Below are 72,089 nucleotides of genomic sequence, written 5' to 3' on the forward strand. Positions count from 1 at the left end.
TTGGTTCATCAGCAACTACAGCAACTACAAAACAAACTACAAACTACTGTAAATGAAACTTGGAGTTTTTAGAGCTAAAATTAGCCTTTTAATGGCTTCATGTGAAAGAGAACTTTAATCAGAGTGGTTACCTAAGTTACCATGGAAACGGCTGTAGAGCAGCGTTCTATCATTCTACACCTCCGTTCCTCCATGTTGAAGCTTTTGATTCAGACACGTCCAGAAATAAAGTGAAAGGAGCAGAAAGTCACTATGGAATGTTGGAATGGTGAAAAATAAGATCCAAACTCAATCACGCTTATTATTATTATTATTTTTATCTATGGCCACTCCGGGGCTCCGGACTAAAACAAGACGGACGTGAAAAACCAGCAATAGAGCGACGAGGAGACTCAATGTTTTCTGGCTCTTTGTTGAATCCGAGGTTCAGGTCAGACTAGATGGAGCGACCCGGACCAAACCACTGTTACAGTCCGTCTCCTGGTTCCTCTACGAGCGCTGTCAGTGCTAAATTGGTGCTAAAGTGTACAAGTTAAAAATTCTACAAGTTATAAAGTGTACAATTTACAAAGTATAGAAGTTACAAAGTATAAAACTTACAAAGTGTACAAGTTATAAAGTATAGAAGTTAGAAAACATAAAAGTTACCAAGTATAGACATTACAAAGTGTACAAGTTACAAAGTATAGAACTTATAAAGTATAAAAGTTACAAAGTATAGACAATACAGAGCGTATAAGTTACAAAATATAGAATTTAATAAGTGTACAAGTTGCAAAGTATAGAAGTTACAATGTGTACATGTTATAAAAGGTACAAGTTACAAAGTGTAGAACTTATAACGTGTACAAGTTACAAAGTATAAAATTTACAAAGTGTAAAAGTTACAAAATGTAGAACTTACAAAGTGTACATGTTATGCAGTATAGAAGTTCTAAAGTGTACAAGTTAAAAAAATTTAAAGTTACACAGTATACAAGTTGTGTAGTGTACAAGTTATAAAGTGTACAAGTTAAAAAATTTTAAAGTTACACAGTATACAAGTTGTGTAGTGTACAAGTTATAAAGTGTACAAGTTCAAAATTGTACAAGTTATAAAGTGTACAAGTTACAGCGTATAAAAGTTTCCAAGTATAGACATTACAAAGTGCACAAGTTACAAAATATAGAATTTACAAAGTGTACAATTTATAAAGTATAGAGGTTACAATGTATAAAAGTTACAAGGTGTACAAGTTCTGAAGTGTACAAGTTATAAAGTATAAAAGTTACCAAGTATAGACATTACAGAGTGTACAAGTTACAAAATATAGAATTTACAAAGTGTACAATATATAAAGTATAGAAGTTGCAATGTATAAAAGTTACAAGGTGTACAAGTTCTGAAGTGTACAAGTTAAAAAGTGTACGAGTTACACAGTGTAGAACCTATCTAACGTGTACAAGTAATAAAGTGTACAAGTTACAAAGTACAGAACTTACAAAGTATAAAAGTTACCTAGTATAGACAATACAAAGTGTACAAGTTACAAAATATAGAATTTACTAAATGTACAAGTTACAAAGTGTACAAGGTACAAAGTGTAGAACTTATAACGTGTACAAATGTACAAGTTACAAAGTATAAAACTTACAAGGTATAAAAGTTACCAAGTATAGACATTACAAAGTGTACAAGTTAAGAAATATAGAATTTACAAAGTGTACAAGTTAGAAAGTACAACTTGTGTACAAGTTAGAAAGTATAGAAGATACAACTTGTACAAGTTCTGAAGTGTACAAGTAATAGAGTGTATTAGTTACAAAGTATAGAACCTACAAGGTATAAAAGTTACCAAGTATAGACATTACAAAGTGTACAAGTTTGAAAGTATAGAAGTTACAAGGTGTACAAGTTCTGAAGTATACAAGTTACAAAGTGTACAAGTTACAAAGTATAGAACTTACAAAGTATAAAGGTTACCAAGTATAGACATTACAAACTGTACAAGTTAAAAAATATAGAATTTACAAAGTGTACAAGTTAGAAAGTACAGAAGCTACAAGGTGTACAAGTTCTGAAGTATACAAGTTACAAAGTGTAGAACTTAGTCCATACGGATGTCAGGTTCTCTCCATTTTCTTCACCTTTATAGTGTTTTGTTCTCTGCACACACGTCTGCGTAGTTTCATTACAAAATCAAGCAACAGCGCCCTCCAGTGGCCCGGCAGACTAACTACATCGTTGTCTCTGTGTCCGCTGCTGTAGTGTGAACGCACTCTTAGCGGATTAGATGTTGTCACGTGAAACGTTGTCGTGTAAACAGGGCCTAAGTGAGGAGGCGTGGTCGACCACGTCACTATGTATGATGCAGTCTGCTGAAAGCTGATTGGTTGTTAGAGAAAGGAAGACAGAAAAAAGCCTCTGTGCTCCTCCTAATGAATGGAGAGTAAAATGAACCCATCAAATATCTTGTGCTGTATTAAAAATGTGTAATCATAAACATTATTTAATGTCTATTTTATGAAGAAATGGTGCACCAGATAGAAACAAAAACAAACACCCCTTTTGAATATTTACTTTTTTCATACCTTCAAAATAATTGTACTCACAGTGCGCAGCACCAGTGATTAAACAAACGGAGAATTTCTTTCCTTTCTCTTTGTCTTTCCATCGTCTTGTTTGTTTAAGAAACTCTTAAACTTCTTAAAAGTCCTCCTCACCACCTTTAGTGGTTTTCTACCTGAGGAGCTCTCTGAGGGCTAAAGATGCTTTTATCTTAGTGAGGAAAAAGTCTAAGAAAAATCTTTCATTTTGAGGAATTGTAAGACCTTTTTTAAGTGTGACATCACTAAGAGCTAATTTTAGCCCTAGGATGCTTTGTGAATGCTCACCACCTGCAGGAAAGGTTCTCAATTGGTGCAATGTGATCTGGGTGACAGTGGTCAGACTGCCAACCCCGTGAACCGGAAACAGATAAGAGGGAGAAAATGGATGGATGGACGGATGGATGGATGGATGGGTGGATGGACGGATGGACGGATGGATGGATGGATGGATGGATGAATGGGTGGATGGATGGATGGATGGATGGATGGATGGATGGATGGATGGATGCTTTGTAAATAGGCACAGGAGTTTCCACCCATTTTAGAGAAAAAGCAAGATGTTAGCTCCATCCTGTGGCCATATGGAGAAACTACAAGAGGTTCGACCTTTCAGAGACTTTCTATTGAATCTGAGTGTATTAATGCAGATTAATGCAGATTAATGCAGATTAAGGCAGTTTAAGGCAGATTTAAGCAGGCTGACAAGCCGCATGGCCACTGTTGTGCCTCCAGCTTCTAAATCCATGCTGAGGAAGGATTACATGTAATAAAAAGTTCTTATACACTTCCACACCATCATCAGGGTTTCAACAGGAGAACAATCATCTTAATCCAGCATCTGGATCTTCAGCAGTTTATAGAAAACATTTTCTCCTTTGTGATGAAGCCTTTGGACCGTTTGGATCCGGAGGACTGTATAAATCCTCCATCCTCTTGTTCAGTGTCTGAAACACAGTCGCCTGTCGTTTCCCATTAAAAAGTGGATTTTTCAACATTTGCTGGCTCCCCACACTAACAGGAGTGTTTTCTAAAGCGAGGCTGTAAAAGATCTGCTCATAAATGACACAAGACGACGGCTGATGGCCTCTCAGGGGGGAAACCAGAGGCTGAAAGAGAATCACTCACATAGAGGAAAACCAGTCTCCCTCTTCTTCCTCATGTCTGCAGGCGTCTGATTGGCCGAGACCTGCTGTGTTTCCAGGGGATGAAGAGCAGGTCATTCATTCATTCATTCATTCGTCAGTCAATCTGTTGCACATAAAAACTACTTAAAAAGCCTATTGTTAGTCCTGCACACCAATCTGACACAAATCACAATAATATGGACCCATGATTATTTCATATATACTTAATGATATGAACTAAAAGAGATTCATGGACAAGAAGCAAGAAATACTATAATGTCTTTAAATCTAAAAAATTTAAAGACATTATGGTTAGGGCAAAACACATGTTGTGTTTTTTGTTAATTAATTTTTTATTGCTTTCTTGAACATTAACAACCATACAAAACATATAACAGAGAACATGAATTAAATGTATTAAGATAAGGTGCCAGCCATTAACCAAACAAGAGACAAAAAAAAGTTGAGCAGTACAAACATTCACAGGGTAAGCATTGGCAATGTCATCCACATTTACTTTCTTCATAAGCTCCTATCACATTTGGCTTTAGAATCTTTATCACAGGGTCATCTTGATTTACATACATTACATACCTATTCACATACATATATACAACTGCATGCTACTGTACACTGCCCCCTGGTGGTAATCACAGCAGAGATCAATTTAAAAAGCTGCAAGTTGAACTGCGTTTACTATTGAAGGCCCCACGGTGTGTGTGTGTGTGTGTGTGTGTGTGTGTGTGTGTGTGTGTGTGTGTGTGTGTGTGTGTGTGTGTGTGTGTGTGTGTGTGTGTGGGTGGGTGGGGCGGGGGGCCTTCCTAACTATGCCCAGTGAGTCCTGGTGGGATTCTGTATGTCCGTGGGTCTTGTCAAGAGGCGGAGCAATTTTCACCCCTGCAGGTGGGGCGACCAAAAGAGTCCTGAGGTCCGGTCCAGGCGTGGCGGAGCTCCCCAGACCGTCACCACCCCAGGCCACGGGCCACAGGACACGACGCCCAGACACCTGAAGGACCGCAGAGACCCAGAGGCACAGCGGCCGCCCAGAAGTAGCGAGACAAGGGGGCAGCTCCCCATCCCGACCTCCACCCACCCTCGGCCCCCCACACGATTCGTCTGTTTCTGGAAAAAAAATGTGAAAAAATGTCCCACACAAAGCAGACGGGAGAGGCACATCATGGAGATCTGGGACTTTCTGTTTTTTATTAAGTTTTGGGCCGTGACAAAGGTTTGTTGACTAATATTTTTGGTCAAGGGAGGTAGCACTGCTGGTCAGGTTGGTTGTGACGGCCTGGGCGTCTCTCCGCCCCCTCAGACCTGTCAGGTAGACCTGAGGTGTGGGCATGCTGCTCTGCCCCGCCCTCTTGGTGACACAGGCAGCATCTTTCAGGTTCCAGGTCTGACTGTTGTTGTCCCGCCTCATGTGGCTCCGGTCGGTCTGCGTGGAGACGGTCGCTTTGGTCCGCAGGTCAGCCTGAGGACGAAAATCACATTGAAAACCGCCAAATGCAATCCTGAAGCTTCAGTTGTAGTCAAGGATTAAATCAAACATGTTCTCCTAGATTATATGACACACTGTCAGGCCAGCCACCTGATAAAGACCGACACGTCCTCACATGCCAGATGACGCTCTGAGGAAGGCGGTATATCAGGTTTATTTTCAAACAATCCTGCTTTTTCAATTTTCCATATCCCATTTTAACAAATTTTATGTAGATTTTAATCTACTACTTGGCACTTCCTTAACCTTTTTAACTTATTAGATTCGCGTCTATGAAATAATGGCGTACGAATGCAGGTGTGGTTGATGTTTTCCTTGATGGGCTGCAGGACAGTGGAACTTCCCTTCAGGGATTGATCAAGTGCTACCTATATATCCATCTATCATCCATCCATCTATTATCCATCCATCCATCCATCCATCCATCCATCCATCCATCCATCCATCCATCCATCCATCCATCCATCCATCCATCCATCCATCCTCTCTTGTGATTTCTTTTGATTTATCGACCCCCAAACCAAATCCTTCGATCATTCCAGAGATGTACAACCTTCTCAAACCCTCTGCTCAAACTCAGCCACCATTCCAATACTGGGAGATCTGAACATTCACATTCACACTCCTTCCTGATCCATTGAGTTCCTGCAATTACTGGAGTGTTTTGGTCTAAAACAGCACGTTGACGTTCCCACTCACTCCAGGCGTCACACTCTGGACCTGGTCTTCACGGCCCCCTTTTGCAATGTCTGTATATACGATCTGGATGTGTCCGACCAGATGATCTTTTCCTTCGATTGATCATCACCATCTTCCCATAAAGAGCCCAACTGCAAAAATCTGTTTCAGAAACTGGAAAAGCAAACCAGCAGTCCAGGCTCTTCAGCATCTCCTCACCTCATGCCCATCAGTGAGTTATTAAACATCCTGGACCTCCACACACCCACAACAGTCCCAACAGTCAGTCCCCGAGTTCACCAGCGAGCTGGGCCTGGTTTGGAATGACGGTACACAGCCTCTGGGCTCACTGTTCACAATGAGGCCTATAGGGGGCAGCAGAGGGTCTATTCTCTATGTTTTGTTTCTTGACACCTTTAAAAGACCCTTGAATTATATTTGAACACTAGATTCATACATTTATCTAAAAGATCTAACAAGATAAATTGTGAGACAAAACAACTGATATGAATCAGGTGATTACATCATTATTATTGTTATTGTTTTGTTGTTGTTGTTGTTGTTGTTGTTGTTGTTGTTGTTATCAATAAAGAAAATATAGTTGATAATGTCTTTGTGCTTTGACATTTCATTGTGTTGTTATCTGTGTGCACATCTTCAGGTTCCAGTCTGAAGTTGTGCAACTCTCACTGCTTCTTGACTCACCAGTTTGAGAGCTTTTCGCCGAAGCTCCCACTCGTTCCACTCGTAGGACTTGTCAATGTTGGTCTCTATGGGGTGGACGTCCGTCTGTGCACAGCCGTCTCTCTTGGTGATGGACGTCATCTGTAATCTCTCACCTGGCTGCATTTAGTAAAGCACAGGTCATGGAATAAATGGTAAATAACACTGAAGCCTTTAGTGAAACCAGGGTGAGATTCAGCCTGAGTTTCTTGTTGATTGCAGATGGAATAGAAGATGTGCTTTCACTATTTCTTCACAGAAATAAATAGTTATTATCTGTGATTGCAGTCACCAGTTACTCCTTTCAAGAGTAGTGGAACTAGTCAATAGAAAATAAGTAGTTACTTGATAAAGTAACTTGTTGGCCTTAAGAGGCTTTCCAATGTGCAGATAGCTGAATTATTGTGGTGTTAGCATTAGCTGAGCTGAGGGTCAGTCTGATTGAGTGCAGCTGGAGTCACGTGGAACCTTTGTGCTTCTTAAAAGAAACATCGTCACTGGACATAGGATGTATGTGTGTGTGGATACTTGAATTTCTATATTTTCAAAAAATTTTAATTTAATCAACTATATCATCACTAAAAGGTTTATATGTAGTTTTGTATTTATATTTGTAGGTATGTGGGTCGGTTGAGTATATAGGATTAGCCACATGTTAAAAAGATTACATGTCTGGAATCAATCAATCAATCAATCAATCAATCAATCAATCAATCAATCAATCAATCAATCAATCAATCAATCAATCAATCAATCAATCAATCAATCAATCAATCAATCAATCAAACAATCAATCAAACAATCAAACAAACAATCAATGACAGTCATGACCTAAAGGAGGTTTTTGAAGGAAGGCGGTCCCTGTGGCTCCAGGTCACTGTTCCTGTCACAGTCAGTCATGGATGTTGTTGTTCTGGACTGAGTGAGTTCAGGATTAGTGATTAATTCCAGTAACTAGTTCCCTTTAAAGTTATTATTTGATAATAAGAATGGACTGCTGGTGCATTAAGACATCCTTTCTAACAAAGTTCTGTGTCAGGCTACAGACCTCAGGCGACACACCGGCGGCAGGAAACTGCTGCTGGAGCTGGAGAAGCTGGATGAGTTCCGGGGCGCGTTTGGCTTTTTCTGCCACCTCTGAAACAAAGTCGTCCACTTTGGCAGCAAACTTGGAAGCAGCTTCTCTGGAGCTGAAAACGTAGAGCTTCTCTTTGTGGTTCAGGACTCCAATGTTTGGGTTTCCTGCACAAGACAAAGACACAAACTGGAGTCAGGATTCTTGCTGTTTCCTGTGGTGAACCAGAACAGTTTCATCTCAATGACCCTAACCCGAGGCTTAACCCTAACCCTAACCCTACATCTAACCCTAAGCTTTACCCTACCCCTACCTCTAGCCCTAAGCATAAGCCTAACTAACCCCAACCTAAATAACCCTAACAATAACCTCTCAATGGCCCTAACCCTAACTAAGCCTAAGCCTAACCCTAACTAAGCCTAAACCTAAGCCTAAGCCTAAACCTAAGCCAGGAGGTTTCCAGAGTCATCAGGGACTGAGGTGTGTGCAGGGTAAGTAGAGGAGTGGAGCCACTGTGGGTGGATGGACAGCTCATTCAGAGGTCTGTATGAAGAGAAGGTACCTGGAAGGAGAAGGCCATCCACAGCCAGTGTGTATCCACAGAATCCATTATACTCCAGCGGCAGCTCGTTGAAATCCGCTGGACCAGATGGCCAAAGCCATTCATGCATCTCCACCTCAGCTGGGTCAACTCGTTGATCTGGAAGAATGTGGGACGACGACAGACACAATCAACATCAACTTCCTGTCAGGAGGTCAGTGTTCTAAGAGTGACCAGACCAGGGGTCTCCAACCCCGGTCCTCTAGTGTCTCTGTCCTGCAGGGTTTAGCTCCTCCCAGTTGCAGCACACCTGATTGCAATGAGGGGCTCGCTATTGGGCTTTTTCACAACCTTGGTGATGACATCATCATTAGATTCAGATATGCTGAAGCAGGGAGGAACTAAAACATGCAGGACAGGCACCCTTGAGGACCGCGGTTGGAGACCCCTGGACTAGACACTGTCCCAACCCGAAGATGATCTTGATATGTCATAGTGATTTAGTGTCATGAGGTTAATTCCCTCCTTCAGTCCTACCTGACGTCTGACTCATCCTCTGCTCGTCCGTCTTCACTTCTGCTGCCCCCAGCAGGCGGTCCAAGTAATCTGCAGAGAAGATCTTGGCCTGAGAGGCCAGGAAGGGCTGAAGATTGATGCTGAGGTTGTTGAGGATGCTCAGCAGCTCCACCTCGTCCCGAAGGCGTCCCCACAACTTGGACATGTTCTTGAAGAGTGGCTGAATGAGAATAAAACCAGAGATGTGACTAAAAACCAGAAAATTCCAGAGCAAATTCTGTGAGCCTGCCTCCCACTGCCGACCTCTTGATTATATTACAGCGTATGTTAGCATGTTAGCTTGCTCACATAGCATGTTTGTGTCTTCACATAGCACACGTTAGCTCTCATAGCAAACATAAGCTAAGTGAATGAGCTAACATGCTAATGTGTGTTATGTAAAAGAGCTAACATGCTACGTTTTAAAAGATAAATAAAGTCTCTAGCTGAAAGTATGTCGACTTCACCTGGCGACAAAGAGGGATGGCGTCATTTTGTGTTTTCTACCAAACTCAAACTCTTCAGAAGGGCAACAATAATACAACACTGCCTGCCTCTCGCAGCAGACGACTTGTTGACTTGAATCGTTAACAAGTCATGGCACATTATTCCCAGTGATGCCAGTAACACATTATTAAGTAACTTAGTTAATTAGTAACACATTACTCTCATATGATTACGGGGGATTAAACCATAGCTTGTGAATAAGAGCAAATAAATAAATAGATAAATAATGCAACAAGAGACTACAATTACATGACAGGGTAAATAAATACCAGTAATAGTAAAAATCTGATAATAAAGCCATGTGTTGTCGGCAGCTGCTGAGAGTAACTAAAAAAGTAACTTGTAATCTAACTTAGTTACTGTTTAAAACAAGTAATCAGTAAAGTAACTTAGTTACTTTTCAAAAGGAGTAACTAATAATCAGTAATCAGATTACTTTTTCAAGGTAACTGTTCACTGACTATCCCACAACTTTCTGCATGTTTTGTATGTGCTCCCAACGGTGCGAGACGAGTTAAACGCCAAAACAAACACTGGAAGAAGAAAAATGGAATTAAACAGCCGCCTCGGAGGGTAATCCTCACGCCCTGCTTCTTTGTCTCGTTTTACACGACAATGTTTCACGTGACAACACCTTATCTGTAAAAACAGGGTTGCATTTACACCGCAGCAGCGGACACAGTGACAACAATGTACATAGTCTACCAGGCCACGGGAGGGCGCTGTTACTTGTTTTGGGTGCATGCCCAGTAACAGGCTCCGCCCCCTCTGACAGTCTCTGCAGCAGGGAGTCGCAACTGTGAAAGAAACTTTCCACCTCGGGAGCCGGGATGAAAACGTCATGATGCAGTGGGTCAGAACACCGGTGCCGTTTAAACGGACTCCCAGAAGTGAAGAAAGTTCTGCAGATACACTCGTATTTGTTGTCGTGTCAATGGGGCCTTAAGCACAAGAACTAGATGCTTTGCAATTCCTGAAGAAAATGCAAGTGTGAATGCTGACAAAGCTGGAGAGGAACCTCAAAGGCAGCCAGGCAGCAAGCAGGCTCCGAGGAACTCGCCTTGTAAAGAGGCAGGCACAGGAACAAGCACAGCTTCCATTCAGCTGTCGCCAACATTACTTTGACCAAGTTTTCAATTGCAGACCTGAACTTCTCCCAAATCGAATCAGATAGTCACCAAACCATCACAGAAGACAAGCACACAAAAAAAACACAGTTCTATTTCCATTGTGGGGAAAATCCTGAAAGAACTCCAGAAATGCAAATGTAACGTAGAACGGTCCAGCCGGAGAGGTTTCACCGATATGAACTGACCCGATGAGCCACTGATGGAAAAGACAAGTGTCTGAATCTACTGCTTTGGTGAGACGTCACCGAGATACTTCCTATCAGAACTGAACTCTTCATGTTGACCAAACATGAGTGCAGACACTCAATGATTGTTTAGCTGTTCATCTTTCACCAGTTATTCATCACTGTTCACCACTTCTGAGTTTTGTTTGGACCAAAGATGTTCCATTAATTTCTTTCCAGTTTGCAGACAGAGGAACCACAAGGGTTCCACATCGTTCTGAGTTCATCTCCAAGCTGTTTGTCTGATGGGAACGTGTCCAACACACTTACAAAAACCAGAGTGGTTGGCACAGCCGTCTTGGACTGCACGGCTTGTTTCAGCTGCTCCATGTGTGACGACAGCTCAGCCTTCAGGACGTCGACGTGCCGCACACACACGTGTGCATCAGCCTGATGGAAGTGCAAAAACATCATGTGGTCATAAAGCTGTGTGAAAGATGTGAAGTGAAGATAGAGTATGGCATTCCACAGGGTAAACAAGAAGTATGGCGTTCCACAGGGTAAAAAAGAAGTATGGCGTTCCACAGGGCAAAGCGCTTTCATCACACAACGGCTTTCAAGTATCAGTGGGTCACACAACTCAGTCAAGGTTTTTACTTTTTAATTCATTATTCTTTTTATGGATCTTTATGGAAACAGACATTTTTGTGAGAGATTTTCTCTCAATCTGTTCTTTATTTACAAAATTGATCATGATGTTAATTTATGTTGGTTACTTTCTGAAGATTCAGAGCAGATTCAACAAAATAGTTTTTTCCCAATTAAAGTCATTCCATCCATCGTGTACACCGGGGTCACGGGGTCACGGGGAGTGATACAAGTTGCCCATCACTGCGCACACACACTCCAATTGACCTTACATGTATGTTTTTGGATTGTGGGAAAAGCACCACTGATATTTGAACCAACAACCTTTTGGCTGAGAGCGCTAACCACTGCACAACAATGAAGATGTAAAGGTGAAATAAAATGTAGTGTCTTACTGAAAGGTTGAAACGTTTTGGATTATGTGATGTTGACTAAATTAATTTTATAAATACAAATGATTGGGTAGAACTATAGGAAATGAAAAAAAATGTAAATGTAAATGTAAATTCAACCAGAATGAATCCAGGAGTGACTGCTGGCTGATCTTCACCTGCAGCAGGGTGAGGAAGTGTTGGTGCTGCCTCACGTTGTACAGGGCCTGTTTCAGCAGGCCCACCGGCACCTCACCCGGGCCAGGCACCGAGTCCAGTCCAGGGACCTCACCCGGTCCAGGCACCGTGTCCAGTCCAGGGACCTCACCCGGTCCAGGCACCGAGTCCAGTAAAGGCACCGAGTCCAGTCCAGGGACCTCCCCTGGTCCAGGCACTGAGTCCAGTCCAGCCACCTCACCTGGTCCAGGACCCGAGTCCAGTCCAGGCACCTCACCTGGTCCAGCCACCGAGTCCAGTCCAGGTACTGAATACAGTCCAGGCTCCGAGTCCGGGTTGCTCAGCTTCTCCAGCACTGCCGTGTATCTCCACGACAAACTCTGAGTCCCACGTAGGACGCGTTCTACACTCTCAGGTGTGAATGTCAGAGGGTCTTCCACCACTGCTGGCACCGGGAGGAGACATCAGGACACATTAAGACACATCAGGACACATAAGGACACATCGGGACACAACCGACCACATCAGGACACATCGGGACACAGGAAGACACATCAGGACACAAGAAGACATATCAAGACACAGGAAGACACATCAGGAAACATCAGATCACATCAGGACACATCGGGACACATCGGGACACAGGAAGACTGTTAGAACTGTGGTCATATCTCCAGTTGGAGTATCTCTTCCTGTGCTCTGTGTGCTTCTCCCATATGTGCCTAGTTAGTATTCTCATAGTGCTGATATAGCATCACGAAAATCGTATTGGCTGAACTACTGAAGACCACATGAGGCTACTTAAGCCCTGTTTCCACTGCACAAAATGTGTTGGTACGGTACGGTACGGTACGGTACGGTATGTGGTTTTTGCGTGTGTTTTGCGCATTCCCACTGCAAAAGTTGTGGATGGTACCAAAATAACCACCAAAGGTACTCCATTAGGGTACCCAGCACAACAGAACGGGTCTGATAAGGAAGAGTAAAACGCAGCCGTCTGTTGATTGGTCAGTGATTTCCCTCCCTCTCGACACGCCTGCAATATTTAAATATCTTATCGGCTATATGAATCCTCTGTTGTTTACATACTCAGCTTTGCAGTGGTTGTTTTGTTAACCTGTCAGAGCTGCTCCATGGCTGCAAAAAAAAGGTTAACAAAACAACTAGTGCAAAGCGGAGTATGTAAACAACAACAGAGGATTCATACGGTCTGGGTCAGCCCCGCCCCGGCTGAGACTAATGTTGTAACATCACTTATCTGCGGTGCTCACAATCCCACCTACTTTGTCACTGTACTCTGTGCGGTGGAAATACCTCAGATTTTGGTCTGAGTATGCTTCGCCGTACCGTACCATTCGGTCTCGTCACATTCCGTGCAGTGGAAATGGAAGTCAGAAGGGGGCGCTCTTTCCCTGCATCCCAACCAGCACACCGATCAAGAACAGTCCTGTGCACTGCAGTGAGCAGCTAGTTCTCATTAACCCTTTCCTCACAGGTGTGTGTGAGCAAGGGAAGCGAGACCGTTTTATTTTGCTCCTTTTATTTGATTCGGTGAGTCAAACTAGTAAAAGAATAGTGTGGTTCTGTTTGTTATTTTGGTGTAGAGCCCTCTCTTACTTTAATTTATTGATTACCCCTGATCTGTTTCTGGGAACCACAACCTCTCTTATAGAGTCTCGTTTTATTGATAATTAAAATGTATAAAGTATTACTCTCTGAAAAACCTGAAGTGTGGGACCTGTGAAGGATGACAGTTCATGTTGGGTTCAAGTAACTCCTGGGGTGGGTGGAGAAAAGACTCATCAGGAGAAAGAAGGGAAAGAGGAGACTGGAGGAGACTGGAGGAGGAGGAGAGGAAGGAGGATGGATGGATGATGGATGATGGATGATAGATGATGGATGATGGATGATGGATGATGGATGATGGATGATGGATGATGGATGATGGATGATGGATGATGCAGAACAGTAAAAGCAGGTAATCTGTGAAGGCTGACTCGTCCAGATCCACCAGATAAACCAGATCCACCAGTTCTAACTGGACCAGGAGTTTTCAGATTGTGGGTAGAATTTCATGTAAACAGTATTCGCTGACAGCAGCACCTTCACCAGGTCACAATCCAAATCGGGCTGGACAAACAAGTCCAGTCACCTTCCAGGACCTCGGGGGTCTGGTCTGGATCTGGATCTGACCTGTTGGTGGTCTGGTGGTTTTGACTGTGATGTGGGCTCTATGAGGCAGGTGGTCCTGATATCACAGCTCTTCACTAAAGCAGAAGGTTTTCCAGTAAAGCCGGTTTACTCAGGTGGTGGAGGCGGAACCCTTCCCGTCCCTCCCTGCAGGCTCTGTTGAAGAGTCGGATTCCAGTGACGGTCAAGCTGAGCTCCTCCAGCTGCTCCTCCTTCTCCTTCTTCGAAAGCACCATGAAGACTCCCAGTTTACCGAGAGGGAAGACGCTTTGCAGGGCGGCTGAGGAAGAGGAAGAGGAATCAGACATCGAGCCTCAGAAACAGGTGGATAGGTGAGGGCAGGTACATCTGGTGGGGTCTCCAGTCCACCACAGGACAAACACACACTCACACTAACATCGAGGGGCAATTCAGGGTCACCAATTAACCTCACAGCATGTCTTTGGACTGTGGGAGGAAACACACATCTGGAGTACAGTCAGAAAACCTCATCCCAATTTGATGTGAAAGCATCAAAAACCATAAACCACATCATAAATACTGTGGCAGTGATTCACGCCTCCGTCGGGTTCTGCCACAGAGACGGCACAGAGACAGAACCTTGACATGTCTTTCTTTTATTAAGTCATCAGTGAACAGGGGACAACCCGTCAGAGACTAAGATGGGGGAGACTGGGAACCACTAGAACGACGGTGGACTTGCAAAGAGCCTCATGGTTCATACTGGGGTGAAATACACACATAATATCTGATACGTCTCCATGGTGAATCATGCAAGTTAAACAGTCACAAGGTCTGGATTTACAGCATTAACCGGAATTATTTCACCCTCAGGGACCGTCTGCAAACTAAAACCTCTACAACAGTGAAGACAGACACTGTCAGACCAAGTGTTGTAGTGTGAACAAGTGAAGCTGCAGAGATTCTGGTGACACAGTGAATAGTGTGTTAACGCAGTGTAGGGTGTTAACGCTGTGGAGGGTGTTAACACTGTGATGTGAGTGAGATGGGAGCTGTGGTCCATAGTGTTCCTCTGAGTGGTGCATTTAAGTACGACTTAAGAAAACATGACCTCTGAGTTTGAGAAGAAGAGCCGATGGTTTCAGTTTCAGATCATAGAGGGTTCATGTGATGAAGTGATGTTTGCACTGTGGTGTTGGACTGAACCTGTGGCCTCCTGGACCGTCCCGGGGTCGGAGGCAGAGCCCAGCCCGGAGTGCAGCAGGATGTAGGACACCAGGTCCTGGTAGACGGTCTGGAGCTGGTCCCGGGTTTTCACTCTGGTCTCGGTGATCCTCGATCTCACTGCGCTCAGTCTGGACTGCAGGTCTTGCTGGACCGCCTCAAGGACCTCTCCTGCTCACAAAGAATCTGGTCCTGAACCTGGTCCTGAACTTGGTCCAGAACTTGGTGCTGAACCTGTTCCTGAACCTGGTCCTGAACCTCATCCAGAACCTGGTCCTGAACCTAGTCCTGAACCTGGTCCGAGAACCTAGTAGTAGTAGTAGTAGTAGTAGTCTTTATTTCGAATTTGTACAATGCAAAAAAAAAAAAAATTTAATAAAATAAAAAATAAAAAGAAAGTAATATACTGTACATACAATTCGAAAAGGAGTAGGTTGAAGTAAAACTTATAACCTAGTCCTGAACTTGGTCCATGCTACCGGTCTTTTACTGCACTTGCTGATTGAAGTTCTTATCTTCTGGTCTTTTCTCTGAATAACAATAAGTTGCTCAGAGTTTTTCTATAGTTAGATTGTTTTTGTAGCATTTTGATGCTAATAAAAGTATTTTCATGATGGAAAAGTATCGACGACTGAGGTCTTCCCACCAGCATCCACTCGCCTCGGTTCTGAGGCTTTTCCACTACGTGTTAGTACTGGTAGGAACCAGAACAGTACCTGGTAGCAACCAGGAGCGTACCTGGTACCAGGAAAGTATCTAGTAGGAACCAGGAGAGTACATAGTAAGAACCAGAAGAGTACCTGGTAGGAACAAGAAGAGTACCTGGTACCAGGAAATACATGGTCGGAACTAGGAAAGTACCTGGTAGAAACCAGGAGAGTACCTGGTAGAAACCAGGAGAGTACCTGGTACCAGGAAAGTATCTAGTAGGAACTAGGAGAGTACCTAGTAAGAACCAGAAGAGTACCTGGTAGGAACAAGAAGAGTGCCTGGTACCAGGAAATACATGGTCGGAACTAGGAAAGTACCTGGTAGAAACCAGGAGAGTATCTGGTACCAGGAAAGTACCTGTCGGAACCAGGAGAGTACCTGACACAAGGAGAGTAGGTAGGTTGGAACCAGTAGACTACCTGGCACCAGGAAAGTGCATGGGAGGAACCAGGAATGTACTTGGTACCAGTAAAGCACCTGGCACCAAGTACATGGTACCTACCAGGTTCTTTCCCGGTTCGTCCTCAGCTGAGGTTCCCAGGGAGCTGAGGCCAGTAGACAATGTGACATTGGGAGACGGCAGCCACTGATTGGCCGGCATGTCACGATACAGGTGAGTCAGGAGGCGTCTCATTCTCCCGCCATTTTAAAAGCCGACCACAACCAGAGAGATGCTCAGGAATCATCCCTCTACCAGAATCAGGAGCTCTTGGAGCTACCAACACCACCGGTGTTTTGGATTACCTGGTTTCCTTGTTAACTGGTGACTGGCTTCCTCCAGCGTCCCCTTTTCACAGCAGATGTTAAAAACCAGACCAAAACCCCTAGTTGTCCAGGTGAACGCCGTTTAACCACGTTTCCTTTACAGTTTAAAGTATCACAGCGTTAGTTTGTCTTATTTTAACATCAGCTGCTGCCAGAGCCGGCCCATATGGAAGCCAATGTGGCGGGTTAGCCACTAACCCAAAAATCTATTTGAAATGTTTGAACAGAAATGCTTTTTCATTTTCAGATTAAACTGCATTTTTTGACTCATAAATAAAAATTAATCACCCAAACTGCTTTTTAATTTTCTTTGACAATACTGTTTATTCTGTGACTTAATGAAAATGAAAAAGAAAATGATGATTAAGATTTAATTTTCAAAAGACACTCCATCAAATAGAGACCAAAATTATTTTAGAAATGTCAAATTTGAAAATCAAAATGCATTTGCAATTTATTATTTTTTTTATATATATGTATAGATCTCAATAGGTTTAAAAAAAAAATAAATAAAGGGGTGTGCAGACCCAGACGCTGCCTCTGATCTCCGGTCCTGGCCCGGCCAGTCCAGTACAACCACGGTGCCTGTACCGATAGAGAATGTGCTATGGACCTATGTGCTTTTCAACTTTAACCAACTTGACCCAGGCAAGGAAGGACCAGGGCAAGCCTCTCAGAGAGCTTTAGAGATCAGTCTGATCTTGATGGGAGTAAACTGGCTGCAGAGATGGAGAACCTTCCAGAACTCCCTGAAGCCCTTTGAATTGCTCACTTAACTCTCTCCAGATCTCTGGGTGGCTCTACGGAGAGCCGGACTCTCCCTGTGACTGGAGCACCTGCAGAGCTCAGATTAATAAAAAACCACCTGAGACCTGAGACGGCACAAGAGAGACTGAGTGGACGAGCAGTGATTGTATCAACAACAAAGGTGCCGTCAGATTTCTCATAGTGATGTCATAAATGAAAATTCAGGAAACAGGTTTTGAGGAGTCGTGGAGTTTTGAGGAAGAACAGAGGAACAGAAATGTGATTGTCAAATGTTTGGATTAAGTTGGTTTATTTAGATTTATTTATTTTTTGTAAAGTTTTTGCACATAGTTACTTACATTTATATAGTTTTAATACCTAGTTTTCCCACTTTATATTTGTTTTTAAACCATTTTTGTTACCTTGTTTCTAGTAACTCTGTCCATCAACATTATTGAAGTATTTGCTTGAAATTTGATTTATTTCTGTTTGTTTTTGTAGAATTGAATTTGTTACTATTTTTATATATCTAAGTGAATTTATTTATTGTTGCACTTAATTGTTGTTCTTGCACTACAAAGTATTTTTGCACATTGCAGTTTTTGTAACAAAAATAATAAACCAGATGACAGTTTTACCGTAAATACAAAGCTTTATCACTTCAGCCCCAGGCTGCTCTTAGAACGGAACGTTTAGAACCGTATGTGCCACCCTGGATATCATTCATCATTCATCCATTGGTATTATTGTATTATTATATCATTGGTATTATTTATGTTCTTAACTTGGCCACCCCCATGCCTTTATAAATGAAAGTCATATGTAAAGACGTGTCAGGCTGACAATTGGATAATGTAAACAACACTGCCAGAGCCGCAATCAGTTTATAGTATATAGGTGTGTGAATGATCAACAATCAATATTATTGGCAGAAATAGAGGGGCCGCAAAAACTACATTTTGCTTGAGGCCCCACGGAGGCTTGGCCCGGCTCTGACTGCTGCCAACGGCTGGTGGCAGAAGTCACCAGTTAACAGGGGCACCAGTGAAAACGAAACACGGGAGAGTGAAGCATGTTGTGGCAGTAATAATCTGAGCTGATATCCGGGGCGGGATTGTCGCTCCGCTACTCCGCTACTCCGCTACTCCGCTACTCCGCTACTCCGCTACTCCGCTACTCCGCTACTCCGCTACTCCGCTACTCCGCTACTCCGCTACTCCGCTACTCCGCTATGGTGTCCAAGATTTAAAAAGAGGAAATAATGATAAAACTAAATCTAAAACAGTTCTTTCCCATCCTGACTTGACTGAGATCTGCTCCTTCTCGTGATTACAGTAGATCTTTGACCGATACTCACGTCTGGAGGTGTAGTTCCTTTCAAAGTAAAGCTGCATCTTGATGGTGTCCAGAGTCGGGCTGCATTTCTTCAGAAGTTTATCCAAACACAACTGTGAGCAGCAGGAACACAGCAGGGTGCTCGTCACATCGCTGATAACACACACACTGTGCAACGTAATGGGCGATACACACACTGTGTACAACGGTGGTACAACACTGTGTACTGACGGTAAATAAAAAACTACAACTGGTCTCATATCAGTGAAAAACATCTGATCCAAATCCTGAGTGTCATTTTCTGATGAGGAATTGAAGCTCATTACTGTTTCACTTCACTGAGAAACAATAAGAAACTGACTGCATGTTACACTCCTCTCAGCTCAGGGCTGTACTGGTACTGGTACTGGTACTGGTACTGGTACTGGTACTGGTACCGACACTGATTAAAACATCTTTTAGTTTGAACTTTCTGGTGCAACATGCTCACTTTCAGCTTTCTGTTGTTTCTTTAAATCCAGATTTTGAAGATAAAACATGAGTCTTTGATCCATGTCTGTTTTTCCCTGGACACGTGCACCGTGTGCAGACGATCCTCAGATGCTTCTCTTCTCCCAGAAGAAGAACGTCGCCTTGCTGACCCTGGCCAGCAGCACAAAACATTCTTCTTTAAGACGTTTCATACCCAGAGAAGAAGCAGGGTGAACTCACAGGCCACGCCCCTCGCTACAGACCACGCCCTTCTGTACAGACCACGCCCCTCACTACAGACCACGCCCTTCTGTACAGACCACGCCCCTCACTACAGACCACGCCCTTCTGTACAGACCACGCCCTTCTGTACAGACCACGCCCCTCAATACAGACCACGACCTTCTGTACAGACCACGCCCCTCACTACAGACCACGCCCTCCTGTACAGACCACGCCCTCTCACAGCAGGCACACTTCTGTGAAGCGGCGTTTTAATTTTTCAACTACAGCTTATTCTAGCTTCAAATGTTTTCAGAAACATTTTGCTGAACTGTTTCAGAAATATAAGAAAAAAGTCTGTAGCGAGGCTACATGCTGCATGCTAACCACCTTCATGCTCACACAGTAGCCTGGCTACATGCTACATGCTATCCACCTTCAGGGCTCACCCAGTAGCCTGGCTACATGCTACATGCTATCCACCTTCAGGGCTCACACAGTAGCGAGGCTACATGCTACATGCTAATGAGCTTCAGGGCTCACACATTAGGCTACATGCTACATGCTAACCAGCTTCATGCTCACACAGGAGCCTGGCTACATGCTACATGCTATCCACCTTCAAGGCTCACACTGTAGTGAAGCTACATGCTACATGCTAATGAGCTTCAGGGCTCACACATTAGGCTACATGCTACATGCTAACCGGCTTCATGCTCACACAGGAGCCTGGCTACAGGCTACATGCTATCCACATTCAAGGCTCACACAGTAGCGAGGCTACATGCTAATGAGCTTCAGAGCTCACATATTAGGCTACATGCTACATGCTAACCAGCTTCAGGGCTCACACAGGAGCCTGGCTACATGCTACATGCTATCCACCTTCAGGGCTCACACAGTAGCGAGGCTACATGCTATCCACTTTCAAGGCTCACACAGTATCGAGGCTACATGCTACATGCTAATGAGCTTCAGGGCTCACACAGTAGCCAGGCTACGTGCTACATGCTATCAAGCTTCAGGGCTCACAGAGCAGCAAGGCTACATGTTAATGACCATCGGGGCTCACAAAGCAGTGAGGCTACATGCTACATGCTAACGAGTGTCGGATTGACACAGTAGCGAGACTAAATTGCTACATGCTAATGAGCTTCGGGGCTCACAAAGCAGCGAGGCTACATGCTACATTTTTCAACTACAACTTGTGAAATATAATATCACTTTGGTCAGTTTTATATTTTCTATTACATATTATTGAATAACATTTAATGTTTTCCAAGACTGAAAAAGTCACAAACATCTTGAAACATGAAAGATTTTAATGTATATATTTTTTCTAAAAGGGGAAAGACTGTAAATACTCTCTAAACCTCCAGAATGAGTATAATTACAGTGTGGCTGAGGGACTTTTAACATCATGACATCAAACAGGAGAGTGGAAGTCTTTACCTCCTCCAGTTTGTCCACGTCCTGCCTGGTCAGCCTTCGGTCCACATTGAAACCATTTCTGGGGTCGAGGACGACGACTTTCACCTGCAAACGTTTCAGGAAGGTAAAGCATCACGACCAGCCCGTGACAGACGACCACCACCTCGCTGAGTTCCACTGACCATGAACGCCGCCAGGGCGGCGGACACGCCGTGTCCTCGGACCGCACACTCCTGCACCACGTCTCCGATGATGAGCTGGATCAGGCTTTCTGCCTCGGCCGACATTTCTTCACTTTGCTGTGTTCCTCGGCAGTGTGTTGGTGTCTGGTGGCCATGGCAACAGCGGGGGCCTGTTGATATCTGGTTGCAATGGGAACGGCCTGTAATGAGGCTGTCGATCCACCAGAGGGCGCTGCAGGAAAGCGTGTGCTGATCTGATGGTCCAGTGGCCTTGATCTCTGGTAATTAATATTTAACATGTTTGCTTTATCAACTTCATTTCAAGAAATTTTCATTGTGACAGAAAAACAACATGATGATACAAAACCACTTCATTTCAGTTTTATAAAAACTATTCATCTTTTTTATTCTTTTTAGTTTTCAGCCTCATGTTGATTTTGTATTTAATATTTTTAATTTAGTATAATGCAAGCAGTGAATTCAAATCCCAGCATCGATCCTGTAACTCTGACCTCTATTCTGATTTTGATCTCAAGAATTACCACAATTTCTCATATTTCATGATATTATGAAAATAAAACAATAAGATATTTATAGAATGTACTAAAATGAAAATAATTTCTTTAGAATGATGAGATTTCAAAGATGCAATATAATTTTGAAAACTGGAAAATAACCAAATACTACTACTAACTTTATTTATAGAGCACTTTAAAAACAACACAGTGGGCCACAGTGCTGTTCACAGACAGAACCTGATGTAAAACTGCTGATATTCACTTTAAGCTGTACTTGTTTTATTTCTCTTTTTTAACTCCCTTTGCAGTTTAGTCCCATTCAACCGAATGATTCGGAGTATTTTGCTCCCAGTTTGCCCGCAGCTTCACGCCCATCCATTCAGAGATCTTATCAGGCCGCCGGTCGACGTCCTTCAGGGGGATTTTGCTGGAACATTTCAACCAACGTTTCCTCTTGAAGTTTATCTGCAGCATATTTTTGTCTTTGACTCTTTTCCATCGTGAAGGTCAGACCTTCACGTCGATGGACAATTTAAAAAACCAGTGAACTGAAATGTGATTCCTGGACCAGCAGAAATTCCCTCACTGACATGATCAGCCATCTTCCGTCTCTCTCAGATGAAAAGTCTGTTAATGAATATAGGGTTTGATTCCTGATTGGCTGGTTGGAGCACCACACTTTTTAATACCTGAAACAAGCCAGGGACAGAGAGGACACACTGTCTTCACTTCTGGGGCGTCATTCCAGGTGTAGGGACGATTAGTACTGTTGGAGAACCTTTAGAAAGTGGATTCTGCAGAATATGACATCTCTGAATGAGCTCTGCACCAGAGATTCTTCTCTCTGCACCATCGGAATATCAAAACAAATCAATGAGTAAGACGTGAAAAAAGAAGAACTTCAGAGAATGAATTAGAGAGGCGTCACACCATAAGCACAGATTTATATTTTGCCTGTTGGCGCCCTCCAGGGGTAGGGTGATGGTATCTGTTCAGTCCAGGTCAGAGGGAGAGACAAGCTCCTGGGCTGGAAAGGTCCTCCAGTCACTGCTTCTCATTTTCCTTCCATAGAGAGCAAATTTAATTTGGGAGAAAGTTTGATCAACAAAATGAAACTGAGTGACTCAATGACAAATACTTGGTAAGTTTCTTCGTCAGACACGATGCAGTGGTAGTGCAGCAGTAGAGTTCTTGCCTATGACGCAAGCGGTCGGGTTTCAATTCCCAGCTGACGCACAGTTTTGTTATTTATGACGTCAGCCAAGGAAGTAAAGAAGTCACTGCCAGATATTTATCTGTATGTCTGTGAGCAAGAGTACATAAAAATTACTGCACAAATTTTGTCGAACGTTTCACCACAGATATCTGAGGGCTCTTGTTTATTTATCTTTTGACTGACCATCCCCCAGAGCGTGCTCACTCTTTTCAGTGGGAGCGAATAAGATCACACTCTCTTGTGGAAGATTGCGCCGCAAAGGTGAGGCTGGTGAAGACTTTGTGCACGAGCTTATTAATGTTAGTATCTGTCACACAGAAACAATCAGGGGCTTGTTGGAAAGAGCTGAAGTTGTAGTTTAACCAGCACTAAACAGAGAGTCACTAACTTTAACCACTAACTTTTCTCAGCTGCAGTTTGGCTTTTCTCCCAGACAGCTCTCTGCTCTTCATGGTGGTTTATGGCAACAAATGCAGTCTTTATAGATTAAACCCAAAACTAAAACCTAGAAGATTCATGCAGAGGTGTTTAATGTTTGAACAGTCGCCCGAAAAGACAAGAAACAAGAAACACCCGTCACTCATATGGTCCAATAGTTTTTCACACTTGAAAATCAGGGAGGTTTCAGGAAAGGAGGGTCTGTCCTGAGTTGGTCAACACATCGAGAGTAAATGCCAGAAAATTAAAGCTGAAATTCTGACCTCCTCTGTGTGTGTGTGTGTGTGTGTGTGTGTGTGTGTGTGTGTGTGTGTGTGTGTGTGTGTGTGTGTGTGCATGTTTGGGCCAAGAGTAGAAATCAAAAGCTCTAAAGGAGAACTCCAAACTAAAACATAATCTAAAACTGAGTGTAAAAGTTTGAACAGTTGTAGACCATAAATATCACATCGTGCTTCAATTTCTCGGAAGCAGTGAAATCATCTTTTATTTTAAAACACAGGAAGTTGACCAATCAATTAAGGCCTCATTTACACTTGATCCGTAAATAAAAAGAACGCTTCCACTGCGGCAGCAGACACACTGACACCATGTAGTTGGTCTGCCAGGCCACTGGAGGGCGCTGTCGCTTGTTTTGGTAATGAACGCACACAGACGTGCGTGCAGAGAACAAAAACGCTATAAAAGTGAACAAAATGGAGAGAAGCGACATTCTCGTGGCCTGATGAGGAATCGGCTGCTATCAGGGGAAAGTCTCAACTATTAAACTACCGTCATGGACGATGAAACTAGAATACGACCGCAAGTCAAACCACCACGGGTCGGCCATGTTGATTTACTGGAGCATGAGCAGAAGAACTGTTTGGGGGTGGGGGGTGCAGTAAGAAGCTCCGTCGCCTCCAGCAGTCTCTGCAGGGGGGAACCGTGACCATGACAGAAACGTTCCACCGTGGGAACCGAGATGAAAACTTCCTGGATGCAGTGGATCAGGTGTCGTGTGAACGGAGCCCCCAGAGGTGAAGAACGTTTTGCGGATACACTCGTATTGGTTGTGGTGTAAACGGAGCCCTCTCGTGAGAAGAGGGATGTGAGGTGTGAGACTTTGAGTTTGACGTGACGTGTCCCAGAGACTCACCGTGGAGCGCCACCCGCCGCAGTCTGGGGGCGAATCGGACTCTGTGTATGGCGTCAGTACGGGTCAGGAAGCAGTTGGTCATTCCATTGACCGTCTCACATTGTGGGTAACCTGGAAGTGAACGGACGCTCGCTCCAAAATGTGTGGGCATGCAGCCACCGTCTGTTTCATCTTCATCCTCGTAGTTAATGGTGAAGCGCCTCCCCATGACGGCTCCGCCCACCTGGAACACACAGAGACCTGGTCACCCCGGTGTTCACATCCAGCAAAGTCCACTTTGTACCTGGACCAGGGTCAGGCCAGGAGGGGATCAGATCGACAGCAACATTGACCCTGGGGGGGCAGTAGAATGCCACTGGGACACAGGAAGAGGTGTGACCAGCCTCGGCCGTCCTCTGGAGGAGCCCAAACCCTCTGTGATTCATATAAAACAGTTTGAGCACCAGAAGATTGTTTTGTCACATTAATTCATAAAGAGAGAAAAAGAACAAAATACAAAGGCTCACATTACTGCAGTAAAGTACTATTGTGTGGTATTTGTACTTTGTTGACTGTATTAATTAGAATAATATTGAGTATACTAGTATAACAATGTAACTTCACTTATACTTCATACTGTACCTTGTAGTTACTTTATTATCAGAAAACCTTTGAATACAGATTTTATACACATTCATTGAATAACAATGAAAAAAAACCTCTTCTTTCACTTTCAAAGGTGGTGATGTAATCCATGTGGCAGTTGTACTCAAATACACATTTTCAGCACATTTTGTGTAAAATCTTTAAACTGTGAGGAAGCGGGTGTGAACCTTCTCTGGAGGCATGATGTGGTGTTCCACGTTCTCTCCAGTGAGGGCTTCAGGTTCCACGCTGTTGTCTGCGATGACTATCGGTATTTTAGGATAATATTGTCGTATACTAAGCAGTAAACAGTCTTACTTTTGGGTATCGCATGAAGGTTTTTGTGGTGATTGTGACTTGAGGGTTGATGTCTGGCAGAAGCAAACAAAGAGTTGTTTTGTTTTCATCAGTTCTTCTTTTATGAAAATTCAATAGAATTACACTTTGGTTCCTCAGGAGTAGAACCTTTAACATTCAAAGTATCACTCCAAGTATTTCAGTTACTTAACTCTGAATAGGAAAAAACTTCAGATTGATATTATTCATTTTGTTCCTTTCTGGGTGGAGAAACGGAGGGCAGGTTGAGAGGAAATTCATCCATTGTGGATTAAAACCCACTGAAGTATCAGATTATCTCATAATCCCACTGATGAAGTGTGAAGATTAGCATACTGTATTAATCCCTCAGGAAAAGGACTGTTTCGCTCTGCTTCCAGTGAGCAGCCACATTACAGGACCCGTGGTTCAGAGTCTTGCTCAAAGACACTTCAACATGTGGACAAGGAGAGATGGGGGTGTCGAACCAGCAACCTCCAGACAATCTCTCTACCAACCAGCCAGAGCGGCCGAACTTGTTCCAGCTCGTCCCGCTGTGGAACCAGTGGTGGTTTCATGCAGGTTCTCAGCGGTGGTGACTTCAGTGGTAAAAACACTTCAGTAGAATTATTAGTAGAGTTTTATTGGGAGGATTTACTTCACATTTCCTTCCCTGTGTGAAGAAAGACGCTGCGCCAGGTTAGTGTTTGTCAAACAGAGAAAAACAGCAGCAGAGACGAAGGTTTTACTCTGAAGGATGGGGGGGGGGGGGGGGGGGGTCCTCCTACCTTTTCCCGTGTCCCACAGGATTGGCACTTTAGGTTGCTTGATAGAAATTGAGAATAAAGCTTCATGTTCCTCAAAATGAACGTTAACTAGGTACAAAACAAGAATAAATACAGGCCAGGTTGTGTTTTAAAGAATTCACAAGCAGACACCAGGAAATAAACTGACTGCAGGTTATATTGATTTATATGGAGAACAATTAAGAACCATGAGAACAAATCAGTGAGGTTCTCGCCTTTAGGGAACATTTATACAGTTGAAACACAATGAAAAGCAGAGGCAGCTCCTCCATGGTTCCTTGGCATTGGAATGAGGAATCAGGTCCCATACTAGGACAATCACATGTCCTAGTATGAAATGTCAATGTTAAAGGTTCTGCTGAGCGAAATCAGTGTGTTCAGTCCAATCACAGAAAGAAAGTGTGAAGTTCCCTCAAGCTTAAGTCTTTTATTTTGGTTGATTTGATGGACACAGCTGAGAAACAACTACATTATTTTGTATGTAGTGAAGGTTTTAACAGCGTCGCTGTCAGTAGTAGAAACATTCCCTCCAGAGGCGTCTGTATCTTCACTCCTCATTATCTCATCTCCTCTGACTTTACATGTTTCTAGTGAAAACTCATCATTATTGTGTTTTTGTTACACAAAGGTTTCACATTCAAACAGTAACATTTTGAAAACAATGTCTGTTTCCATGGAAACGGCATAAAAGTTGAAAAAACATGTAGTTTTCACGTTGAGCCACTAGTGGGAGCTGTTGTTAGTTTTAGTACTGAATGCACACACACACACACACACACACACACACACACACACACACACACACACACACACACACACACACACACACACACACACACACACACACGCAGCAGAGAACAATGAGCTCTCAACAATAACACCGGGAGAACATTCTAGTGGACAGACCACCAAGTTGGATTATTATCACGGTGACTGTCAAAATAAAACTCCCAGGAGAATATGGAGTGGGAGTCATGAACACGGTGTGTGATGTGGTTGAGCTGTAGTTGTAGCTGCAGGAAGAGTTTTCCTCCTCGATGAATCGCCTCTGATCAGGTGCGTTTGTGCAGAACTGAGCACCAGGTGAGACTAAGAACGAATGTCAGCCAGGAATATCGTGAAAATCATAAAGTTGTTGGTGTACGATGTGTCCTGGGTTCATGTTATGTGAGGCCTGTGAAGGACACGTGTCCATAAACTCAGGCAGGGAAGGGATGAATGAATGAATGGGTTGATGACCAGTTGGTTCTTAATCCATACTGAAGGTCTGATAGTAAATTGTATTTTTCTATGAATTTGTCTCGTCTGTCATTTAAGAGTTTATCAAGGATTTTGCAGAATAGTGGGAGAGGAGAAACTGGTCTGTAGTTTGTGAAGTGGTGTCTGTCGCCGTTCTTATACGATGGAATAACTTTAGCTTTTTTCATTTCACTAGGAAATTGTCCTGCTTGAAATGAGAAGTGAAAGATGTAAGTGAACGGTTTGGAAATACCTGAATGACCTTTTCACTGCTGACATGTGGTCAGTGGATGTTCTGGTTTTACATTTATTAACAGTTTCTATAACTTCCTGCTCAGCAGTGGCTTCCAGAAACATTGAATTATTATTTTTATTTCTATTTATAACTTTGATCTGTTGATGGAAGAGGAATTTTATCTGCCAGGTTTGGTCCAAAACTAAGAAAGAATTTGTTAATCTTGTTCCCCACCAGGTCCAAGTTGATCATTTTATATTAAATAATTTGGGTAATTGTCTTTACTGGGAGCATTTCTTATAATACTGTTTAATACATTCCATATACCTTTGATATTATTTTTATTATTTTCTAGTAATTTATTATAATAATCCTTACATCCTCTCATAATATTATTTAACATGTTTTTATATTTTGTTATATTTATTTTCTGCTTTTTTGGATCTATATTTGATAAATTCTCTTTATAATGTGTTTTTCTTTTGTCGGGTATTTTGTACCTGATATGTGAACATTTGAACCCACTCTCTTTATTAACAGTCGTAATATAAATAAAACACAAAACACAAAACACATTCACACGTGAAGATCAGGAGCTCTAACTTCACATCCCGTCAGCACTCACCCAGGTCATTGGAGTTTATGTGGTAGTCAGAGCTTCTGTACACCAGGTTCTCCAGCTGGTCCTTGAGGGTCTCCAGGCTTCTCGACTCAATGGCCATCTCTTTGGTACGACCACCTGGAATGTATTCACAAGGACACTTAATCGCCTCATGCCTGATTACTCCACCATCTTCTATCAAGGTCAGTCCACATGGGATCATCATAACAGGACAGAGAACATAGTAGAACATAGTAGAGCCCAAACTCCTCCCTGCCCCACACGTCCTACCAGGTATCCGGGGGACCCCAACACTCTTTCAAACCATCCCAGAGGTCAGTCTCTGCCTGCCCTGGATCTTCCTGATTGCCCTCTGACAGGAGGCCACTTGGGAGATAATTAATCAGAGCCTCTCATCCATCTGGACCGGCTCCGTCCATTCTTCTAACTGGAGGACACAAGCTGTATTCTCCAGGATCCTCTTTGGGATCGGCCTCTGAAGGATGTATTGGCCTGTTCATGAGGAGCTCTGCCACTATCACGACCTGCTTCATGTCCTTCCTGTTTTCCAGTCTGCAGTCGGAGAACAGCTGGAGAACAGCTGGAGAACAGCTGGAGAACAAAGTGCTCAGTGACTGATGCACACAGCTCTAACTTGGTGTGCAGCGATGCTGCCTGACGCCAGACGTTTGATGAGCTGATAAACCCTGATGGATAGTCAATGAAGGTAATGATAGAGTAGCGAGGTCAGTGCTGTAAGTGGGCCGGTATGCACCGGTATGCAGTACCGGCACTTTTAAATTTTACCCCTCAGCGTACCAGGACTTTTTTCTAGCGTACGGCACGTACCGGAACTTTTCGTAATGTCCAGACTGTCTAATGCTTCTTTTTTCACACACTTTGAACCCAGCGGCTTAAACAATGAGGCAAATTTATGGTTTTTTACGGGTAAAGGAGCTTAATGCTGACAACACATGGTGATGCGTTCAGGTGCATCACGTAACTCTGCCCTCCGTGACTGCGCTCCGTCTCTGACCAACCGTCCTCAGAGGAAAATCTCCTCTCCTCACAATCACAATCAGCAAATACTTTATGACCAGAGATTAAACACTCAGTAATTTACTTTCCCTCTCTTCCTCTCTCTCTCTCTCTCTCTCTCTCTCTCTCTCTCTCTCTCTCTCTCTCTCTCTCTCTCTCTCTCTCTCTCTCTCTCTCTCTTTCTCCTTCCAGTCCAGTCCGTTGGTCCACCACCGATGCAATGTTTAAAACTCGTTTTTTTTCTTTAGAAAAAAAGAAAGAAAGGAAAAAATCCTCCAATCCCACAGTGAAATTCATGTCCTGTTACAACGTGGACACACGTGCTTATAGACAAGTGCAGCCTATACTGTATATGTACAAATATACTTTTTCTTTTTAAATATAGTGGGTTATATCATCTTATGTTCATTTTTTTTAAATAGTTTACACTGCACTGTCTGTGGCCCATTTTGACGTGATCGACATCATCAACATTTTTCACAGTTACACACTTAAATCGTTATATTCCTGTACAGGCAGAACATTTACTACAAATTCAATTCAAATAGTTTTCAGCAAACTGCAGCAGGTTCCTGTCCTGTCCATTCCTACATGAGCCCAGTTTCCTCTGGGTCCCTTTTCAAATGGATTCACTGCTGCTTTTTTTCACAATTACACCTTAAATTACACCCAATACATATAATGCTGTACAGACTGATTAAATAAAAATACAAGTATATATGAACTTTGTGTGTAGTGACATCCACTCATCTCTCTCGCTTTCTCTCTCTCATTCTTTCCTTTAATTTCTTGGGGGAGAATTATTAAACTATTACTATTACTGACTATTACAATTGCGTCAGTATTTCTGTGTGTTTTCAGTGTCCTCTATGAAATACTGCTGTGCTGTCCCAAACATCAGAGTGACTGAATCCACCAAGTACACCGGTCCTTAAGGAGGAAGGACGACATCACCAGGTGGTTCCGAACGACGTGGCGTGGCCATCAAGTGTGCGTCACCTGGCGTGGAGCGTGGAGTGGAGTGGAGTGGATAAGGAGGGTTTTACTATAGGTCATGCTACATGCTACATGCTAAAGAGCTGCAGGGCTCACATGGCAGTGATGCTACATGTTAAACGTGATTCAAATATGACTGGAGTGTGCTGCGAGCTCAGTCTACACTACACATAGCGCCGAACGTAGATAGAGGCGACGCACGGCGCTATGCGTACAGAAGCAAGAATCAGATGAGAAGCTGGACTTGGAGGCAAATGAGTTTTATTCCCAAAAACAGGGAGAACTCAGAGTCTCCGACCGGTCAGAGACTGGTTTGTACAGCACTTGAGTTCTCATTTTATTCCTTACTCTGGTCCTTCCTTTATTTTTTTGAAATGCCCATCCTCCACTTGGATCTAATCGTGTCCTCAAAAGTCCCTCTGGACCACCCCCCCCCCCCCCCCCCCCCCTCAGTTTTTACCTTGTTTAGCAGTTGTAATGGCGTCGTAGTGTTAAAAATCTGCCTCTAAGTCATTTTGACCCACCCTCAGCTTTTTGGCGGAGCTTATGACACGATTAGAACCATTGATAGATCGGTCCATATTTTTGAAAAGCACAGTTATGGATGTTAAATAAAACACAGCGATGCCAATAAAACCTAACATGAGTGCAGCACAGACATGCAGCTGCGTCTCTCTAACACAGGTGTTTAATACACATTACACACATTACACATTACACATTACTACACAAGCTGGAATGTCTCCAGACACCTTTTGCCTGAGCGAGTATAACTGTTCTCCTCTACACTACTGCATGCATAGACTAGTATGATTTTTTTCCTCGACTTGTCCTCCCTTTGAGACTTGCAAAGTCTCACAAACAATAATAAAAATCACAATTGCAGATGTATATAAGCATGCATCATCAGTGTCAAACTGAGGTTGAACTTGCACCCAGTGGCAGCTGGTGATAAATATGTTTGGTGGAGCTCTTCATTATTACATCATAATTATTATTATGACAGTTTGTCTGAGTTTACTGAAAACAAAAGGTATATCAGGTATATTTTCAGAAAACACATCAATCCATCTTTCAAAGCTTTTTAGAATGCTTTGAAAGAAACCTCAAAAAAATAACTATACGGGGGAACGTTGAACTTGATCTGCAACTTTTCAGCCAAATTTATATTTTCAAACGGTAAATTAGAAGAAAAGTGAAAGGAGCTGCATTGAATTGGACACAATTACCAGCTGAGGGTGTTCGATAGAAACCAACAACGATGAGATGCAGAGATTTACAGACTTCGAGATCCAAGGCTAAAAGCTCAAGCTGTTTTGACGAGGTTATGGAGAGCAGCACAGTCTTACTGCCCCCTGCAGCGCACCGACTATCCAATCGGCGCAGAGGAAACACTCCTCACCTGCAGGCACTCTTCCTGATGCTGATCACCTGGCAGGAAATACAACAATAACAGTGAACACTTCACTGTGGTGAACCAGTGGTTTGTACAGAGAGTGTGCTGTCAAAGTTCACCTCATATTGGCTGAAATAGCTCAGCTGGGAGACTGAAGATCTAAAGGTTCCCGGGTTTCGGTACAGACTGCTCAATCAGGGGTTGGACTGGAAGACGCATAGACATTTAGAAAGCAGGACTCTGCTGACTGTTCTGAATGAGAGTTCTAACTGCGTCATATGATTCACAAAGAGAACATTGAAGATGGACTGTTTGGAAGTCGACTTCTGCTGTGGATCCCAAAAGTCTTCTCCTTCATCCTGGAAGGGTTTTGTGTGCCGGCCATGATAAGGACTGTCTCAATAAGCAAAGTTGCTTCCTTTAGAACCTCCTTTAGCCTAGGAACCACTGATGGTTCCATTAGAACCTCCTTTAGCCTAGGAACCACTGATGCTTCCTTTAGAACCTCCTTTAGCCTAGGAACCACTGATGCTTCCTTTAGAACCTCCTTTAGCCTAGGAACCACTGATGGTTCCTTTACCAAAGGAGACCAGCTCATGTTCCCCCACAATTCCTTGCGGCGACAACATTTAAAGGAACCCGCTCATCGGAGCGTTCAGGGAAACTCAGGATGACTGAAAAAGGAGCAGATCATGTAAGTTACCAAAGTAATAATCTGCCTAGAACCACTTGAAATCATCTAGAACCCAGATGAACTTTTTGTAGTTCATTTTCAGAAACTTGTAGTTCTTTCCCCACAATGGCAGACGTCACTAACTAGAGCCGCCGTCGCTTTATTATGACGTCACTAAGTGAAAGTCTGACTGCCTCACCACCGTGATCTCCTTTACTAACTCCTTTAGGAAGCATCCTAACACCTTTCACTAACTCCTTTAGGAAGCCTCCTAACACCTTTACTAACTCCTTTAGGAAGCCTCCTAACACCTTTCCTTAACTCCTTTAGGAAGCCTCCTAACACCTTTCACTAACTCCTTTAGGAAGCCTCCTAACACCTTTCACTAACTCCTTTAGGAAGCCTCCTAACACCTTTACTAACTCCTTTAGGAAGCCTCCTAACACCTTTCCTTAACTCCTTTAGGAAGCCTCCTAACACCTTTCCTAACTCCTTATGAAGCCTCCTCACACCTTTCCTAACTCCTTTAGGAAGCATCCTAACACCTTTCCTGAACCCTGTGACATCATCCACGGGGTTGAGGTAAAGTCGACAGATAAGGAGTTAGGAGGGACAATTCAGACGAACCCTTTGACTCTCCAGTTGTCATGGAGCTGTTTTTGTTTTTCAATGCAACTTTATTTCTATATTGGCAAATACAACAAAGTCATTTCAGGGCAATCTTGCAGAGAAGCGCAACAAATCCACATGAACAAAAAAAAGCGACTGTGGAAAGGAAAAACGTATTATTATTATTATTATTATTATTATTATTATTATTATTATTATTATTATTATTATTATTAATACAGTAGAAAGACCAGCAGGTCCAGCAGGTTGTCTGCTCAGGATGATAGGAGAGCAGAGTGGACAGTGAAAGAAAGATTGTCTTGTCTGTACTGACTGCACTGCAATAAAAAGACAGCAATGAAGGTGCTGAACGTTTTCCTTTGAACTCAAAGGATCAGAAATTGCATTTGGACTTGATTAGAAACAAAGGACACAAAGGACAGTCCCTCCAGGATTTCGTCGCCTGTTTCATGATTATTACGGCCACAATTCCTGACTTTGCGGGAGCTTTTCCAGAAAGTTTTGATAAAAGTTACAGTGGGTGTTGTTGCAGTGAAATTCAAAATGTATTGATATAATGCCATATACAACACAGTCATCTCAAGGCAGTTTTACTGAAAAACCCAACAATTCTACATGAGCACGTTTAAGCAACTGTGGGAAGGAAACACTTCTTTTTAATGATAAGAAACCTGCAGAACCAGGCTAAGAGGAGGAGAAACCTGCAGAACAAGGCTCAGAGGAAGAGAAACCTGCAGAACCAGAGTAAGAGGAGGAGAAACCTGCAGAAGCAGACTCAGGGGAGGAGAAACCTGCAGAAGCAGACTCAGAGGAAGAGAAACCTGCAGAACCAGAGTAAGAGGAGGAGAAACCTGCAGAAGCAGACTCAGGGGAGGAGAAACCTGCAGAACCAGAGTAAGAGGAGGAGAAACCTGCAGAAGCAGACTCAGGGGAGGAGAAACCTGCAGAACCAGAGTAAGAGGAGGAGAAACCTGCAGAAGCAGACTAGAGGAAGAGAAACCTGCAGAAGCAGCCACATTGCGAAAACAAGTGAAAGTTTTGATGAATAGTTTCAATTTCTCACTTTCTTCATAAAAACTTAATATTGTTTTGGAAAATGAGTCAATAACATTGTGAATGACGCATATCGAGCCGGACCTGGACTCTTTGTTATCGTGCTTGGTGACTTTAACAAAGCTGACCTCACACACCAACTCCCTAAATTCAGACAGTTCAGTAAATGTCCGGCCAGAGAGGAGAACATTCTGACCAGCTGATGGTCCACCTGGTCCCTGCTGACTGGTCCTCTCAGACCGGCTGATGGTCCACCTGGTCCCTGCTGACTGGTCCTCTCAGACCGGCTGATGGTCCACCTGGTCCCTGCTGACTGGTCCTCTCAGACCGGCTGATGGTCCACCTGGTCCCTGCTGACTGGCCCTCTCAGACCAGCTGATGGTCCACCTGCTTCCTGCTGACTGGTCCTCTCAGACCAGCTGATGGTCCACCTGCTTCCTGCTGACTGGTCCTCTCAGACCAGCTGATGGTCCACCTGCTTCCTGGGTACAGGCAGAGACTGAAGCTCTGCAGACCTGTTGAGAAGTGGAGAACCTCCAGTTTGGAGTTTGGACTGCACTGACTGGGAGGCCATCAGGACTGCTGCTGGAGCTCTGGATGAGGACACAGATACTGTGACGTCCTACATCAGCTTCTATGAGGACAACTACTTACCAACACGCAGGGTGGGGTATAACAACAGAACCTGGTTCACAGTTAAACTCTGAACCAGGGTCAGTTCTAATAACAGACCCTGGTTCACAGTTAAACTCTGAACCTGTTTTTGTCTTTATTCCTGAAGGAGCCTCCTCGTCCTCAGCTGTTTGAGAGGAAAAGTACGTATTGAGCAAGGGCACTGGGATGTCGCTACGGGCCTCCACACAACAGTTCCAACCACACACACACACACACACACACACACACACACACACACACACACACACACACACACACACACACACACACACACCCACACACCACACACACACACACACACACACACACACACACACACACACACACACACACACACACACACACACACACACACACCCACACACCCACACACACACACACACACACACACCTATCAACATCCAGGAGAAAGATGCCAACAGACTGTTCAAGAGGCCGAACCCCGCAAAGCAAGTGGTGTGGACTCTGTGTCTCCTCCACCTTGAAGCTCTGTACTGACCAGTCTTATACCATCCTTCCAGTTCCTACTTCAAGACTTCCCCCGTCCTCCCTTTTCCTTCAACATTTCTACCATCCTCCGAGTTTTTTTTTTTTGTTTTTTTTTAATTGCTTCATCGGTCGGTGGTCAACAAAATAAAACAAAATAAAACAAAATAAAACAAGCAAGAGCAAAGATTGACAATTTTACAGACTAAAAGGGTTAGGCTGAAGTTAAACACTTATTACGCCTCACCCTATTAACAAATCAAAACACAAAATGACATCAGTCTGAACTAAGCTTCATATATAGAGTGAAAAACATATAATACATTTAATTTATACAAGTATACACAATTTATAAACACACATATATACACATCATATCATATTATAGTTGTACAGTTTATGTGATACACCAACAATTACACTTATATTTCCTATTTGTATTTATATACTATTACTATTATTGTAATACTATTATTACTATTTAGTTTTTGTTATTATTGCTAGGGACGTCCCGATCACACATTTTGGCCCCCGATACGATCCGATTTTTCAGAATTGAGTATCGGCCGATACCGATACTCACATTACTATTGCAAAGATACTCAATAGTGTATTTTTGGAGCAACTAAGATGTCTGACGCTAAAAGCACTATTGGCAGAAGCTTTGTTTTGCTAGAAATTATTGTAAAACTCAGGATGCGTGGTGGTGGTGGTGGAGGTGGAGGTGGAGAGGGTGCAGGAGGAACCAGACTTCACAGGTTTGAGTTGGCTGACGTGGAAGATGCACTCTGATGGTCCGGGGAGCTTGAGTCTCCCAGCAGATTAGTTCATGATGTTTGACACCAGGAATGCACCAACAAGTAGTTAAACTATGGGACAGAACATTCAGATGATGTGGAACCTCCACCCTCCACCCGGCTCTGTACCTCCTCTTGAGGGACCATCCACACGAGAAGGCTGAACATTTTTGGCTGATCATCCACAAGAGGCAGAACTTCACGAGCCCCAAAATGTTTTGTTTTTTTAAAACTCGGGTCCCAGAGTGGGGAAATTCTAAATCCCTGGCTCGGCTGTGGGGTGTGGACGGCAAAGGAGATTATCTATGGAAAAAAGAAGACGTAATCCCCAACCACCGCGGTCTGCAATGGCATCTAATAACCACAACAATGGGCGACTTCATGTTTCAGGTGGAGCTGCAGAAGGAGGAGCAGGATAGAGAGCATAGACCTATGTTACTCAGAGTTATTAAAAAATCTATCATCAGGAGTCTAATTCTAAAATTCTATGTGGTCCGTGTCTTCTTCTGCATTTTTGGTGTATTTGGTGGGTCACAGCGCTCCTAAAGGCCTGGCATGTGTACCACAGGAGCCAAAGCTTCGTGTTGAGCCGAGTTCATCGTGACGTGTGGACGGAATTCTTTTGGAGAACGCCGGGGACCAAAAGATCTTGGCTAATGTGGACGGGACCTGAATTTGCGCACTCAACTGTTAAAAATAATAACTATGACTTGGATTTATATAGCACTTTTCTCACGCTGACTCAAAGCGCGTACAGAGACCATGATTCATTCACACCAGTCCCACCAGTGATGCTAAGCTATGTCGTAGCCACAGCTGCCCTGGGGCTGCTGACAGACGCGTGGCTGACATTTTGCCCCAACAGCCCCTCTGACTTTTTGATACAGTGGGATTCGAACCGCCAACCCTCCGGTTATTGGACGACAAACTCTAGCACAATGCACAAAATCTGAAAAGCTGCTCTTGTGCTGAACTTTCTAAATTGTAGGAAAACAAATGTAAACAACTCCAGACTGATATGAAACTGATATGAAAGCTCTCACCATTGTCCAGTGTGGCCTGAAGCTGCTCGCAGCACAATAAGAGCGGCTGAAACTGAGAACTGATGCCAGAGATGTCCTGGATAGAAAACACCAACGTGTCACTGATCTGGAGGCTGAGCGTCATTAGTGAAGCTCATTGAGTCACCAAAAGATTCAGAAGCGACGGAAAACATCATTTTAAAAGTGCCAACTTGCAAATATTTGTGAATCTTTTTCCCCATAAAGAATAAGTGTAGAGAAAGCTTCAAACTCTGCATGGTTCTTTCATGATTTTATTTATTTTTAATTGAAATAAATCCTGTTTAAGACAAAAAAAACAAAAGTTCATGCAAAACCCTTTTGTGAGTGTGATGGATTATGGGATGTTATTAACATGAGCTCAGTCTGGATGATCTTCTTCACTGTGGTCTTTGTTTTTACAAACTCTGATCTTTATGTTCTCCTCATTGGTCTCAGTATGGATGTTAGATAGTGATGATGGAGGGAGGGAGGGAGGGAAGGAGGGAGGGGGGATGGATGGGTGGAGGGAGGGAGGGAGGGAGGGAGGGTGGGAGGGATGGATGGAGGGAGGGGGGATGGATGGATGGAGGGAAGGAGGGAGGGATGGATGGATGGAGGGAGGGATGGAGGGAGGGAGGGAGGGAGGGAGGGAGGGAGGGAGGGATGGATGGAGGAAGGGATGGAGGGAGGGAGGGAGGGAGGGAGGGAGGGAGGGAGGGAGGGAGGGATGGATGGAGGAAGGGAGGGAGGGAGCACACGCAGGAATCCTTGACTGCGCTAACTGGGTTATTGACTCTTTTCCAAACTCGACATTTAGTTTCATGAAACTGATGATTCCATTTTACAAAGTGATGCCTGCATGTTCTCTTATCAAAGTGTTTGTTATTTCACCTTTTATTAGTTGGTCAATGTGTTACCAGGAAAACATTTCATCCATTATACACTTTTCATTTTCTGACATTCTGTGATGAGATGAGACTGACAAGATTTAAAATATACAAACTGGAAGTAAAAGTACACTCAACATTTAGACAATGTGACAACAACAAGAAGTTAAAGTGACAACAGACACTGGAACAATCACATTTTCACATCGAGTACAAAACATAAAGGACAGAGACTGACGATGACTACGAGTGTGTGTGTGTGTGTGTGTGTGTGTGTGTGTGTGTGTGTGTGTGTGTGTGTGTGTGTGTGTGTGTGTGTGTGTGTGTGTGTGTGTGTGTGTGTGTGTGTGTGTGTGTGTGTGTGTGTGTGTGTGTGTGTGTGTGTTATTAACAGACAAAACTCACATTAACTTCACAGGTTTATGACACTCAGTGTTTTAGTCACACAGTGAAGACTGAGAGTCACTCGCCTCCTGCTCCTCCTCCTCTTCCTCCTCCTCCTCCTCCTCCTCCTCCTCCTGCTCCTCCTCCTCTTCCTCCTCCTCCTACTCCTCCTCCTCCTCCTCCTCTTCTTCTTCTGACACTTTAAAGACGACACTGGGCCTCCTCTGTTTCCTCTTCAGCGTCTACTTTGAATGCTTCAGGGCCAACTGCACGGGAAAAAAACCATTTAAGGCTTCATGAAATAGACCAAGTCAGAGATCCAAAGTGAGCTCCATCAGGTTGTTGGTAAGATTCCATCTGGAGACGGTGAATAAAACCTGAGTGCAACTATGTGCAGCACATTTACCGCCTCTGTTCAATGAACACTTTTAATGCAGTGGAACAAAGCAAATGTTACATTATCAAACCTTTAGTATTTGATCTTTCAAAGTTAAGAGGAGCTGGTTATCCACTGGTTATCTACTGGTTATCCACTGGTTATCCACTGTATCACTGCATGTTGACACCAGAGTCACATCGTTTTACATCAAGATGAAACCAGATTAAATGATCTGATGCCTGGTGACTCCAGAGACGTGTTAATGCTTCCCTTTTGTCTCAGACGGCTGAAACTCAGGAGGCTGGTGGAGCCTTTAGCGACCACTGCACCTTCGCTCTTTAGTTTTAGTTCTTTGGTACAGAAGAGCTTTTCATTTTGTTTCAGTTTCAGGAAGTAGCTACTAAAAGGAGTCAAACCATGTGAATGAATGACATTTGTTGTGTGAACAAAAGAACAAACATTCGGAATTCATTTACTTTTGTCATAAATCAGTGACGACTGACCAATAGAGGGCGCCCCCCACCACCCCCACCAACTCACCGAGAAACAGAATAAAATGTTAAAATTCATTCATGAACTGTGATAAGATCTAATACGTACGGAAGAGTATTAGAGTCACTGAAGAAAAAAAAATTTGGTGGCTGAAAAAACCAAAAACCTTCATGCGCTTCAGAAAAAGTCGAAAATCAAAGTCGAGATTTTTTTTTTCACGGAGCGACGTCTGTCCGTCCCTCATCGTCTGTCCGTCCCTCATCGTCTGTCCGTCCGTCCCTCATCATCTGTCCGTCCCTCATCATCTGTCCATCCCTCATCGTCTGTCCGTCCCTCATCGTCTGTCCGTCCGTCCCTCATCGTCTGTCCATCCCTCATCGTCCGTCCATCCCTCATCATCTGTCCGTCCCTCATCGTCTGTCCGTCCCTCATCGTCTGTCCATCCCTCATCGTCTGTCCGTCCCTCATCGTCTGTCCGTCCGTCCCTCATCGTCTGTCCATCCCTCATCGTCCGTCCGTCCCTCATCATCTGTCCGTCCCTCATCGTCTGTCCGTCCCTCATCGTCTGTCCGTCCCTCATCGTCTGTCCATCCCTCATCGTCTGTCCGTCCCTCATCGTCTGTCCGTCCGTCCCTCATCGTCTGTCCATCCCTCATCATCTGTCCATCCCTCATCGTCTGTCCGTCCCTCATCATCTGTCCATCCCTCATCGTCTGTCCATCCCTCATCATTTGCCCGTAGATGTGAATTCACATTAAATCACTTCATTCTGACTATATCAGGTTGCTTACTGCTGATGGACGTGATTTTACACAGGATTTCCTTGATTAATAAGAACATTTAAATAAGCAGCCCGGGATCCGTGTCTTTGTCCTTCGTACTCGACGAACTTCCTCTACAGAACCAGGCAGCAGCTGCTCTGTCTCTTCTGGTCCTGATACTGATGATAACTGAGTTCTTCTACAGAACCAGGCAGCAGCTGCTCTGTCTCTTCTGGTCCTGATTCTGATGATAACTGTGTTCCTCTACAGAACCAGGCAGCAGGCTGCTCTGTCTCTTCTGGTCCTGGTACTGATGATAACTGTGTTCCTCTACAGAACCAGGCAGCAGCTGCTCTGTCTCTTCTGGTCCTGGTACTGATGAGAACTGCACCGTGTTTATGAGCTCCATTCTGTCCTGAAGCATCTTTTCACTACTTCATTAAACCGCCTGATATACATTTTGAGGAAACAGTCACAGCGCTGGCATGTGGACGGACCGACTGTTTTTTCCACCGTGAAAAAAAAAAATCTCGACTTTGATTTTCGACTTTTTTTGAAGCCACAAAGGTTTTTTTATTTTCAGCCTCCAAATTTTTTTTTTTCTTCAGTGGCCCTAATACTCTTCCATAAATATGTTTATGCCATGAGCCCCGAACTGTATGTGCTTAATTTTCTATAGATCATCCAGTAGAAGAGAAGATTTCTCTCTGGTGTGTATAAACGGCCCGAGGAGGCGGGTTTAGTGGCGGTTTCACTATTTACTTATTAGTAATATAACTGAATGACATAAGATGTAATTAATCGGTGCTATTTGATGTCCATGACGTAGGGTGAGCTTTAAACCCTCCATTGCAGGACTTGCTCAGTGATTGGATATAAAACCAGTTCTGGTTTGTTCCCACGTGTTTCTACAAGAGGTAGCGATGGAGATAATGAATGATTCTCAAACTCTGTCACTTCTATTATTATTTCTATATTGTTATTTTTAAATGCACACAAACACAAATGTGTTCAGAATTTATCCAATGTGTGCAGGTTTGTTAATGTTTATACATGTTTAGATATGCTCATATTTATTCATGACTATAAAATCCAAGAGCTTAAAAAAAGCACACAGTTTATTTTGAAAGTCTTTTTTTCCCTCAACTTGTCGGCCTTGCTTATCATTTCAAGTAAACCAGCTTAAAAACACATGAACTGTTTTAAAAGGGACGAGTTGAAGTGTGTTCATCAAAGTGTCACTTTAATAAGTGCTTGATACTGGCTGAGTAAAAGAACAATGGCTTCCATCACTAGGAGCCTCTTTTACTGTGAAACCCCCCCCCCCAAAAAAAAATCAAGACTAAGCAACACTTCCGCTGCTTGTTGTAGTGTGGTTTATAAACACACTGTATTTAAGGTAACACTCAGAATAGTTGACTGAAATTGAAGAGTGATAAGGAGTCCCCCCGAAGAAATGTACCACCAGCCAGCACTGTTAACAATCTTCAATATAAGGCCTTTTTTTCTCAATGTTGTAAACACTCGAAGGACTAGAAGAGTAAAGCACAGAGTCAACATGCAGCTTGGTATTTAGAGAAACTTGAGTTCTAAAGCGTTTTAAATCTGCTAATATTGATCTGCTCCCGTGTTTGTAGACTAGGTGGATTGTTAAGTCACCGTGTGAGCAGAGTCAGCTAAGTGCTGGGCTTTGTGCAGCAGCTCCACGGTCTTGTCTTCAGCGCGGCTCAGTCGGTCTCCACGCTCCCCCACACTCACGCTCATCGTCTGCACTAAATTCCCCATCGCTCCTCCGGCGCCGCGCTGCCAAGTCGGACCTGGAAACGAAAAGACCAAATGGAAACAACAAACAAAAGCTGAAGTACAAAGACCAATCCCCTCAGAGTTCCAGACTGTCGCAGTGGATTTGCTTCAAAATTAAATCTCTAATAGCTAAATGATGTGATCGGTTTCAATAGATGTTTGCAGTGTGTTTCTTTGTTGTTGTTGTTTACAATTGGGGATTGAAGACATCGTCGAGTTCTGACTGTCCCCGAACCCAGCCGCTGACAATCACTCAAACTTCATGTTTGATGAGACACAAGAACAACCTTTTCTAACGATCCCATTTGGGGACAATAGTTCTCCACTTTAAAACATCTTATTAACTTTTAGAAAAGCAAAGAGTTTCCTCGGGGTGTACAGTGTTTACCTTTCCAGGTGGCTTCATACCGGCATAGGAGTCACGGTGTTGGTGAAAACATGAACCAGGTTCAGGCTGACAAACACCAGCTGAGTATTAATCAGATCGTACAACAACAAAAGAAAAACAAAACCATTTTCCAAGTGGGAATGGTAATGAAGACGAGAATCACAGGAGGCGAACGACAGGAAAACATATCAGGAGACCTGAGAAGGCGAATGACTGGAAAACATATCAGGAGACCTGAGGAAGCCATAGTGAGACAACGAGACACAGCAGCAACAATCGGGGGGAAGCAGGAACACGAATATGGTACCAGGCGTGAACCAAAACTACAAACCAGAAGCAAAACAGCATAGAAACAGAAAATAAGGGAAACGATCAACCAAAACAGAACTGGACTAATTGAACTGATTCCTCACGATCCTGATAAAACTAGGAAAGTCAGAATGTTGTGACAGGAATCCTGACATGAACTATCAGGACAGGAGAAGGACGTCTCCCAGATGTTCTAATCGTCTGGAGACAAAAACAGTGGAAGAAAGAAACAACATCTCCTCTGCAGTGGGAGCCCAACTTATATGAACATCCTCCCATCATATAACCATCACATCATTCTGGTTATATCAGTTTGCTCTCTGCTTCTGATCGGGTTTCACACAGGATTTCTTTGTTTTCTAGAAATGTCTAAAATGTTTTTCCCGCCATGAAGGAGGTTCGATTCCTGACCGGTACAAAAGACCTCTCAAAATATGTTTAGTTCATTTAAAGATGCAGATTTCTTTTTTTTTTCTAACCTCCTGTGGGTGCTTGAGCACTGGAGCTCCTCTAGGCTTCACTGCGCCCTCTGGTGGCCAACGGCAGTAACAGAGAAAAGGACAGGCCAGAGACCAGGAGGACGAAAACTTGTTGATATCAGATGGAAAGCTAATCAACACAGCGAGAGTCGTGTGGAACCAGATTCCACTTTCAGTTTTGGAGGTTAAAACCTTGTCTACTTTTAAAACATTGAAACTTTAAGCCCAGTGTTTCGGTTCAAACTGATTAAAGCCGTCCTGGAATCATGATCTGAGATTGACATACAATTCTCCTGTCTCTTCACTCTCCATGTATTAATATTTCACCAGTCAAATATCATAGCATGCCTCAAGGTCGGTTTGGTGTAATTAGTTATTTTGCTGTACAGCACAGCAACTTCCTCTATCAAGCACTTTAATACAGCCACAGTGGACCAAAGTTCTAGACAAGAGAATGAATAAAACACAAATATGCAAAGTTCACACGATAAATAAAATCATTAACAGATACAGATAATACAAATAAAAGGATGAAAACATAGATAAAGCGATAAAAACATGAACATAACCGTGTGGAATATAAATGAAGAGCTCCGATGTCGTTGGAGGCCAAAGAGAACAGGTGGGGTTCCAGATGTGTTTTAAACAAAGAGCCTGTCTGTTGGACAGAAGGAAGTCATTACACATCACAGGGGCAACAACTGCAGAAATAAAACTCAACCCACTTTTGACTCAGACTCCAGGCCGCTGAGGTCAATTCCACTGCTGCTATAGTGGGGCGAAGCCCAGCGCATGTCCTCTCCATGAGCCTCTGTCAGCGGGTTCAATAGGCCGCCACACACACTCACCACACACACCACACACACACACACCCACCACACACACTCACCACACACACACACCACACACACTCACCACACACACACACCACACACATCCACCACACACACTCACCACACACACACACCACACACACCCACCACACACACTCACCACACACACACACCACACACACACACCCACCACACACACACACACACACTCAACACACACACACACTCACCACACACACACACACCACACACACACCCGCCACACACACACACCACACACACCCACCGCCAGGCTCTCGGCTCCCAAAAGACCAGCTATTGTATGGACCTCCCAGAAAGAAACAACAACTACTGTCCTCTGATTGAAACATCACAGAAAGGCCTTTCTGTCTGAGTGAAGAGGTGCAACAGAAAAACACAATAAACAAACCCACTGGACAGGAACTAACCGCCCACAGCCAGAGTACAGTGACCCAATCCGTGACACTGGCTGGACTGAAAGGCAAAGACTCTTTTTCACCAGGAGGATTTTAGACATTTTGAAATGTCCTCCATTACAGCTCAACCCGGTGGCCGTCCAGCAAGGCATCGTTTAACCATTGCAGGGAATTTTCAGTGTTCTCTATCTAAAATGGTTCTGACCAACCAAAGTTAAGCCAACACAGAGAACTGAAGAGACTTTTTAGTAATCTGCCCTGGGATTAAGGATTAAGGTTAGAGCCATAACATTATGAACAGACGGGGAGTGGATACCACTTCTTATCTGTGCATCATAGCAGCTTGGATTTATTATGTTTACAGCAGGTGAACATTTTTTCTCCCCACAGTTGACGTGTTTGAAGAAGAGTTCATTAAGGCTCACGTCAGGATTTATGTTACAATCTAAGCATTGGTCGTACCTGGAACACTGTATTAGTGCAGCGACTCACTAGAATAAACCTATCCACTGTTTCTGCATTTCATTTATTTGATTATTGCTTAATCAAGCATGAACTTATCTAAAAATACACAAACATTTCTCTTATAGAACAAAATTATATATATATATATTATAAATGACATTTTTAAAATGATGGTTAATTCATAAAGAATTGAAACTATCAAAGTAAAGAGTATGTAAAGATAATGTGCTGTTTTCCACTCTTCCTCTTAAAGAGTAAATCCCACAATCTGTAGTTTGGTTGATTTGATCTGTGTGTCTGATGACGTTTGAATGAATGAATGAAAAACTTTATTTCAGACATTGAATAACAACCCCCCCCCCACAAAAAAAAAAATAACACACACAAAAAATAAACATATGAGGTCAAATCAAAGTGGAAAAAAATAATGACCCATCATGTCCAACTCCACCGTCTCACAGTCCTGCGGTTTTTAAAGGGGTCATATTATTTGACTCACTTTGACATGTGTCTCGTCGGTCTTCAGAGATTACTGCCCTGCTACGGCGTCGCTCCGTCCAGCTCCTCTGGTCGCCACCTGAACCTTGTCCTTCCTCCAGTCGGTTTATTTCTGTTGCATCCGTCTCTGTTCAGGGGCGTTCTTCTTATGATTGGTTTTTTAAAAAACGACCGGCTCACTCTTTTGAACAAGTTCTCTCTGTACTCATCTAGTGACGTCCAGCCACGGCCAATCAGCGGCTGCCGCCTGCTGACATCACATCTTCGACTCGACTCAGCTCGTTTGGAACCGCGGTCAAGTCAGGCCTAGAGAAGCTCCTGCTAGCAGGTACTGACACGTGATGGAAACTGAGTTGTGTCGAGTCGAGTCGCGTGGAGTCGCCAAACAGGGACCAAACAGGGACCAAACAGGTACCAAACAGGTACCAAACAGGTACCAAACAGGTACCAAACAGGTACCAAACAGGTACCAAACAGGTACCAAACAGGTACCAAACAGCAGGTACCAAACAGGTACCAAACAGGTACCAAACAGGTACCAAACAGGTACCAAACAGCAGGTACCAAACAGGTACCAAACAGGTACCAAACAGCAGGTACCAAACAGGTACCAAACAGGTACCAAACATGTGTGTGTGTAAAAGTTGAATGTCTCACCTCGTCTTGGCGAAGGACCTGGTTTTGTGGCCATCATGTTCTTCATGCGATTGATGAAAGCTTTGCAGCGGTAGATGACCAGATTCATGGTGCAGGCATCTGACAAGACAAGTAGAGCAGGTTACAAAACATGCTGGAAGTATTTTCCAGAATCAGAGGCGCTGGTCTGGTGGCGCTACCTCCCGTCAGTTTGGAATGGCAGTTGGTGAACTCCGTCCTCTTGGGAGGGTCGTGGCTCCTGGGGGTTTTCTGAGCAGCGTTGCTGGGACCTGCTGAGAGCTCCGGAGCAGGGTGTTGACTCGCTCTCCTTTGCTGCCCTGCCTTGCTGACCTTCCCACGACTGCTCGTTTTCCCCATCCAGAAGTTTTCGCAGGCGTTGTACAGGATTTGGACAAACATGCACTTTTCCGCCGCGGAGCTGGTGACCCACTTGTCCACCGTGTTGTCAAACACCAGATCAAACTCTGGGGTGTCCTGCAAGAGCAGAGTCCAGCAACAAGCAACCACACTTTGGATGTCAATGAACATACATGGAACAAAGAAAGGAGAGGACGACTGTGCCTGAAAGCTGATCACCTTTTTGGGGTTGATGCCATTGACCTGTCTGAGCTGCTCCACTGTCCACTGAGACCTCCTGACGAAGGACGGCGAGCCGCCAAACTGCTTCACCTTGGTGATCAGGAGCTGAGGGGGCTTGGTGTTGGTCACTAGTGGCAGATCCAGATAATATCTGATAACTCCTTTGTTTATTAAAAAAACATGACAAAGACTCCCTGAATGAACCAAACTGCAACATCGGCACTTTATTCCTCCCAAAACTGTTTGAGTCAAAGTGTGTTTTCATTCAGACTACTTAAAGCAGGAGGCCGGCTGTTTCCTGCCGAGTATCTTTTATCTTATTTTATGTTCTTTGAAAACTCTTTCTGACAATCTTTGTACTCTGCCTATCAATGACTGCTCTCAAGTTCCCTTTAACAACGTCTGTGTTCTTAGGTTCAAAACACAGTCGGTTCCATGTCCGTTTGCAGCACAGAACTAAAGTGTGAAAGAGACACAATTTCATTAAACCAAAATATCACAATTAAACAGGATCTTTTTCTTTGTTGTTTTTCTTTGTTGAAGAGTCAGATGTGATGCAGTTTTTAATCGTTGGTCAAAACGTGTGATCACACATAGTCAGTGATTAATTTATAGACTCAGGACTGACCTATAGATTCAGTCATGTCCAATATAATCAATAACAGCCAGTAAATTGCATCTCAATCAATAAGTTTCATCACTTTCTCTTGTTTGCTCATAATGACACATGATTTGCAGGAGATGAGGAAACCATGACCCAGACAGACTTGGACCTGAGACACAGATGAATGTGGAGTAGTCTTTGACTCCAACAGGCAAGAAGGACATCCTCTTCCTCTTCCTCCTCCATACCTCCACCGCCACCAGCAGCCGCTCACCCCGAGGGATGAAAACCTCTTTGTTGATGGCAGACTGAACGTTCATCGGACAGGACCTGGACAGGCGACGGGTTACACTGCGGTTATTTCTCATTTTCATCCGACTCGACCGAAACACAGAGAAGTGAGGAGTTTTCTCACATCAGACCCTGAGAGGGGGGAGGCTTCTCACTACCAGGTACAGAGAGGGACTTTATAAAGAAGAAACCAGCCGACAGCTAACATACAAGCAGATCAGAGGTCTGGAAAGGTCATCTTCAGAAAATCGTTGGTAAAAAAGAGATTTCTGACCTCCGCCAAGAGAACACTGAGAAATGACTAATATTCCACATCAACTGACTTTAGTCATTTATTTAGTTCAGTGGTTTGAGTTCCTAATTTGAAAGAACACAAGAGGATAAGATAAGACGATATTTTGAAAATGTTCTATTGTGACAATGATTTTTGATCTGGATCACCACCAAAATAACCATTATCATGGTACACCATACTGGTTTCCTGGAATTCTCTAATCGAGGTTAAAAACAGATGAATAAAGAAAAACAGCAAGAATTTCCCAACTGTTTTCTTTCCAGGAACAGAGAAAAGGAAATTTGTGAAGGAAAAAGGAAAAAAGAAAAGAAAAAGAAAAAGAAGAAAATTAAAATTAAAATTAAAAAAAAAGATTAAGAAAAGGAAAAGACAATGGAAAAAAGGACAAATTAAAAAAAGAAGAAATGTAAAAAAGAAGAAAAAATAGGAATAAAAAACATTTTTCAAAAATAGCAAAAATAAAATGGTGAAATGAAAAAAAGACATTTAGATTATATCTATGATATTGTGAATGCAACGAAAAGTTTTGTTTCTATTGCAAATGTTTAATTTTTCTTTACATTTCTTTTTTTCTGTTTGTATTTTCTGTTTTCAAAATAAAGATCCATTCAAATCAATTCAATATCATAAAGTGTTTTCTTCATTTAACATAGTTTACATGCTTTGCAGCTCTAGAAAATTCATGTTTCATAGAAAATTATGAAAAGGGCTGTTTTGGTTTTAAGTTTGCAGACCTGGGTTCTGCTGATCTGGACCATGAACAGGATACACACACACACACACACACACACACACACACATTGTAATGTTTGAGGCATTTTGCATAGAATACAGTTTGGTTTTACCTGATTCTGATTTTAATAGACCAAAATCATCAATGTGTATTCTCCATGTATTCCAGGCGAAGTCTCAGTCATACTACAGCTTTCATACTGTTTTGTTTAAATAACACAACTATATCATGAAACTTCACATTATATACATAAGTTCCACATGAACGTCACATTTAATTGCAAATTGAGATCCAGTAAATCCAGTTTGGTATAATAAATGGTTTCAGCGCAGTGGAACATGATTGGAGATGTGGTGGACCTACCTGTCCTTTTCAGCCCGGATCAGTTGTAATTCCTTTCCCAGTGAGACTGCGGTCTGAGATAATTCCAACCTTATGTGATAGTCATCATGAATTTATAGCTGGACACCACAAAACACAATGCCTTGCTGTTGAACCCTCCCGCATCCTTTTTAGAGCGACGGACACGTGGTCAGCTGACACTCAGCTCACTGTCACTGACCCTCGGCTCTGAAGACTCTGCTGACCCGGTGGACTCAGAGGAACTCCATCATCACAAGGCTGGGCATTTCTTCAGCAACAACTGTTCCCATGATCTTTTTACAATAACTTCTTTTATAATGTTCCAATGTGAAAAACAATGACAACGTTCCAAAGAGAAAAGAGCATCAGGCGTTTCTCACTGCTGCTACTGACAAACACACGATACGAACCTGAGCCACGGTCAGATCACAGGGAACTGTTATATAGTCAAGTTGTTGTTAATCCAGACACACATCAAACTATTTACAACTAGAGAGCAGAACAACAGCAGTCAGCTCAACAGAGTCCTGGTGTCCAGTGGTAGACTCCTCATCTGATTACAAAATGTCATTCTCAGCTCAGCTTTCGACAAGGGGACATGTGAGGAAAGATTCATTAACAACAATGAAATATTGTCTTAAAGGTCAAATCAACTTAAAATTCATCAAGCGGACAAGCACTGGTTGGTTCGTTCACATGGTGTCCAACCTTTTTTTTTTCCAAGAGCAACTTTTAAATCTTCGGTTTCTAAACAGATTATTGTTGTTTAACCAGGACGATGTGCTGAATCCGCCTCCTGCAGGTGGAGCGCAGCGATTACCTTCATTAGATGAGCCATGAGCTTCACCATCTCCTCGGATCTTTGGAGGAGTCATCAGGCTCTCAATGGCCTGGAAACGACTCAGGCAGGCGGACTGAGAGGTGAACACATGAAACGTGTCGCCCAGAGTTATTAATGTCCGTTAACATTCTCCTCCATCCATCTCAAGGTGGAGATTGAACTGTGGCCAGCGTGTGAGTGAATGAGATGTAACCAGCGTCGTCTGGTTCCATGAAAAGGCTTCCAGCGAGGGATCACCTCCCAGACAATCACTGCTTTGCCATTAATGATAAAGTGAAGGAAAGAAGAAGTGGCACTCCAAATGCTCCAATATAATTAGAACACTCCTCTCCCTACACTCTCAACCTTTCCTCACTTCTAACCTGTTCTGTCTACTCCACCTTGGGTCAGGTGTAGGTGTAGTTCTACATTTAAACACTAGATAAGTGTGTGTTTAGACACTCAGACAATGCAGTGGAGGAGCTCAGGGACCTTGTTGGTGAGTGGCTTTAGATTTATTATGGCTTATTTTAAATTAAGCTCTGAAAAGCAAGTATTTAAGTTGGAATATATGTCATCTTAAATTACACAGGCTGATTCCATATTTCTGTCATTTGACCCAAATTTAAGTTAAGTCTACAGCCATAGTGTTTGGCCTTACCAATTTGTTTGCGTAGAGATGTCTTAGTCAAAATACATTAGGTTATTATATGATCCAATTGAGATATATATATACATATATAGTGATTTCATAGTGTAATTTATGTTAAAACAATGAAGAATAAAATCACGAAAATGTTAAGAGTAATAAATATTTAAGAGTTTTAGATGAATAAGTTTACATAAAGACTAAAATGAATAAATAAGTTTATGGGTAAAACACATTGTTATAAATTTGGACTTTGATTAAAACAGTTAAAATGTTTACATCAAAGTACATGATTAAATTTTACAAATAAAAATAGTTAAACATTTTAGGTTGAAAACATTGAATATTAAACAGCAGAAATTTCATTTATTTATTAAATTATTTAAAATACTAAAAAGCACAGGTTGTTCATTCAACAAGGAGGAGGGGCAGAGTACACTCTGCTTTCTCAGACAATGAAAATAAGAGAGTGTTTTTTTTCCTTTGGAACAGCTCCTGTTTAATTACCCAGCTTGGTATTTCAGAATAAAAGCGCTCAGCACACGTCTATTTTAAAGTTGCTGCGGCGGCACGCGGATGCTAATGAGCAGCAGAGAGTTCAAACAGAGGGCAGGAGCAAGTTGTTTAATTGCACTGGAGTCTTGTAACTTGTTACTCTTTCCAGGAAAAAGAAAAACAAGATAATGACTGGATGTTAATTCATTACTTCAGCTTCCCTCCTGCACTGACAAAATGCCTCATCAAGTAGAGATACATCAGAACACGACGCCGCGGCCTCCTGGGGGGAAATAAAGCTGCTGTGTTCATCTTCAGGCCGACAAGCATCAATAGAGCAGGAGAACACGGCTGCTGGTGATGAAGCAAGAATTAATGAGAGCAAAGAGCCGCAATCAAGGTGAAGCTGTGGGCTGGACGGACGGAGCGCAATGAGGCGGTCTGTGGAGGACTGGGACTTTAAAGGCGTCATATCATGCAGCTTTTCAACACTTTCACTGTATCTAATCTAGAAAATCATGTTACTGTCGAGATAGAGCTGCTCAGGCTGGTTTAATAACAGTTGTAAAGTATTTGGATCAGTGTGATAACTGTAAATAGTACATGTAGCACTGACAAGGGTATTGTCTGTTGTCCCTCATGTCGCGTGTCAGCAAGACCTGTTAATTAATACATGTAATATTTTTATGTTGATTGGATTTTCAAGACAAATATCAGTTGATTTGTTAACAGGCAAAACCTTTTAGCATAGGTTGGCTGCTGGTGTATTTTTCCACATGTTGCCTTTGGTGAAAAAATGTTGGGACGCCTCTGCTCTTTAAAACTGCTTATCTGAGAACACCGTTGTACAATTCACATTCAGTATAGTGTAACTGTAACTAGATCCACACAAAACTGCAAAAATAACGTGACAACACCTAATCCGTAAAAAGAGTGTGTTTCCACTGCAGCAGCGGACACACTGACAATGATGTAGTTAGTCTGCCGGGCCACTGGAGGGTGCTGTTGATGGATTTGGTAATGAAAGAAAACACTATAAACATGAAGAAAATGGAGAAAAACAGACATCCACATGGACTGATGACACATCAGATGCTATCAGGGAGAGTCTCAACTATTAAACTACTGATCTGGACTATTAAACTAGAATATGGACCGCGGGTCGTACCACTACGGGTCGTACCACTACGGGTCGTACCACTACGGGTCGTACCACTACGGGTCGTACCACTACGATGTGGCCTATGATGGGGGGGAGGGGTATAAAACCTTCACGGACACAGTGGATCAGAGCAGCGGTGTGGTTTAAAGCCCCCAAAAGTGAAGAAAGTTTAGCGGATACACTCGTATTCGTTGTCGTGGAAACGGGGCCTTAAACTCAAGGTCTGGGATCACCACAATTATAGAGTGATGTCCTGTTAAGTTCAAGACCTTACATTTCCACAAAACAACTACAGGCACAGTCTTTATCTTCATAAACAAAAATATTTCAATGCTCCCATCACAAACATTTAGAACATTTCCCCAAAAACAAAATTAAAAGAAAATCAAATCTGGTCAGAATCAGGAGCTGCTGCAGCTTTGACAGTGATAGAAACCCAGTCCACAGGCCAAGTCCACCGTCCCTCCTGGTGCAGGGCGGGCGAGCACAGCTCCCACTCTGACGTTGGACGTCTGTCTCACTACTACAATAAATAAAAGTTTCAGACACCACGCTGGAAAATCCCTCGGTTTGGATCTAGTTTTCTTTTTATATGTTTCACAGAGAACTAACCTGACGCCTGTCTCTCTCTGCCGAGATATTTACTGCTCATCTCCGCTGCCAGCGAGAGGTCGCAAAATAACAATTCAGCTATATACATACATGAAATATAATACACAGTGTTGCCACAGTTACCTTGAAAAAGTAATTCGATTACTAGTTACTCCTTTGAAAACTAACTTAGTTATTTTACTAATTACTTGTATTTAAAAGTAACTAAGTTAGATTACAAATAACTTTTGTTACTTTCAGCAGTTGCCACAACACAACACCCCAGACCGTCTCAACGTAAAATTATGATTTTACTGATCACTGCACCACGTTTATACATATTTAACCTTTGACCTTTATTATTTGTATTTATATCTTGACTCATGGTTTTATGATCAGATTTGTACTATCACTGCTATTTATTTACCCAGTGATGTAGTTGTAGTCTGTTGTTTTGCATTATTTATTTATTTATCTATCTATTTATCTATTTGTACTGAGCGCAGAGCAATTGTACCAGACCTCCGTGCTCGAGTGCTGCGGTGCATTCAAAGACCTCTTGGAAAAGTCCGTCTGGAAAATTGTTTTGACGAAAAATCTGCAACCAAATGTCTTTATCTGCTCCTTTAGTCATTGTAGTTTGACTAAACCTCTATTAAATCAACACAACTATATTTTGTTCATGCAGCTGCTACAGATGCAGTCAGCGAGCTGGAGAGTGAACTCTCTGACCATCCAATCAGAGGGCAGGAATATGCTGATGTCACCCTAGGCCTTCTAGAAGGTCCTGAGTCAATATCTAAATCTGATTGGTTGAAGCAGCAGTGACCAACACTTATTTTACACTGCAGTCGTCTGCAGAACTGAATCTGAAGGCCTCAGGCAGATTTCTTTACCCGGCAACAGGTGATGGCTGAACTGTGATTGGTTAAAAGCTTTAATATGGAAGTTCAGTCTGGAAGCAGCAGTCAGGAGAGAAGCTATGAGAGGAAGCAGACAGACAGTTTGGAATTATTTAAGCAGTATTCATGGGCAAAATATGATCAACATCAGTCTGTGGTTCTGATGTTTTTCTCAGGCCAGCAGAGAATCCTAACAGGTTCTGACGGCCCGCCACTGCTGAATACACATATCTATCACATCTATCTATCACAAACTATCTGCTGCTCAACATGTTAGTTATTTATCTCAGCTGTTTCAATTAGTTAATACATGTGATTGTTTGAAAAACCGGTGTTGTGACAAGTTTGACTGCCAACAAAGAGCAGTTTAAGAAATTCCAGTAAACTCTGATAACAGTCCAAGAAATGATGAGAAGTTCTAAATGTTAAATGTGACTGAATTGCGGAAAACTTCCACGTCTGAGTTTGGTTCTGACACACACACACACACACACACACACACACACACACACACACACACACACACACACACACACACACACACACACACACACACACACACACACACACACACACACACACACACACACACACACACACACACACACACACATTTAAATAGAGAGATTTCTGTTCTTGTTCTGAACTATAGGACACACAACACAAACAAATCAAACCAATGATCTTCCACTGGTGTGTAGGACTCCCTGCTGCAGTGAGGACCGGCTGGTCCTCGGTTGGTACAGCAGCTCGTCTCCTTGGCGGTTCGATTCCCCATCTCCACCAGTCCACATGCTGAAATATCCTTGAGCAAGACACTGAAGCCCAAATCGCCCCCAACGGAGGGACTGAGCACCTGACATGCAGCCACCTCCAGTGGTGTGTGAATGTGTGTGAATGGATGAATGTGATTAATGGTGTAACGTGCTTTGGGGAATGCTCAAGCGATGGAAAAGCAAAATATAAGAGAAAACCATTTGTATTCATATTTTGGTCCCTCCCATGATTTTCACGCTTCTTCTGATGCACATTTGATGATTTTTACTTTAATTCTGTTGTGTAGCTTCTTGTTTTTGGTCAAATTTTGCTTTCTGTCAGTCAAATAGAGGAGTATTGTTTGTTGTTTTCTGGTGTTGTAGCAGCCGTCTGTTGTCATACGGTGATGATCTGGAGGTCATAAATAGTGTGTACCAGTATATTTTATTATGTAATCAAAGTTGTCAGACCAGCCAAACAATAAGAGTAGGGGGTGACCTATAGTCCAGAAGATACGGTCACGGCTCAACTTCAGCCCACATGGTTTCAAAGGCTTTTCTTTTTCTTTACCAGTTTTCTTTCTTCAGAAGCTTCCATCCATCCATCCATCCATCCTTCCTTCCATCCATCCATCCATCCATCCATCCATCCATCCATCCATCCATCCATCCATCCATCCAGCCATCCGTTTTCTCCCTCTTATCCGTTTCTGGGTCACGGGGGTGTCAGTCTGAGCACCGTCACCCAGATCACATCGCACCAATTAAGAACCTCCCTGCAGGCGGTGAGCCCACAGGAACAGAAGCTTTCAGTTCAGGAAAAAACAAAAGTTCTGCAGACCTCTGATGGAACAATTTAGCCTCGTTGGCAAGACCCTCCCTGATCAGACAGGAAGCACTTATGTAACGTCAAAATTACAACGGCGGGAAGGGATGTTATGTAAACACAGCTCTTGATGAATGCTAATTACATGCTCCGCACACTGGGAGTAATAAAGCAGGTTCCCAATGGAGGCCTTCCAAACCACGAGGCAAGCACAACTCACGCTAATGAGCATGAACTAATTTGTTGTGATATTGAACAGAGGGTTGTTAATAGCGGGAGCCGTCCCTCTCCCCTGAAATAATTATTCTAATCGCTCATTGCAAAGGGGGTTAGAAGGCGCTCACCTGGCGGGTTTTGGTGGGAATACCTGAACCTGCACACGGCGAGGGAGCTGTGGGCAAAGGGAAGGTGGTGAGCGGGGCGACTGCATGGAATACAGTCAGAGCCTCAGAGCGTCGCCACAGGGTGAACATGGGTTACAGTGATGAAATCAGTTGGTGAGGAAGAAGAAGGACCATAGGAAGGCCTCACTAAAGAAGGAAATATTCAAATATTAATGTTTTCTGTTTTTTTTTGAAAAATTACCCAAACAAAGTCTTGATTTCTTAATGTTCTTCGACAATTAAACTTTTTAAATATGAAATATGAGTTAAACTCTTCGGCTTCACTCTCATTTTAGTGCTCCTACTTTTGTCAGGTCCAGTGCTCCAGTGGTTCTCCTCACATCTGGCTGCTCAGAGTTTTAGTGTGTCTGCCTACCGCACTATGTCCAAGCCATAGTGCGGTGTGGCGTACCCCAGGGCTCTGTTCCTGGACCCATCCTGTTTCCTGATTCTTCCTCTCGGTCAGATAATCCTGCAGTTCAGTAATGTCTCATACCATCTTTTTGCTGACGACCTTCAATTGTGCTGTTTGTTTAGGGCAGGGGTTCTCAATCCTGGTCCTGGAGGGCCGGTGTCCTGCATGTTCTAGCTCTCCCAGCTTCAGCACACCTCAATCTCATGATGATTTCATCATCAAGCTTGTGAAAAAGCAGAGTAACGAGGCCTTATTGCATTCAGGTGTGTTGCATGCAGGACACCGGCCCTCCAGGACCAGGATTGAGAACCCCTGGTTTAGGCCATCTGAAGCATACAGACTGAGCTCCTGAACCAGCTGCTTGGCACAAACTAAACGGTGGTGAAGCGACAACAGCCTTCAAATGAACTCCAAAAAAATGAAGGAGCTTATGATTGCCCCAGACAGTCAAGCAACACTAAGGGGAACTCAGCCTCTCTACCAAAACGAAACTGAGGAATGTTGGGGTGACCCTTGATCAAGCTTTGTCACTAGAGCACCTTTCAGGACAGCTGGTGAAAAGCTGCTTCTTCCAGCTGTGCTGCTAAGCTCAGGCCCGTGGCGTCTAAGGGGGAGCTTGAAATGATCCTCCATGCGTTTGTGTCCTGGACTACTGCAACAGCCGGCTCACCTGCCTGAACAAGAAAGAGTCGGCTCGCCTTCAGTATGTCCAGAACTCTGCTGCGAAGCTGCTGACCAGCACCAACCAGAGGTCCCACATCACACCTGTATTAAAACTCTTCACTGGCTCCCTGTTGTGTATCGTGTCCAATCTAGAATCTTGGTGCTGAGCTTCCGAGCCCTACATGGCCGGACCCCCACCTACATCACAGACTTAATTAAGCCCTACAGTCCAGCTGGAGGACTGAGGTGGTCTGGCCAGTTCCTGCCGATGGTCCCACCGACCCGCTTTAAAACTCGGGGAGACCGATCCTTTAAAGCACCACGCCACACCTTTGGAACACGCTTCCTTTAGACGCTTTTAAAAATCACCTGAAAACGTTCCTGTTCCAACAAGCATTCCAGACTGAGCTGACCCGCACTGTGTTTCTGCACGCTAAGCATTTTATACTTCCCTATTTGACCGCATGAGTTTTATGTATCCTCAGTACTGTGAAGCATTTTAGACCAACTGACCCTGTGTCGAGCTTCATGTTCTGCATTTTAAGCTTTTTAAACTTTGTACTTGATCGCATCATCTTTTAGAGATGTCTACTTTTGTGAAGCACTTTGTGACCACTGTCTGTAAAAAATGCTTTATAAATAAACTTTACTTACTTACTTACTTACTTACTTACTTACTTACTTACTAGTCGAGAAGATGAGCTCGTTTTTAGTGTTTTGACTTTATTACCATTAAAGATGCAGCAGGAAGGCTTTTAGTGTGAAAACCAGCAGTCTCATCATCAACATCATCATCATCATCATCATCTCGATCCTGACATCATCACCATCATCATCGTTATCACCATCATCATTATCCCCATAGTCATCACCACCATCATCATCATCATCATCATCATCGTAATTACCATCATCGTCACCACTGAGTAAAGACCTTTTTTTTAAAAAATAAAACCTTGTGTTCACTGTCAAGATGAAAACCTGTAATGTGTTTGAGGCTCTTCATCGCCTCTGGGTGTGTTCAACAAACAAACAAACAAACAAACAAACAAACAAACAAACAAACAAACAAACAAACAAACACAGTCACTACACTCAAAATGATTTATTTTGTGTTTTCACTGTTTATTACAATTTAATTTATGTTCATAAAGAAAAGTACCATGTTCTCAGGTCATTATTATTTAATTAACTTTAACCAGTAACAATAATTCCTACTTATAATTGAGTTTATTGTTTTTACTTTTAGGGTTATAGCCTTGTTGATGTTAATCTTAATCCTTTTCATTGATGAGTTGATTTAAATAGATATAGTTAATATATATATGATACAGTTCAAATCCTCAGTGTTCATTAACATGAACCCCTTCGTTCAGTGAAATCATTGTTCAGAGTGGAATATTTTCATTAAATTAAGTTTCTCACTGAAAGATTACATTTGCCTAAATTTGCATTTTTTTTGAGGTTTACAATATTGTGAAGTGTTGTTGCAGAGATGACCAGATAAATATATAAATAAAAGATAAATGTTAACTACTTTATTTCTGATATTCATTCTGTGTTAAATGATGTCCTTATTATTTGAATATCACTGATAAAAGATTGTTGGTGATGCAGGTTGAACATATTTCAAACCTTTTTTCAGCTTTTTGCTGCATTAATCAGAGATGCTCTTCTAAACACTGTTATTACTTGAATAAGATTATAATAATGAATCCAGGATATAGTCATCATGTTGGGTACAGTTTCACTGGCATGTAAATATACTGAACCTGCCTTTATCTCACATTACAACCACAGATGGTTTCATGTGAGAGACAAACTCAACATGAAGTAAAAGGAAAACGATTGGTGGTTTTAAAGGTTTGGTTCGACTCTTCCAATGTAATCGTGCTTTCAATGAAACCAGAAGTGATTTTCCACCAAATCAAATCTACCTGGAGGCGCAAAACACATTTAACCTTTGAAATGAGGCGAACTCATCTCTGCAGTCGTTTTCAAACAAAAACTTCTTTTGGATTTGAAAAGTTGGATTTACTATTGAGGAAGGTAAAGACTTGGTATTACATTTCCAGCTGTTTTTGTACCTCATGTTAGAAGCTTCATTCTGCTTCTCCAACATTTTCCAGCCAATTTTGCCGTTTATAGAATAGAAATACTTTATTAATCCCAAAGGAAATTCCTTTCAGCTCCACACAGAATATATAGAAAAAAGGTTGAAAATCAAATAAGACAGGATAAACGTTATAAGTAGTTAATAATTATATTGATATATTGATGGTTTGACAGTGACTAATATGAGCAAACACTATTTCCAGGCAGGAGTTATAGAGTCTTATGGCCACAGGAGGAAAGGAAGGACATTTTAGCCACTTTAACTTTTTTCTAAGCAGTTTTCCTGTTTTTCTCTCCATTTTCTGACTTTTAGGAACTTTAGTCATTTTAGTGGTTTTTTATTTTTGTTATTGTGCTTTGAAAGAAACTCTTTTATCCATGAGAAAAAAATATTTTGAAAATGGCTGGCGTGTAAATGAAATGTAAAGAATAGATAAGATGAAATGTTTGTTCAGGTAAGATTTAGTGAAAGCTCCAGGAAGCCACTGCACAAAGTCTGAGGAGCCACATGTGGCTGCAGAGTCCCGATCTAAAGGTTCCGTCTGAGGCTGAGGCTTGGTGGATGTTTGCTGGGTGGATGTTTGCTGGGTGGATGTTTGCTGGGTGGATGTTTGCTGGGTGGATGTTTCAGGTCGTCGTCCTGCTGGAAGGTGAAGCTCCGTCTCAGGTCTCTCACCATACACACAGCATGATGCTGCCTCCGCCATGCCTCGCTGTGTTGAGGCGTGTTCAGGGTCGTGTGACTGATCCTTTTCATTAAGGTTCATTAAGTTTAGCTCCTCCACATGTTTCCTTGTGTCACACTGCAGTCTGGACTTCTCCTGGCTTTACTTGAACACAGTCTTTGTTCAGGTGTGACGTGTGCAGGTCAGACTGATGCTTGTCCAGTGGACAGACTGTGGATCTGTGCCGCTCCTCCAGAGTGACCTGGTCCTCCGGGCTGCCCCTCTGGTCAGTGCTCTCCTGCCCGGCCATGTCTCTGGAGGCCTGCAGTTGTTCCACTCTTTGCATTTTGGGATGACGGATTTCAATTTTCAATAAATTGAGCTGCTTTGAACTTCTACACAACTTCGTCCCCGACCTGCCTGCCGAGTTCCTCCGTCTTCAAGACGCCGTTCATGATTGATCATCTGAGGCCTTCGCGCCACACCGTTGTTTTCTATTTTTAAGAACATTTGAAAACCATGACAAAATGTAGACAAGTTAAAAGGGGATCAATACTTTTGAACCCCCGGTGGACGTGTTATTGTCGTATATTACAGTACAACCTTTTTCACTCCCACCAGGGACATTTCTATTGATCTTCTCACTGACGAGTGAGTTGGATGAAGCTCCGTCCCTGATCATCATCAACATCATCATCATCATCATCATCGGATCAGGTCGTCTCCTCTTTCTTTATTTACATTCTTTAAATGCTCCTCCAGACCATCCTTTGGCTCGTGTTATTTGTTTCTTTATTTTGTTATCCGTCATGCTTGAACTGTTCACTGTGTTGAGTATTGATTCCTCATGACTGCGCTGCCCAGTGGGACGCCTGCTCCGGTAGCGTGGCCTCTTTTCAGAGTGTAATCCCCCCGCCTGTCCACCGGGTGCTGCTGTCGCACTGCGAGCAGCTTCGCTCCCTCCCTAGAACAGCCTGCTGGATCAGTCACAGTTCTCTGTTCCTCCACTTATCTAAGGCCGGGATATTTCATCTGTTTGCGTTCCACTCTCCACAGAAATTGCTCCCAATTAGAATGCGTTCATTTATATTCTTATGCCGGCATCAGCACTCTCCGGCACGGGAAATAATCTGTTTCCTGCGCTCAGTCCGATGATTGATTACGGTTCAGTCGTGCAGCTGATGAACATTTGTCTTGTGTTTATGGCTTTTAAGTGCCACGAGCACTGCAGCAGGTTGGCGTTATGGATACCTCAGTCCCTGATAAGACGTGCATTGTTTAATTAGAGCGGGGGGTAAGAGAAGACCACGTGCACCATTTTCTATAAGAGGAACACCCCCCCCCCCCCCCCCCCAAAAAAAAAGAAGTAATGAGTGCAGACACTGGGGACTGCTGCAGAGTCTTTCCACACAATCCTTTTAACTCCATCTAAATGCTGCGTTCACACGTTCTGAATTTATCCGCCGCGCCAGATACATCACCTGAGAAATCACCCCACCAACAGTTTGTACACAGCCAAGGGCTGAAAACCCACCAGAGCCGCCGAGCCAATCAGAGAGCTCCACCCGAACAGGCGGCTCGCTTCCAGCAGGAGACCCTGTTAGAGCCGTCAAGGCAACCCCACCTGCCCCCTCCCACCCCCAAACCCCCCTCCACCCAGCCCAGCGCTGTGGGGATCCGACTGAGAGTGACCTTTCAGTGTTTCAGTATTTTGTCCCACCGATGCATCAGGCTTGATAAGTGGCACGGTGGTGGGGGGGGGGGGGGGGGGGGGGGGGTGGTAGACCAACACCTCCAGGACCCAGCAGAGGGCCGGTGTGAAGCGTCTCTCCTGGAGGAGCTCCAGGGTTTCTACAGAGGTCATGTGACAGGCTTCAGGAAATCTCATTAAAATGTATCAGTGACGCTTCTTCTCCAAATCATCACACGACATTAGAAAAGGTAAAGAAATGAACGTCTGATCAGAGAAGGTTTAAATTCAGTTTTCACTTCAGTCGTTCTCCAGCTGAACCTCAAGTCGACTCTCTGGAGCTCCTCGATGGTCAAAAGCTTTTTTAGTGATCCAAACATTCCTGCACAATAATTTACATTAGTTAAAGACATTTTCATGATCTTTAGGGAGCAATAACTTTTTAATCCCCCCCCCCCCCCCCCAGCCCCTCCCAGCCCCCCCCTCAGAACAACATTCAATTCTTCATAATAACATCTTGTTCCATTATAAACCTAGCCTACAGTCACAAGAGATGGATATTTTTTTTATTTGGGGAAACGAGTGAAGTTATTTTTCCCTTAACTGTCGAATTGGAAGCAAACTTCAGCGTCGTGTCAAACGCCACTTCCTGAATGTACGCCCCTCAGAAGGCGCTGCAGATACTTCCTGCTGGTAGCGAGCACACCTCTGCCTGCAAGAGCAGCAAGAGTTTCACTGTGTGACATTCCAAGATGAAAATTAAACTTCATGAGCTCAGTTCTCTCCCTGATCTGTTCTGGTGGCTGTGGGAAGTCGCCGGAGACGCACAAGATTTAAAAAAACAAACAAACAAGAGAAACACTGGACGTTAGGAGCGCCGCAACTTTTAACATCAGTTTGTACGCTGTCATACAAATGATGGTACTTCTACATCAACAGGGTTCAGTTGGTAATACGTTTGGTTTCACTCACAGCAGTGTGTGTGTGTGTGTGTGTGTGTGTGTGTGTGTGTGTGTGTGTGTGTGTGTGTGTGTGTGTGTGTGTGTGTGTGTGTGTGTGTGTGTGTTCCTGTTCCAAAAAAAATGGGGAGAATTCAAAGATCTGATAATAAACTTTTTAACTAAAATACTAAAATAGTTATTTAGCATCATTTTTTATTCACGATATATATATAAATAATACAATTGGACTACAGGCACATTTCCATTGTTCGGACACAAAGTGTGAAGCTGAGGTGACGTTGGCAGGTTTCCGTTCAGCAGGTGTACGTTTAGCTTTAGTTCTAAGCTGATGATGATGGTGGTGTGAGAGGGGAGTGTCTGACCTTTCCTTCCTCCCCCACACTGATGCCACCATGCGGGGGAGAGCAGACGCCGGCCTGCTGGATTATCCTCCGACATGCTGGGTGTTTCATTTATTTCCATCCGGTTTAATGAGCTAAACTATTGCACTCACATGCCCTCTACTTTCATAACTTTCTGTCCTAGAACTTACTTTCATGAAGAAAAAAAAAGAGTAAATTATGCTCATTTTTGATGTCACAGGTGTTGCAGTAATATTTAACTTTTTTCTTCTTCCTTCCAGAAACGCTTCGCTGCGCTGGAGCACTTTAGGACAATCTCAGGTGAGAATTATCCCCCACTGAGATTATGGAGTCATTTAAATGTCTCTCTCTTTATTCTAAAAGCCACAGTTCGGTTCACGTTAGGATAAGGTTGATAATCTATCACACTCATATAATCAAGAGGTGTGACATTTCTACTCAACACACTGAGTGTGTTGAGTAAACGGCTACACAACTCGTCATTTCACATTCATCACCAACTAAATAGCAGCAGAAGTTGTATTTTATTCATTGGCAAACACAGTTACAGGAAAGCTGGAACATTGTGTGAACACATCAAATCTTTTGAGACGAACTCAGTCTTTTACCAGGTTGACATTAATATGCTACAACTGAGCTAAATCAATATACATGACACATTGTTCGTGACTTCTGTACACATCAGGGTGAATATAGACCAGTGAGGTGTGGTGAGGTTCCTGGCTGGTGAGGCTCTGACTCCTCTGGAGTCACATTCACATTGTAAGAACTGAAAAGAGCCTCTCAGTTCACTGTTCATCCAACAGCATCAACTGCTAATGCTTCCTAGCCCATCAGCATTCCTCCTTCAGTGACACTTACACCAACACAAACATACAAAGGAACAGATTTGTCCTACAAAGAAAGTTTCTTTTATAGAAATGGAGAGAGCATCACTCTTGTGTCTCAGCAATTCATATTTACTGTAAACAAATGAAAGTATAGAGGTGTGCGCAGCACATATTTGATTTTGACCTTCAGTAAAAATTTCTGTTATTTTTCAAACTTTAAATTCTGGTGCTTTCATCACTTTTAATAAAGGTTGTCTATCCAAATGAGCGAGAAAGCACATGTCAGTTCACGCCCGCCCCCTTGAGGCGAGGCAGAGTACTGCCTGCCTCAGCAGGAACGATTCTCTCACACATACATTGAAGACATCAGACTGTAGAGAGTCATGCTGTATATCAAATAGTTCTGTAAAGTTCATATTGGTGATCTGCTGAGGAACAGAAACAGGCAGCGTCATGTGACCCAGCTTGTATTGGACCAGTCAGATTTGAGGCACAGCTCTCCACTGCCTCACCCCGGAGGTCTGCCCTGGACTTGATCGCCAAATACTCAAATTCTGCAATTTTTACTTTATACAATGTCAAAAATGTGTCGAGTCCTACTGAATATACATCTTTAACACAAATGGAAAGTGGAAAATATTCACATTTATTTTATGTACTTTTTATCTTTCTTATCATGACGGCAGGTGAGGCTCTGCCTCCCCTGACCACACGTCACTGATATAGACGCTACTACTGGGCGGTACACATGCAGGTACAACTTTAGAGTCACAGGTCAGAATAATGTCAGCAGAATCAAACCCGGGTTCCCTCACCGTGAGCCTACGGTGCACACACTGCTGCACCGTACCACCTGGGAAACCACTGCAGGGTTAGCTTTCAGTCAGTATTGAGGAAATGGACAGTTTTAGTCTTTTACATAAATATATTATATAATTTATTCATTGAGCTCTTACTATTCTTTTTGGGAAAGTGGATTCAAACTTTCACTTGTTAGTGTTTGAATTAAAGTGAAAGAAAAAGATTCATGTTAAAAACTAACTAGTCCTCAAAATCAAAAACCTCATGGAAACACATTGAGTAGATCAGATGCCACATAAAAGAAGAAAAAAACTATTTCCAACATCCTCTTTTACTTCAAAATTGCAGTGATGTGTCAGAGTCTCTTAATTTTATACATACTCTGATTTTATGTTGCTCAGCTTGTTGCTCTCATTTCCAGGCATCAGGGGATTATCCTTCAAGGAAACTAAATGAATGAGTGAAAATTAAAGTTGACTACACATAAAAAGCTGAACCAGTAAAGCGTAACATTACGTCTAAAAACAGATTGAACTTGTGACGCTGACGCAGTAAAATAAAACTCGATGTTGATTCAGTGTGTTTGTTGGTCCAGATCACACAGACTCCTGGGGGGAGTTTAAAGAAAGACAAAGAACTGAAAGACTAATAAACAGGCAGAATATGATTCACAACCAGTTCAATGTGTTTGAAAAGGTGTGAATCAGCTCCATCTTTAGCAGGAAACCTCTTACTGTGGCGGGACGCATTTCCCTCACAACTTTATTTACAGAGTTTATTAAAAGGTATTTTCTAGGTTGGAACTCAAACTCTTTTTCTGCAGTGGAAATAGGGCTATACTGAACCGTACTGAACCGTACTGAACCGTACTGACCCGTACTGAACCATACTGAACCATACTGAACCATACTGAACCGTACCGAACCATACTGACCCATACTGAACCGTACTGAACCATACTGAACCGTACTGAACCGTACTGAACCATACTGAACCGTACTGAACCGTACTGACCCGTACTCGCATCGCCTCCGCTGTCACTTCGCCGGTGACGCGACAGCGGTGTTGCGCCGCTGCACCGGCACCGACCGGCTTTGTGCCGCCGGAGTGCGCTCCGGCGTACTTCGATGGGGCGACGTTACCGGGGCTGGCTGGCTTTCGCTCTCTCAGAACCAACACGGAAGTTGCAGCTGCAGCTCTGTGGCTGCACAAAAAAAGTTAACAAAACAACTAGTGCAAAGTGCAGGATGTAAACAACAACAGAGGATTCATAAGGCCCAGATCAGCCGCCCCCGGCTGAGATTACTGCTGTAACGTCACATATCTGCGGAGCTCTAAACCCCGCCTACATTTTAACCCTACTTACTGCGGAGGAAACGCGCAACAGATTTGGCTCTGGCTACGCTTGCCTTACTGCTCCGTACCGCTCCGTTCCATCCCTGCACTTTTTCTGCAGTGGAAATAGGGCTATAGTGAACCAGACAGAACCGTACTGAACCATACTGAACTGTACTGAACTGTGCTGAACCATACTGGACCAGACAGAACCGTACTGAACCACACAGAACCATACTGAACCATACTGGACCGCACTGAACCGTACTGAACCGTACTGAACTGTGCTGAACCATACTGAACCACACAGAACCGTATTGAACTGAGCTGAACCAGGTAGAATCTTACTGAACCACACAGAACCGTACTGAACCGTGCTGAACCACACAGAACCGTACTGAACCAGACAGAATCTTACTGAACCATATAGAGCCGTACTGAACCATACTGCACAAGACAGAAATAAGGAAACACAAAAGACATGTAACCCAGCAGATAAAAGGGGGCCAAAGACCACGTCTGCCTTTTTTTCATGTAATTTCACTTCTTGGTTTTAGATGCAAAAAGTTGACAACCTGAGCTGCGATGAATCTATTGGAGTGGAAATGGACGTGAGCAGCTTCCTACGGCCTCCTCATCAATCTGACCCAAAACCTTTGAAAGGAATTTCCATAAAATGTGTCAAATATTTGAATTAAATATGATTTGCTGTGTTTAGTCTGGCCTGCTGGTGAAGCAGCTTTAATCACCTCCAATAAAAATAACAGTAGAATGGGGGTTACCTTGACCGGGGGGGTTGTTTCATCCTGACCTTGCTAATAGCTGCAGCGCTACAGAAGACATTGAGAGAAACATTCAGCTTCATGTGTCTCAAGCTGGCAGGGAGTACCTGACCCACCCACCCCACCCTCCCTTCTTCAAATCCTCGCTTTGTGTGTTTGTGTGTTTTCTCATCTATATACTTTTTTGTGTTTAACAGAATGCGCCCTGTATATGCTTTCCAGGGGAATCAATCATATTTAAACAAATAGCAAAACTGTTGGCTGGTAAGAGGAGTGGTAGATTAGTTCTCCAGAGAGCTCCCGTGGGATCCATCTCAGTAAACACTACATTTCATCCGGAGCCACCAGCCTGACAGGCCTGTCTGTGGCTCTGCTTTGGCTCTGGACTGCATGATTATGGAAACAAATCACCGCTACACGGCGGTTCAAAGCCGAAGCGGTGGCGCGCTCATTAAAGAGCCGGGTGTTTTTATTGGAAACATGAGAGGTTATCACAGGGGCTCGCGTCGCCTCGTGACATCATCTGGTAGCCATGTCTTGAAATGAAGCGTTGGGACTTCTCCCACAGAGCTCCCGATAAGGACTCATTCATCAAACCCACTTTATCTGGCTGTGTGCTCGACAGCGCTCCCAAAAAAAAAAAAAAAAGGTGGAAAGATAAGCTTTCTTTTTCTTTTGGTGGCGTGAAGACTTTACATCTGCTTTCCACTTCAGAGACAAGTTAATGGAATCTCTTATTCCGGGCATCTGACCGTTTACTCACACCGTCTGGAGTCTGGGGGGGGGCATCTCGGTGCTGTTCTTCGCAGCGCCTGCAGGGGGCCGGATGAAGAAACGCTGGTCCCCTTGAGCCGGTGGCAGTGTTGAGGGGAGAGTGTGGCGGTCAGGCGGGGATCAAGGGCATTCCTCTCAGCTCTGATTATTCCTCTCAGTATCTGCAGGATTGCTTTCTGAGGCGATAAGAAACAGCAAGGAAAAGTTTTAAAGCCGCTCCCTCTCAAACTCAGGGGCCGCCGCAGGAAATCGTTACAGTGCGAGGAACTAATTTCCTTTCAGTGCCGCTGGGTCAGGTGTCCAACCTTTCAGGGATTTGAGGGGATTACGGCCGATCCTCCGTCTGACCACAGACGGTCACTCTGTGAAATGATCCGCTCAGCGTGAAGCTGGAACCATGAGGAGCGCCGTAGAGGGCCTCTCCACCAACAGCCAACAAAGCAGAACCCACACAAGCCGCGTTCCTGTCGTGGCGAGCGGCAAAGTTTAGATCCACACCGGGAAAATGTCTCAAAATGTACCCGTTGTTTCTTATTCTGTAGTCAACAAGTTTGGGTTTGACTTTTCTTTTTTTCATTCTGCCGTAACAAGAAGAACAGCAAAACATATGAATGTTCAGGACAGCGGTGACCTACTGGACAAACTGGTTATTTGAAGACCTTTCTGGAGGACATGGTCATGGGGAGCACACAGACGACACCAGGACATGTTTGGTCAGACAGTCCCGGAAAGAGCCAAGCATCATGTCGTCACACTGTCTGCCTGGACTTCTGCTTATGTTTTCCTTCAAGTGTCAACTTGAGCTCTCAATGCTGCCTTCAAATTAAATGTTTAAGCTATTCATTTCTCTGTCTCTTTTTTTTAGGATATCTTCTTATATTTAATTCTTTTATTTATCACTGTGTGGGAGCTTCGTTCATCATCTTCTGTTTTTATGTTTTTGTATAATACATTTTTGCATAAATTGAAAATGTAATAAAGATATCTTTTGAAAAAAGTGTTTAGGACAACTAGTATTCCTGTATTTTAATTTAATAATTCACATCGACAACACGGGGATGTGTCGGGTGAAGAACGCGGAAGTGGACGACGGTGGACGGCCATCCGAGTAAATCCTAGAGCCTCCTTTATTAAAGTATACTAAAGTATAGAAGCTCAGTGTCGGTTCTCCATCAGTCTAAACCTCCAGCAGCTTCACTTGAAGATGGTCCAGAGTCATGAAGCAGCTGTAACTGTAAGCTTTAGTAAATAGAAAAGCCTTGAGTCGAGCCTGAAAAAAGTAGAGACTGTGTCCACTTCCCTAACTGAGCCTGGGAGCTGGTTCCTCATGGGAGGAGCCTGAGAGCTGGAGGCTCCGCCTCCATTCTACTTAAAAACAATGAGGAACCTCCAGTAAGCCAGCACTCTGAGAACCAAGGGTTCTTCTGGGGAGATCTGGGACCAGCAGTTCTTTAAGATCTGATGGAACCTGGTTGTTCAGAGCGTTCTAAGTTAGAAGGAGGATTTTAAATTCTCTTCTAGATTGAACAGGGAGCCAATGAAGCGAGGTTAGTATTGGAGTGAGCTGATCTCTGGTGCTGGTTCTTGCCAGGACTCTGGCTGCAGCATTTTGAAGCAGTTATTGTTTCACCCTGATAACAGGAAGTTATAGAATAGTTACTCTGGAAGTTTCTAATTCTGGAAATATTACGGAGGTGAAAAGAGGCAGTCCTGTAGATTTGTTTAATGTGGAGTTGAAGGATAAATCCTGGTCCAAAAGAACTCCCAGGTTCCTCACAGTGGAGGACAAAGTAATACCATCTAGTGGTACTATACCTTTAGATAATTTCTCTCTCACATGTTTTGGGCCAAATAGAATCACTTCAGTTTTTTCTGAGTTCATCAGCAGAAAATTACGGCTCATCCAACATTTATGTCTTTAAGTTGATCACGTTTGTCTGGTTTCATAAATAAATAAATTTCTGTATCATCTGTGTAGACCTACGATGCTTTTCCTGCTAGTAGGAACTCTTAAGATTCTGGGGTAAGGCTATCTAAATCTAGGTTCGATGAGGAGGCTGGCTGTAAATACGTCTAACAGTTTAATAACTGGGAGATTCCACTCCAAAAGAAGCACATGACAACAGATTTAAGTCTTAGTTTGAATTAGTATTCGTTTTTCCAGTTCTTTCTTTCTTTTAGTCAACGTTTCATTTGAAATAACACAACAAATGTACAGATCAGCAACAATATAACCTCTGAGATCTCAGGAAAGAATAAAATAAAAGACAAAAAAATATAAAGGTGGGTACCAAATAAAATTTACCCCCGAGTGCACTCAAATTAGGATCCGTAATACTCAGTGTCCATAAAAAAAGGAAGAGGGGAGGGAGAGGGATACCCCAGTGTGACCGTTGCAGCGCTGTTAGACGAGGAGATGGATCAGGGAACCAGGCACCAGGACGAACGAAGAGGAATCCAGTTCAGCAGAACCAAGAATCAGATCCAGACGAATCCTCTATAAAAAACCAGTCTGCAGAACGTGCAGAAAATTATCTACTAATCAGTCTTTGTGTTCTTATTCATATTCCATAGTCCATTGCTCAACTCAAATTTAGCTTATCAGCTGAGATGAACAAAATAAAACAGTATTACAATCAAAATTGGCATTCAGTTTACACATACAAGTATTTATCTTCAATAAAATATAAATCATAGTATTGTAAACATCTTAACATACACAAAACAACTCCAGACACGTGCAACTTTTAGTTCACTGTCATTTTTTCCATGACAGGTGATTGTCCAGGCAAAAGTAATAACTTCACTCTTTCCGGAGTCAGGTTCAACAATTAACACTCTCCTGACTGGTTTTCCTCGTCAGCAAGGTTCACAATTATGTTTAGAGTCATTTCTTATGTTTTAATCAGCAACCCTCGTATGCTAATACACAGAAAATGTAGTCAGGACTCACCAGGATGACCACGTTTCTAAACGATTTTCTTTTAAGTTTCAACGAGTTCTAAACATTCACAGGTGCTCTCGGTTTGTCTCTCCACGATGTGCTTAGCTTAGCAAGATGGATGCCAGAGAAAGAAAACAACGAAGAAGTGTGCTCAGTGTGTTAGTGCACTGCCACCTTTTTTCGAAACTCAGAATTACACTTCATTCATTTTAACAAGTGTTTAAATCATACTCTATTCTAGGATAAGACAGGGCAAAATAACAGGGTTACATCTGCATAGCAAAGGAAGTTAATGGAGTGATTTTTAATGATATTTCCTACAGGAAGCATGTGTGTGAAAAATATCGGTTCTAAGACAGAACCCTGTGGGATCCCCATTTAATACTCACATTTACTGAAGTTGCCACTCAGAAACCTGTGAGTAAACACAGGATCTTATATAATCAGGCTCTTTATTGTGAGAAACGGGGCTTCTTCAAATCAAAGCTCTGATTAGAAAACTCCATCTAATTAAATAATGACTAATACTGGTAGTGTCATACATGTTTTCTTTGGAGGTTTTGTTGCTTGTAAATTGATGTGAACCTGAAGCTCTTTTCAGAAACACAGTAAATCAACACGTTTTTGGTTAATGTGCAGGTAAAGTAAACGTTCTCCAACATATCGGTCAAACCGTGAGTCTTTTCGTCTTCCTGATGGCTCCACTGTAAACTTCTCATTAAGAAGCCTCTGGTACAAGAAACCTTTTACCAGCAGGCCCCTGAGTGTGACGTGTAATGTTTAAAAGTCACCTCTCCTTGTGTGGAAGTGAACTGAGACGATAGGTCAGGTCCACTTAACTGCAAATTTACAGTGACGTTTGAAATTAAAAAAGGAAATTGAGATTCATTTATACATGCCGACCTCAGCAGGCACATCAGCACAACTGTCAGGCAGAGGTCACATACTGTACGCTCCTGCTTCCTGTGTGGACGAGGCCCTAAGCCAAGGAGAAAATTGCTTATTTTCAGGCTCCGACAGGATGTAGTGTCCTCCGTGGCCGGGAGCAGACATCCAGTCCGATGTTAAAGCAATAGATCAGCACTTTCAGCCGAGGCTGTCCGAGGAAAGAGCTGATGCGCTCCAGCCAAACAGACACATCACTGCGGCGGGGCGTCTGTCAAACGTCGCTTCGCCACGCAAGCGAAAAGATCTTTCTTTGACTAAAATCTGTGATTAAATTATGGCTCAGTTCGTCCTCTGGGGGTCGTGTTTGGCCTGATGCTCAACAGCATGAATTTCTCACGGCCAGACTTGACCAAATGTTTTGTTTGTGTTCTGCAGGGTGTTTGTGTTTACTGCTCTCCGCTTTGCAACAAGACACATTCATGGAAAACAACCAGGACAGATTGGACATTTTGTAAACTGGAACATTTTCTTTCTCCAACCAGTGGAACGATCCAATCTCTGTGCTGTTAGTTGAAGGCCCATCCATCCATCCGTCCGTCCGTCCATCCATCCATCCATCCATCCGTCCGTCCATCCATCCGTCCGTTTGTCCGTCCATCCATCCATCCCTCCGTCCGTCCATCCATCCATCCATCCATCCATCCGTCCATCCATCCATCCGTCCGTTTGTCTGTCCGTCCGTCCGTCCATCCATCCATCCATCCGTCCGTCCGTTTGTCCGTCCATCATCCATCCATCCATCCATCCATCCATCCATCCATCCATCCATCCATCCATCCATCCATCCATCCATCCATCCATCCGTCCATCCGTCCGTCCATCCATCCGTCCGTTTGTCCGTCCGTCCGTCCGTCCGTCCGTCCGTCCGTCCGTCCGTCCGTCCGTCCATCCATCCATCCGTCCGTCCATCCATCCGTCCGTCCGTCCGTTTGTCGGTCCATCATCCATCCATCCATCCATCCATCCATCCGTCCATCCGTTCGTCCATCCGTTCGTCCATCCGTTCGTCCATCCGTTCGTCCATCCATCCCTCCGTCAATTCGTCCATCCGTCCATCCATCCATCCATCCATCCATCCATCCATCCGTCCATCCGTCCATCCGTCCATCCGTCCATCCGTTCATCCGTTCCTCCGTCCATCCGTCCATCCATCCATCCATCCATCCATCCATCCATCCATCCATCCATCCATCCATCCATCCATCCATCCATCCATCCATCCGTCCGTCCATCCATCCATCCATCCATCCATCCATCCGTCCGTCCGTCCGTCCGTCCGTCCGTCCATCCATCTATCCATCGTAGGATCTATGCTTCCATATTCTTCATCTGGAATCTGAATGATGCAGAAAAAAGTCCAGAATCTTCAGAAGAGGCAACACTTTTCCAGTTTGTCGTTCCTCTTCCAGTTGCATGCAGCCTCCGCCCAGAGAGACAGGCTGACTGCGGGTCTGGAGGAAGTGACGGTGTTAAACGTCATCCCAGCACGTCTCATGAATGAAGGTCAACGCTGCATCATGTCCCTCAGTTTCTCTGGATGCAGCTGAAATACAGGCACTGCCCTCACAAAGTACACCACAGCGAGTACTAACAGTCTGATCTGATCCATTTTCTCCAGTGAAGTTGTTAGTCATTTTCTAAATGACCGAC

The 72,089-nt window shown here is 43.3% G+C and overlaps 2 protein-coding genes across 2 annotated transcripts; both read right to left on the bottom strand.

Moving 5' to 3' along the window:
• Positions 1 to 4,950: 4,950 nt before the first annotated feature.
• On the bottom strand, positions 4,951 to 21,127 carry cfap206 (cilia and flagella associated protein 206; the record flags this gene model as incomplete). Its single annotated transcript, XM_080491063.1, has 12 exons — positions 4,951 to 5,187; positions 6,598 to 6,735; positions 7,664 to 7,857; positions 8,253 to 8,390; positions 8,769 to 8,967; positions 10,918 to 11,037; positions 11,786 to 12,228; positions 14,086 to 14,253; positions 15,141 to 15,329; positions 18,739 to 18,829; positions 20,862 to 20,945; positions 21,023 to 21,127. 12 exons carry the CDS (start codon positions 21,125 to 21,127, stop codon positions 4,951 to 4,953), a joined length of 2,106 nt encoding a protein of 701 aa, XP_080347189.1.
• Positions 21,128 to 22,170: 1,043 nt separating this feature from the next.
• On the bottom strand, positions 22,171 to 47,208 carry LOC308126563 (uncharacterized protein; the record flags this gene model as incomplete). Its single annotated transcript, XM_080491064.1, has 10 exons — positions 22,171 to 22,229; positions 24,327 to 24,549; positions 25,269 to 25,321; positions 28,171 to 28,284; positions 36,934 to 37,009; positions 41,496 to 41,653; positions 45,706 to 45,804; positions 45,885 to 46,179; positions 46,282 to 46,412; positions 47,058 to 47,208. 10 exons carry the CDS (start codon positions 47,206 to 47,208, stop codon positions 22,171 to 22,173), a joined length of 1,359 nt encoding a protein of 452 aa, XP_080347190.1.
• Positions 47,209 to 72,089: the final 24,881 nt, after the last annotated feature.

Source organism: Lipophrys pholis (genome assembly GCF_963383615.2).
Source record: "Lipophrys pholis genome assembly, chromosome: 21".
Taxonomy (NCBI): Eukaryota; Metazoa; Chordata; class Actinopteri; order Blenniiformes; family Blenniidae; genus Lipophrys; species Lipophrys pholis.